General features: G+C 44.6%; 1 protein-coding gene and 1 pseudogene across 2 annotated transcripts; one reads left to right on the top strand and one right to left on the bottom strand.

Annotated features, from left to right (window-relative positions):
- On the top strand, window positions 1,521–40,506 carry ZNF134 (zinc finger protein 134). 2 transcript variants are annotated; one of them, XM_021097342.1, is made up of 3 exons: window positions 1,521–1,651; window positions 4,909–5,035; window positions 38,691–40,506. In XM_021097342.1, the coding sequence occupies exons 1-3, from the start codon at window positions 1,619–1,621 to the stop codon at window positions 39,929–39,931; spliced, it is 1,401 nt and encodes a 466-aa protein (XP_020953001.1). In that variant the 5' UTR covers window positions 1,521–1,618; the 3' UTR covers window positions 39,932–40,506. The 2 variants fall into 2 exon arrangements, with proteins under 2 accessions (XP_020953001.1, XP_003128163.1); XM_003128115.4 differs by lacking the exons at window positions 1,521–1,651; window positions 4,909–5,035 and adding exons at window positions 32,403–32,696; window positions 37,185–37,282.
- On the bottom strand, window positions 14,361–15,250 carry LOC110261330 (annotated as a pseudogene).

The following is a 58,654-nucleotide window of genomic DNA, read 5'->3' on the forward strand; positions in this document are numbered from 1 at the left end:
AAAACAGCCCAAATCCAAACTGAGGAAGCCCCCATATTTTATTATACATAATACAAATAACCACACAGGTACTTGCTGTCAACACTTTGAGTCATTGAATTTCAAGGAACAGCCACAGTACACACACATCTCAGAAAAAGCAATACTTGGAGTTCCTGTCGTGCTGCAGTGGTTAACAAATCCAACTAGGAACCATGAGGTTGTGGGTTTGATCCCTGCCTTTGCTCAGTAGGTTAAGGATCCAGCATTGCCATGAGCTGTGGTGTAGGTCGATGATGTGGCTTGGATCCCAAGTAGCTGTGGCTCTGGCGTAGGCCAGTGGCTATAGCTCCAATTAGACCCCTAGCCTGGGAACCTCCATATGCTTCGGGAGTGGCCCCAGAAAAGGAAAACAAAACAAAACAAAACTTTGCTTGGATTTCCCGTCGTGACACAGCAGAAACAAATCCGACTGGAACCATGAGGTTGCAGGTTCAATCCCTGGCCTTGCTCAGTGGGTTAAGGATCCAGCATTGCCATGAGCTGGGGTGTAGGTCGCAGACGCGGCTTGGATCCCGTGTTGCTGTGGCGTAGGCCGGTAGCTGCAGCTCCGATTGGACCCCTAGCCTGGGAACCTCCATGTGCCACGGGTGTGGCCCTAAAAACACAAAAGGCAAAAAATAAAAAATAAAGACTTTGCTTGCTTGCTGCCTGTGTGTTCGTGGAGTTCATTCATGGACTGCCGTAAACAAGAACCTAGGTTCCGGTATCATCTTTCTGGTATCAACCTGACTCTGCTTGATTAGCTAGCATGGGATTGAGGTCAGAAGAGAATAGTTTTGGATAGAGAGATTAAGCATAAATTCAATAGGAGGTCTCAGTTTTAGGGGGACTTTGTTGTCACAGACACTGCTGATACCAGAAAGATGATACCGGAATCATCCGTGTTCTTGCGTGCGCAAAGAATGAACTCCGCGAACACACAGGCAGCAAGCAAGCAGTCCTTTTTTTGGGGGGGGGGGCTCCCTCGGCATAGGGAGGTTCCCAGGCTAGGGGTCGAATTGGAGCTGTAGCCACCGGCCTGCACCAGAGCCACAGCAACCCTGGATCTAAGCTGCGTCTGCGACCTACACCACAGCTCAAGGCAACGTCGGGTCCCTAACCCACTGAGCGAGGCCAGGGATCGAACCTGTAACCTCATGGTTGCAAGTCAGATTCGTTTCCTCCGCGCCACAAGGGAACTCCTCTCGTAACTTCTTCGCACAGGTGCCACCTTTCTCCGAGGTCCTGGTAAGTGGCGCCTTGCGCTTGGGCTCAAAGACGTGGGGACTATATTACCCAGAGGGCTCTGCGCAGGGCGTCTTCGGCATTGAGCCAATGAGAGTTTGGAAGAAGTGGGTTTCCGTAATGTGCGCACCTACTTGGGGCGGGACTTCCGGCGTCTCCCTCGTGGCGGTTGATTTGTCGGCGTTTCGTCTCACGTTCTGGAGAATAGAGTCAAGACTGAGAAGGTCCAAGAGGAGGTGCCGTCCGCGCTGCACTGAGACGCCGCCCGGGTGCTCCATTCCAGCCCCGGCAAAGAGACCGCCGTGCCCGCGTCCCGCCACCGCTCCTGGCCCCGCTCCGCCCAGAGTGTCCGATGGCGGCCGCGGCGCTTTGGGACCCGCCTCGGGTAAATGCTCGACCTCCGGGCCCTCACCCCACCCACCCGTGCCTAAAAGCGCCAGTGCGGGTCGCCTGCTCACGTGCCTGCAGCCCAGGCCCCGGTGTCCAAGACAGCGAGGCCTTCATGGGTCGGGTTTTTTTTTCTGACGGATTTGTGGTGGCGCGTGGGAGAGGGTTACAGGTGGAGGGGCCGGCAGGTGTAAGGACTTGGGGGTGCAAATGAGGCGGGAGGATTCGGGAACTCCGAGGTCTGCCTTAATGTGTTCAGGGAACAGAGAATGTGAGGCAGAGTCGCGCTTGGATGCCGGGCTGCCATTTTCAGGTGGCCCAGTCTCCTGTCTTTCCCATGGGAACAGAGCAAGGGGGCAAGACTCAGGACTGGAATGGCTCTCTGAGAAGTTGAGTGTCTTTTTTTTTTTTTTTTAGAAGTTGAGTGTCTTTTCTGTAGGTGATCTGTCCCAGCTCTTATCAGGCTCCCTGTGACTGCAGTGTGGAGAACTGAATGGGAGGTGTGAGGAAGGAGTTAGGAAGAACAGAGAGAAAGCTACTGCTATAGTCCCGATGAGTGTGGTGGCCTTGGAGGTGGTAGAAATGGTTGGATTCTGGATCTTCGTTCTTTCTTTTCTTTTTTTTTTTTAAAAGTAAATCTGCTCTGATTTTCTGATTTGGAATGTGAGATACAAACGTAGAAGTCACGGGAGTTCCCATCGTGGCTCAGCGGTAACAAATCCTACTAGTATCCATGAGGATGGGGGTTCCGTCCCTGGCCTCGCTCTATGGGTTAAGGATCTGCTGTTGCTGTGAGCTGTGGTGTAGGTTGCAGACACGGCTGGGATCCTGCGTGGCTGTGGCTGTGGCATAGGCCGGTGGCTACAGCTCTGATTGGACCCCTAGCCTGGGAACCTCCATATGCCTCGGACTTGCTTCTAAAACGCAAAAAAAAAAAAAAAAGTAAATAAATAAACTTTTTTTTTTTTTTTTTGGTCTTTTTAGGGCCCCACTCACAACATATGGAGGTTCCCAGGATGGGGGTCAAATCGGAGCTACAGCTGCTGGCCTGTGCCACAGCCACAGCTACGCAGGATCCAAGCTACATCTGCAACCTACACCATAGCTCCTGGCAACGCCAGAACCTTAACCCACGGAGCAAGGCTATGGATCGAACCTGAAACATGGTTCCTAGTTGGATTCGTTTCTGCCATGCCACACCGGGAACTCCAATAAATAAATGGAGCTTTTTTAAAAAAGGAAAAGGTACAAGTCATAGTTGATTGCAAGTTTTGGGGGTTTAGCAGTGAGAGGGATTGAAGTTCCATGAAATGGGATAATGGGATATGGAATTTGGTCATAACTATTAATTTTCAATCAGGGTATTAGGATTTTTTTTTTTTTTTTTTTTTTTGACCATAGTGTATGAGATGTTTCAGAGAACTAATGAGTAGAGTTATTAAGTGGGCAGCTGGGCACACAGGTCTAGGTCTCTGGGAGGGGTTTCAGTATAGAGACATCTGCAGAAGGTGGGGAAACTGAGTGTCTTACTTGGACAGCTAAAACAAAACACTTCGCTTTCTTACAGTTCTAGAAGCTGAGGAGTCCAAAACAAAGTGCTGGCAGATTGGATTCCTAGACAGGGAGTCTCTTCCTGCCTTGCAGTTGGTTCCCTTTTTACTGCATCCTCGCTTAGCTTTTTCTTGGTACAGGCGGGTGGAGGGAACAAGAGACATCTATCTTCCTCTTCGTGTAAAGTGTCCCTTCTCATGACCTCATCTGAACCTGGCTACTTCCCAAAGGCCCTACCTCCAGATACCATCACATTGAGGATTCAGGCTTCAATGTGTCCATTTTGGGAGGCTGCATACGTTGAGTCCATAACACTGTGAGTCACATTTAGTGGCAATGATCTTGGTCATGATGATGTTACTAATAGCCCAGGGAGAGAAGAGGGGGCTTTGAGGGCTTGGCCTCCTGCTTAGGTGGAGGATGAGACATCACAAACCGCAGGTGAAGGAGATACGTGGCCATGGGAGCGGTGTGGGAGGGAGGGTGGCGGCAGGTGATGTAGGCTTCTCAGGGCTGAGTACATTAGGCAGAAGTAGAGACATAGGGATGATGGAGTCAAGAGAACAGTGAGGCCAGGAGTACTGCTTATTCACTGTATGGTGGGCTCCTTAGTATATTGTTGTGACCTTGTGTGTCTAGGAAGTTGCAGTCATGTTGGTGGGTTAGTTAGGGGACACGTGGTCATCTGGGAGAGTCACCGGCCTGGGGCAGAAAGCCTCTGGGACTGGATTTTGTCTCTCTTTTTTTTTTTTTTTTTTGCTATTTCTTGAGCCGCTCCCTCGGCATATGGAGGTTCCCAGGCTAGGGGTCGAATTGGAGCTGTAGCCACCGGCCTACGCCAGAGCCACAGCAACGCGGGATCTGAGCCGTGTCTGCGACCTACACCGCAGCTCATGGCAACGCCGGATCGTTAACCCACTGAGCAAGGGCAGGGACCGAACCCGCAACCTCATGGTTCCTAGTTGGATTCGTTAACCACTGCGCCACAATGGGAACTCCTGGGATTGGATTTTGATGACGGTTAGGAAGAGAGAGGAAGTCTGTGATGGATGAGAGAGCACATCAAGCGTAGCCCAGGTGGAAGAGGATCGTGGGTATACGAGATCCACACGTGGTTCTGAGGGGCTGAGGTTGAAACAAGAAACAGAGTCGGACAGGACTGCCGGTGGCTGTGGGGACCACTGGGGTTCTGAATGGTATTGAATTTACCAGGCGCTCTCCATATGCCATGTGTTCTACAACATGGACCAAGGACAAGTAGATAGCTCTGTTGCAGGGAGGGACAGAGATGGGGACTGTGAGAGAAGAAGGTTGTAAAAATGATGTCCACGTGGAAAGGGAATGTGAGCTGATACCCTGCAGGCCCTGGCGTTGAGGACATGAGGGTGAAATGTTAGTCCACACCCTTGGCTGCATCTCAGAGGCATGAGCTGGGGCATCCTCAGAGAATTGCTTGGTAAGAGAGAGTCCTTTTCTGCACTCCAGGCCCAGAGCTTAGGTATAATCTGTCTGCCCATTGCCTGTTGCCACGGGTGGACAGAGTAATCAAAGGGACCATGAGAAGAGTGCACATCACTGTCACCAGGATCTGGACTCTCCTCTGAGATGGGGAAATGGGGAGGTGGGTGAGCAGTGGATGGGTGGATGACCTTGGGGTCCTATGAGAGAAGTTGATCATGGCATGAACTGTCCCCATCATGGCAGGCCTGTGTCACCTTTGAAGACGTGGCCATTTACTTCTCCCAGGAGGAGTGGGGGCTCCTTGATGAGGCTCAGAGATGCCTGTACCGTGATGTGATGCTGGAGACCTTGGCACTTACAACATCCCTGGGTAAGGCCTTCATATTCTTCTCAGGGTCCTTAGCCGGTCTGTCTTTCCCCATCCAAGAGGCAGCTCTGTCCATTGCACAGCTTGACCGTGGCCCTGGCTGGCGTCCCCACTTGCCTGGCCTCAGTGCTGTGGGTGCCAGTGCCGAGCTGTGTACTCTGCTCTGAGCACTGTGCTTCTCAAGCAGCCCCATCACCTGCTGCCCCGAGGCACGCAGGAAAGCGTCTGGGAGTTAGTCTGGCCGTCATCCTAGTAGACCTGGCATTTCTTGGTCTCTCCTTAGCTGGATGACTGTGTCCAGATGTGTGGCACTTGTGCTCCAGATTCTTTCTTTTTCTTCTTCTCTCTCTCTCTCTCTCTTTTTTTTTTTTAATTGGAGACATACTTGGGAGTACTCTGGTGGCCTAGCAGTAATCTGGCATTGTTACTACTGTGATGTGGGTTCTATCCCTGGCCTGGGAACTTCCACATGCTGTGGGCACAGCCCTCAAAAATAAAATAAACTTGAGATATGAGTGAGCTATGACATATTAGTTTCAGGTGTGTAACATAGTGATTTGGTATTTGTATATATTGCAAAATGCACACAACGGTGAGTCAGCGAGTCCAGTTAACAGTTAACACCCATTTCTTTCTTTCTTTCTTTCTTTCTTTTTTTTTTTTTTTTTTTTTTTTGTCTTTTTGCCTTTCCTAGTGCTGCTCCCACGGCATGTGGAGGTTCCCAGGCTAGGGGTCCATGTGGAGCTGTAGCTGCCAGCCTACGCCAGAGCCACAGCAACACAGGATCCGAGCCGCATCTGCAACCTACACCGCAGCTCCCGGCAACGCCGGATCCTTAACCCACTGAGCGAGGACAGGGACCGAACCCGCAACCTCATGGTTCCTAGTTGGGTTTTTTAACCACTGAGCCACGATGGGAACTCCTACACCCATTTCCATACAGAGTTAGATCTTTTTTTTTTCCTCCCTTCTGATGAGAAGTTTTTCTTGTTTTGTTTTGTTTTGTTTTTTTGCCTTTTCTAGGGCCGCTCCCACAGCATATGCAGGTTCTCAGGCTAGGGGTCTAATCGGAGCTGTAGCTGCCAGCCTATGCCAGAGCCACAGCAATGTGGGATCTGAGCTGTGTCTGCAGCCTACACCACAGCTCACGACAAAGCCGGATCCTTAACCCACTGAGCGAGGACAGGGACCGAACCCGCAACCTCATGGTTCCTAGTCGGATTCGTTAACCACTGTGCCATGACGGGAACTCCTGAGGCTCTGTTTAAATGATACCAGGAAACTGCCTTGTGTCCACCAGTGTTTTGGTGCAGATTAAGAACCTCACTAGTATCCATGAGGTTGCAAGTTCGATCCCTGGCCTTGCTCAGTGTGTTGAGGATCTGGTATTGGTGCAGGCTGCAGTGTAGGTCACAGATGCAGCTTAGATCTGGACTGATTGTGGCTGTGGCGTAGACTGGCAGTTGCAGGTTGGATTCGACCCCGAGCCTGGGAGCTTCCATAGGGCTAACTTTGGGTGCAACCCTTTAAAAAAAAAAAAAAAAAAAGGTATGTTTACACTATACTGTAGTGGATTAAGTGTGCAATGGAATTATCCTAAAAATCAGTATAGCTACCTTAATTAAAAAGTACTTTTTTTGGAGTACTTTTTTTGGCTCAGTGGTTAACGAATTCCACTAGGAACCCTGAGGTTGCGGGTTCAGTCCCTGGCCTTGCTCAGTGGGTTAAGGATCCAGCGCTCCCATGAGCTGTGGTGTAGGTTGAAGATGCAGCTTGGATCTCACATTGCTGTGCCTCTGGCGTAGGCCAGTGGCTACAGCTCCTATTAGATCCCTAGCCTGGGAACCTCTATATGCCATGTGTGCGGCCGTAGAAAAGACCAAAAATAAAAAAAGTACTTTTTTTGCTAAAAAATTCTAACCATTCCATTGTCCGGGCCTTCAGTGATTCATAGCAGTTACATCAAAGATCACTGATCATAGGTCACCATAACAAATACAGTAATAATGGAAAAGTTTGAAGCGTTGTGAGAATTATCAGAAGGTAACACAACAACACAAAGTGAGCAAATGCTGCTGGGAAGATGGCACTGACAGACTTGCTGGACACAGGGTTGCCACAAACCTTCAGTTCGTAAAAAACACAGTATCTGCAAAACCCAGTAATAAGGCCGAGAGTTGGAGTTCCCTTGTGGCACAGCCGGCTAAGGATCCAGGGTCAATGAAGTGGCTCAGGTCGCTGCTGTGGCATGAGTTCTTTCCCTGGCTCAGGAACTTCCACATGCCACGAGCGTAGCCAAAATGAAAAACAAATAAACCCATTTAAAAAATAAATAGAGGAGTTCCCGTCGTGGCGCAGTGGTTAACGAATCCGACTAGGAACCATGAGGTTGCGGGTTCGATCCCTGCCCTCGCTCAGTGGGTTAACGATCCGGCGTTGCCGTGAGCTGTGGTGTAGGTTGCAGACGCGGCTCGGATCCCGAGTTGCTGTGGCTCTGGCTTAGGCAGGTGGCTACAGCTCCGATTCAACTCCTAGCCTGGGAACCTCCATATGCCGAGGGAGCGGCCCAAGAAATAGCAACAACAACAACAGCAACAGAAAAGACAAAAGACAAAAGACAAAAAAAAAAATAAATAAATAAAATAAAATAAAAAAATAAATAAAAAATAAATAGAGCCAAATGCTATAGTATGGTGTATGCTGTAAGGTGTTTCGTGGTAGCTACATATTCTTTTTTTTTTTTTTTTTTTCCTGGTTTTTAGGGCAACACCCACTGCATCTGGAAGTTCCCAGGCTAGGGATTGATTGGCACTACAGCTGCTGGGCTAGGCCACAACCACAGCAACACGGGATCAGAACCACGTCTGTGACCTAAACCACAGCTCAGGGCAACACCAGATCCTTACCCACTGAGTGAGGCCAGGGATCAAATGCACATCCTCACTAGTTGGATTCGTTTTTGCTGTGCCACAACAGGAACTCCTCTTGAGATTTTTATTTTTTCTATTATATTTGATTTACAATGTTCTGTCAATTTCTGCTGTATAGCAAAGTGACCCAGTAATATATATATATATATATATATATATATATATTCTTTTTCTCACATTATCCTCCGTCATGTTCCATCACAAGGGACTAGATATTGGTCCCTGTGCTATGCAGCAGGATATTGCTTATCCACTCCAAATGCAAAAGTTCGCATCTACTAACCCCTTTGTTCTTTTTTATGGCTGGAGTAGTGTTCCACTGTGTATATATACCACATCTTCTTAATCCAGTCACCTTTCAGTGGACATTTAGGTTGTTTCCAAGGTCATTTCCATGTCTTGGCTATTGTGAATAGCGCTGCAATGAACATAGGGGGTGCATGTATCTTTTTTGAATAAAAGTTTTGTCTGGGTTTATACCCAGAAGTGAGATTGCTGGGTCATATGGTGGTTCTATATTTAGTTTTTTGAGGTACCTCCATGCTGTTTTCCATAGTGGTTGTACCAATTTACATTCCCACCAACAGTGAAGGAGGGTACCCTTTTCTCCACACTCTCTCCAGCATTTGTTATTTTTGATTTGTTAATCAGCCATTCTGATCAGTGTGAGGTGGTACCTCATTGTGGTTTTGATTTGCATTTCTGTAATAATTAGGGATGTTGGGCATTTTTTCATGTGCCTACTGGCCATCTGTATATCTTTGGAGAAATGTCTATTCAGGTCTTCTGCCCATTTTTCAATTGGGTTGTTGGTTTTTTTGCTGTTGAGTTGTATAAGTTATTTGTATATTTTGGAGATTAAGCCCTTGTCAGTTGCCTCACTTGAAACTATTTCCTCCCATTCCATAGGTTGTCTTTTTTTTTTTTAAACCGTTTCCTTTGCTATGCAAAAGCTTGTCAGTTTGATTAGGTCCCATTGGTTTATTTTTGTTTTTATTTCTGTTGCCTTGGAAGACTGACCTAAGAAAACATTTGCACAGTTGATGTCACAGAATGTTGTGCCTGTGTTATCTTCTAGGAGTCTTATGGTGTCTTGTCTTATGTTTAAGTCTTTAAGCCATTTTGAGTTAATTTTTGTGCATAATGTGAGGGTGTATTATAGTTTCATTGATTTACATGCAGCTGTCCAGTTTTCCCAGCACCACTTGCTGAAGAGACTGTTTTTTGCCCATTTTATATTCTTGCCTCCTTTTTCAAAGATTTATTGACCATAGGTCTCTGGATTTATTTCTGGCTTCTCTGTTCTGTTCCATTGGTCTGTATGTCTGTTTTGGTACCAGTACCACACTGTCTTGATTACTGTAGCTTTGTAATATTGTCTGAAGTCTGGGAGAGTTAGGCCTCCTTCTTGGTTTTTTCCCCTTCAGGATTGCTTGGCAATTCTGGGTCTTTTATGGTTCCATATAAATTTTTAGATTGTTTGTTCTAGTTCTGTGAAAAATGTCCTGGGTAATTTGATGGGGATTGCATTGAATCTGTAGATTGCTTTGGGTGTATGGCTTTTTTTTTTTTTGGTCTTTTTTCCAATTCTTGGGCCGCTCCCGTGGCATATGGAGGTTCCCAGGCTAGGGGTCAAATCGGAGCTGTAGCTGCTGGCCTATGCCAGAGCCACAGCAACCCAGGATTCGAGCCACATCTGCAACGTACACCATAGCTTATGGCAACGCCAGATCCTTAACCCACTGAGCAAGGCCAGGGATCGAACCCGCAACCTCATGGTTCCTAGTCGGATTCGTTAACCACTGAGCCATTTTAACAATATGAATTCTTCCAATCCAGGAGCATGGACTATCTTTCCATTTCTTTGAATCCTCCTTAATTTCCTTGATTAATGTTTTATAGTTCTTAGCATATGTCTTTTTTGCTGTTTCTTGGGCTGCCCTGGTGACATATGGAAATTCCCAGGCTAGGGGTCCAATCGGAGCTGTAGCCACCAGCCTATGCCAGAGCCACCACAACTCAGGATCCAAGCCGTGTCTGCAACCTACACCACAGCTTACGGCAATGCCGAATCCTTAACCCACTGAGCAAGGCCAGGGATGGAACCTTTGTCCTCACAGATCCTAGTCGGATTCGTTAACCACTGTGCCACAACAGAAACTCTATCAGCATATAAGTCTTTAACCTCCTTGGTCAGGTTTATTTCGAGGTATTTCATTTTGGGGGGTGTGATTTTTAAAAGGAAGTATGGGAGTTCTCATTGTGGCGCAGTGGTTAACGAATCCGACTAGGAACCATGAGGTTTCGGGTTCGATTCCTGGCCTTGCTCAGTGGGTTAAGGATCCAGCGTTGCCGGAAGCTATGGTGTAGGCCACAGACGCGGCTCGATCCCACGTTGCTGTGGCTGTGGTGTAGGCCAGCGGCTACAGCGCCGATTGGATCCCTAGCCTGGGAACCTCCATATGCCATGGGGAACGGCCCTAGAAAAGGCAAAAAGACAAAGTAATAATAATAATAATAAAAAAAAATAAAAGGAATTATATTTTTATATTCCTTGTCTAAAATTTCATTGTCAGTATACAGAAGTGCAACTGATTTCTGAATATTAATCTTGGATTCTGCTGCTTTGCTGAATTCATAGATCAGTTCAAATAGTTTTTGTTTGGAGTCCTTAGGGTTTTCTATATATAGTATCATGTCATCTGCATAGAGTGACAGTTTTACCTCTTCTCTTTCAGTTTGGATACCTTTTATTTCTTTTGTTTGTCTGATTGCTGTGGCTAGGCCTTCCAATACTGTGTTGAATAAAAGTGGTGAGAGTGGGCATCCTTGTCTTGTTCCAGATTTTAGTGGGAAGGCTTTCAGCTTTTCTCTGTTGAGTATTATATTGGTTGTAGGTTTGTCATAAATAACTTTTGTTAAAATATGTTCCCTCTATACCCACTTTGGTAGAGTTTTTATCATGAGTTGGTATTAGATTTTGTCAAATGCTTTTTCTGCATCTATTGAGACGATCATGTGGTTTTTTTCTTTTGTTAATGTGGTGTATGACGTTAATTGACTTGTGTATGTTGAACCATCCTTGTGAACTTGGTTGGGATGAATCCCACTTGGTCGTGGTGTATGATCTTTTTTATATGTTGTTGGATTCAGTGGGGTAAAGTTTTGCTGAGAATTTTTGTGTCTATATTCATCAATGATATTGGCCTGTAATTTTCTTTTTTGGTATTAGGGTCTTCGTCTGGTTTTGGTATTAGGGTGATGGTGGCTTCATAGAATGTCTTTGGGAGTGTTCCTTCTTCTTCAACCTTTTGGAAAAGTTAAAGAAGAATGGGTATAAGTTCTTCATATGTTTGGTAGAATTCCCCTGTGAAGCCATCTGGTCCAGGACTTTTGTTTGTAGGGAATGTTTTTATTATATATTCAACTTCATTTCTTTTCTTTTTTTTTTTTTTTTTTTTTTTTTCCTTTCTTTTTTTAGGGCCACACCCTTAGCATATGGAGATTACCAGGCTAGGGGTCTAATCAAAGCTGTAACTGCCAACTTACAGCACAGCCACAGCAACACCAGATATGAACTATGTCTGTAACACTGGATCCTTGACTCGAGAGGCCAGGGATTGAACCCGAAACCTCATGGTTCCTAGGTGGATTCGTTTCCACAGCACCATGATGGGAACTCCTCAACTTCATTTCTAGTGATTGGGCTGTTCAGTTGATCTCTTTCGGCAGGCTGTAAGTCTCCAGAAAGTTGTCCATTTCTTCTAGGTTGTCCAATTTGATGGCATATAATTGTTCCTAGTATTCTCTTATGGTTTTTTGTATTTCTGCAGTATCTGTTGAGATTTTTCCTTTCTCATTTCCTATTTTGTTTATCTGAGTTCTTTCTGTCCTCTTCTTGGAGAATCTGGTCAGAGATTTGACAATTTTGTTGTCACTATGAACTTCTCTCTAAGCACTGCAGTATTCCATAGATTTTGAATGGTTGTGTTTTCATTATCGTTTGTCTTGAGGTGTTTTTTAATTTCCTTTTTGATTGGATCATTGACCCATTGGCTTTTTTAGTAGCATGTTGCTTAGTCTCCATGTAGTCAGTTTTTTTATCATTTCTTGTGGTTGATTTCTGCTTTCATACCATTGTGGTCAAAGAAGATACTTGAAATAATTTCTGTACTCTTAAATTTGTTGAGGTTAATTTTGTGCCCCAATATGTGGTCAGTCCTGGAGAGTGTTCCATGTGCACTTGAAAAGAATGTATATTCTAATTTCTTGGAAGTAATGTCCTGAAAATGTAAATTAAGTCTAACAGTTCTATTGTGTCATTTAGGATCTCTGTTACCTTATTGATTTTCTGTCTAGAGGATCTGTCCATTGATGTGAGTGGGGTGTTAAAAGTCTCCAACTATTAATTGTATTCCCATCAATTTCTCCTTTTATGTTTGTTAGTATCTGTTGTATTTATCTGGATGTTCCTATATTAGGGGCATATATATTGATAATTGTAATATCCTCTTCTTGAATGAATCCTTTTATCATTAAATAGTGTCCTTTTTAATATTTTATTTATTTATTTATCGATTTATTTTGCTTTTCAGGACTGCACCTGCAGAATATGGTGGTTCCCAGGCCAGGGGTCCAATCAGAGCTACAGCTGCCAGCCTACACCAAAGCAACACAGGATCCAAGGAACGTCTGTGACCTACACCACAACTCACGGCAACACCAGATCCTTAGCCCACTGAGCGAGGCCAGGGATGGAACCTGCATCCTCATGGTTCCTAGTCAGATTCATTTCTGCTGCACCACGAATCCGACTAGGAAACTTCATAAATAGTTTATGGAAACTCCATAAATAGTGTCCTTCTTTTTCTTTATGGCCTTCATTTTGTCTGATGTCAGTATTTCAACTCCTGCTTTCTTGTCTTCTCCATTAGTGTGAAATATCTTTTTCCATCCCCTCACTTTTAATTTATATGTGTCCTTTGCCCTAAGGTGAGTCTCTTGTAGGCAGCATATTGTAGGCTCTTGTTTTTTAATCCAGTCTGCCACTCTATGTGTTTTGATTGGAGTGTTCAGTCCATTGACATTAAGGTAATTATTGATAAATATGTATTTATTGTCAGTTGATTCTATGTTCCTCCTTTATTCCTTTATTTTTTTTGGTTGGAAATTTCCCTTTGTTTATGCTTGTGTCCTCTTTTTAGTTTTTGTGAATATGCAATGTTTGGTTTTGATTTGTAGTTTCCCTGTTTTTCAGATATGCTAACCTCTTCCTATATATGCTTGCTTTAGCTTGATAGTCTTATAGACTCAAACACATTCTAAAAGTCAAGATTTCTATCCCCACATTTTATGATTTTGAAGTCCTTTCTTTTTTTTTGGTCTTTTTAGGGCCACACCTACAACATGTAGAGGTTCCCAGGCTAGGGGTCGAATCAGAGCTACAGCTGCTGGCCTACACCACAGCCAGAGCAACATGGGATCCTTAACCCACTGAGCAAGGCTAGGGATCAAACCCACAACCTCATGGTTCCTAGTCGGATTCGTTTTTGATGTACCATGATGGGAACTCCTGAAGTCCTTTTTTTAATATCTTCATGTTTGTCCTTTTGCTCTTTGTGTTTATCATTGCTTTTACAATAGTGGGTTTTTTTTTTTTTTCTTTTACATATGTATATTGGCTTATTTAAGTGCTTGCTTTCCAGTTGTGATTTCCTCCATCCTATTTCTCCTTTCTTCTTTTTTATTTAGAGGAGCCTTTTTAGCATTTCTTTTAGAAAGGGTTTAGTATTGATGTACTCTTTTTTTTTTTTTTTTTTTTTTTGTCTTTTTGCCATTTCTTGGGCCACTCTCACAGCATATGGAGGTTCCCAGGCTAGGGGTCTAATCGGAGCTGTAGCTGCCATCCTATGCCAGAGCCACAGCAACGTGGGATCTGAGCCACATCTGCAATCTACACCACAGCTCACGGCAACGCCGGATCCTTAACCCACTGACCAAGGCCAGGGATCGAACCCGCCGCATCATGGTTCCTAGTTGGATTTGTTAACCACTGCGCCACGACGGGAACTCCTTCTTCTATTTTAAATGATATTCTTGCTGGGTAGAATATTCTGGGCTGAGATTTTTCCCTTTTAGAATGTTGAACATATCTTGCTACTCTTTTCTGGCCTGTTGTGTTTCTGTGGAGAAACCAGCTTTATGGGGGGGCGGTTCCCTTATAATTAAGTCTTTGTTTTTCTCTTGCTACCTTTAGAATCCTCTTTAACTTCTGCCATTTTTGTTATAGTATGTCTTCGTGTGGGCCTGTTTGGGTTCAAATTGTTTGGGGCCCTCTGTGCTTCTTGTACCTTGAAATCTGTTTCCTTTAGATTTGGAAAGTTTTCAACCATAATTCCTTTTTTTTTTTTTACTTTTATTTGCATTTATTTTTGCGAAATTTATTTCCACGCCATAAGTTTTTGCTTCTTCAGTTTCTTCGGGATATCTTTTTCTTCTGTGCAACCTCTTCTTCTGTTTTAGGAACAGTCTGCTCTTTTTCAGTAAGGACCATTTCATTGTGGCAGGGAGATCCCATGTAAGGGTTGATCCGACCATGCACTTTGTAAGTTCTGTGCTTCATCTTGGGGGCTTTGTTCACGTGGATGTGTTCAACGACCAGAGAATTTACATCTAAGCCTTTAAGTTCAGCATTACTCTGCATTTTTAAGCATGTGCAATAAAAATCCAGCACTTTTGGGGCCACTAACCCTGTGTCCAGCCGCACTGTTTGGCCTGGGCACACCTACCAACTCCACCATTGTAACAACAGACTGGCACACTTTGCTTCTGTAGAGGGACATCCTTCAGATCCTTGGTGGCTTATCAAAAATGCATACCCTTAATGGCCTGGGCAGTTTCACGAGTGTTCTTAAAAGAGCACATGAAGATTTGAACCTCTTGATTTGCATGATTTTGTGGGGGTTTCTGGGTGGAGTTAATAGCAAACCATTTTTAGAGGTCACCTTAGGCCGTTTACGGAAAAGCCATGATTTCTTCAAATATATTTTCAATCCCCTTCTCTTTTTCTTCTCTGTCTGGAATCCCTATTGTGTGTAGATTGGCCCACATAGTATTATCCCATAGATCTCATATTGCTTTCATGTTTTGTCATTTGGTTTTCTGTCTGCTGTCCTGATTGGGTGATTTTCATTATTCTATGTTCCAAGTCACTGATATGTTCCTCTGCACTATTCATTCTGCTCTTTAGAGCTTTTGTGTGTGTGTGTGTCTTTTTAGGGCCACACCTGTGGCATGTGGAGGTTTCCGGGCTAGGGGTCGAATTGGAGCTACAGCTGCTGGCCTGTGCCACAGCCACAGTAATGCCAGATCCGAACCACATCTGTGACCTACACCACAGCTCACGGCAATGCCGGATCCTTAACCCACTGAGCGAGGCCAGGGATCAAACCCCCAACCTCATGGTTCCTAGTCGGGTTTGTTTCTGCTGCGCCAAGATGGGAACTCCTCTTTAGTGCCTTTAACTCAGCTTGTATCTCTGCAAATGAATTTTTGAATTTTTCTTGGTTCCCCCTTGTATTTTCTAGTTCCTTTCTGAAGTTACGTACTTTACTGTTTATACCCACTCTTAATTCCTTCATATTCTCCTTAATCCCTGCAGTATTTTCACTGTCCCCTTTTTGAACTTTGTGTCTGTTAGAATGCAGAGATCTGTTTCATTGTTTGCTTCTTCAGGTGAATGCTCTTCTTTTAAATGGGAAGGGTTCCTGAGCGTCTTTATTTTGCTTATATTTTTCTTATTCCGTGAATTCAGGAAAAACTACAGTAGTCTTTGAGGGCTATTTATATGCGTGAGCACCCCTGGGTATTTTGTGAGAGCTTACTTTTTATTTTTAAGGTGCCATGTGTGCTTCCAGGGAGATGGAGGCAATGGCCATGGCTAGTAGCTAGTGCCTGGTTTCTGGGCCCTTGACAGTAGCAAGGACCTATGGAAAGGTGGTGCAGGCTGCTCTAGTTGCCTGCACCCTGGCAAGTGGCAGCAGCAGGGCAGGTGCGTTCCCAGGGGAATGAGATCAACAATGGGTGGTGCTGCATTGCAGTGCCATTTTCTTTACCATCCTCTGAGGTACCTGGGGCTGCAGGTTGTACCTGTTCACAGATCCCTAGTGGTGGCCGGCCAGGCTTACCTCTTGTGTCTGAGATTACTGCTGTGGTTTGCCCCTGCTGCCTGTAGACCATGCAAGGGGTGCCTTGTGCTTAGCCCCCCACCTAGCCCACACAAGAGGGCCCTGTCGTCCATAGCCTTCGCATGTGGTACCTCACCCTTTAAGAGTGTGGGCAGGGAAAGATACTCCTATGGCTGTCTGCCCCTCCTCCTCTTTGCCCTCCAACAAATGGTGCCTTGCTTCTCTTCAGGCCCAGACCTCCTCCTGGGTTCCCTCAGCTGTGGTGCTTGGCTTCCCATTCTGTGGTGCACAACTCCTTAGCCCCTCAGGCTATCTGCACACAGCCAACCCTAGCCCTCACCCTGAAACTGACCTCTATATCTGAGTGTCAGTGCCCAGACCCGACCCAAGCATCTCAGGCCGTGCTGTCCAGGGCAGTGGTGCAGATGATCAATGCAGCTCTCATTCTGCTTTTCCTCTTCAGTCCAGCTTCTGCACTTTTCTCCTCGATTTTAAGGTCCGTCTGTCTGGACTGATCTCACTGTCAGTTACGTGGCTTCCCAGGGTGTGGGTTCTTTTCCTCTTTAAAGCTCCCTCTCAGGAGGGATTCTTTTTCTCTCTCTCTCAATTCCTTTTCTCTCTGTCTCTCTCTCTCTTTTTTTTCCCCTTTTGCTCTACCCAGTTATGTGGAGAGTTTCTTGCCCTTTTTCCTTTTTGGAGGTTTAAGGTCTTCTGCCAGTGTTCACTAGATGTTCTGTGCAAACCATTCTACATGAAGTTTTTTTTTTTTAATGCATTTGTGGGAGAAGGTGAGCACCACATCTTACTCTTCCACTATCTTGATCCTTCTCCACATATTCTTAAATAGTTCTTGAATACCAGCCACTCAGTTCCACCTGTATTTCCCTAGGCCTGGACTTCTGCATAGTATGTACATGTTTCTTGCTGACAGCTGTTCGCAGAGGGCCAAGTCAGTGATTCTGCCTCTCCTCCTCGTGTGGCATCTTATATTTGTTTTCTTTGTCCTGGAAAGTTACCCCTCTTTCTCAAGTGATCTTTAGAGGCTATACTGTAGAGCAACCCTCCCTTCAAAATAATGCCTCATCCTGAAAACATTCCCATGGATTCATTTTCTGGTTTGAATGTATGTGTATGACACACATGTTTGTGGGACTTCCTCTCCCACTAAAGTTAACATGCACTTTACTAGCATTCCTCTGCTTTCAGATTGTTGGTGTGGAGCACAGGGTGAGGAGGTACTTTCTGAGCAGAGCATTTCTGTGGGAATGTCACAGGTCAAGACTTCTCAGTCAGTTTCATCGACCCAGAAGACTCACCCCTGTGAGAAGTGTGTCTCAATTTTGAAAGACATTTTGCAGCTGACTGAGCTCCAAGCAACATATCCTGGGCAGAAATCATACTTTGGTGGGGGGTCCAGGGACTTCTGGTTAAATGAAAACCTTCACCAGTACCAAGAGCATAGCAGTGGAGAAAAAATCTTTAAAATGGACATGGACAGGGCCTCAATTGTGATGGGCTGCAGATTCTATATGTCAAGAAAGCCCCTTCCCTGTGGGGAGGGTGGAAAGAACTTTCTAGTTACCTTGGGCCTTCTTCAGCACCAGGCCACTCCCAACGGTGAAAAGCCACACAGCAACATTGAGTGTGGGGAGCCCTTAAACAGTGGAAAAAACCTTAGCAAGTGGATTGAGAGCAGGAAAATTTTTGGCAACACTCACACACTTCACCACCAGAGAGTCTGCACTGGAGAAGGTCTTGATGAGTGTAGCAAATGCAGATATGGATTTGTTCAGCACCAACAAATTCACATTGGAAAAAGGCCTTACGGGTGTAGTGAATGTGGAAAATTCTTTAGCCGCAAAACCCACCTCATTCGACACTGGAGAGTTCACACTGGAGCAAAGCCTTATGAGTGTGGTGAATGTTGGAGATCTTTTAGCCAGAAATCTGATCTCATTCAACACCAAAGAGTTCACACTGGAGAACGGCCTTATGCATGCTCTGAATGTGGGAAATCTTTTATCCAGAAATCCATCCTCATCAAACACCAGAGAGTACATACTAATGAAAGGCCTTATAAGTGCAGTGAATGTGGGAAATCGTTTAGGCAAAGTTCTGGCCTCCTTCAACACAAGACTGTTCACACTAGAGCAAGGCCTTATGAATGCACTGAATGTGGAAAGTCATTTAGCTGTAAAAACCACCTCATTCGACACTGGAAAGTTCACAGTGGAGTTAGGCCTTATGAGTGCACTGAATGTGGAAAATCTTTCAGTGAGAAGTCTGTTCTTAATCAGCACCAAAGAATTCATAGTAGAGAAAGGCCTTATGAGTGCAGTGGATGTGGGAAATCCTTTAGCCAGAAGTCTGTCCTCATTCAACACCAAAAAGTTCACACTGGAGAAAGGCCTTATCAATGTGGTAAATGTGAGAAATCCTTTAGCCGCAAAACCCACCTCATTCGACACAGGACAGTGCACACTGGAACAAGGCCTTATGAGTGCAGTGAATGTGGGAAATCCTTTACTCAGAGCTCTGGCCTTCTTCGACACAGGAGAGCTCACATGCAGGGAATGTAGGAAATTCTTTAGCTGCAAACATCAAAAAGTTCACACTGGGGAAAGGCCTTGTGTATGCAGGGAATGTGCCTTTCTCTTAGTATGATTGTGTTGGGGGAAAGGCTCTGTGAGAAACCCTCTTCCTGAATTGAATCTCATATCCAAATATTCACAGACTGGGGATTGATTCACCATAAATTTTGCATTATGTGGGACGTGTGTATAACCTGCCCAGGTACCTTGCCAGATAGATCTCTGCCAGTTTCATCCTACCTCTAGCATCTGGCAGGTCCTCAGTTGGCATCAGTCACTGCCCCAGTATGCTCAGTGCATCTGGCCTCTGCTCTCCCATTTGTTGGGGGAAATTGTGTCTTGAGCCTTGCGGGCTCTTCATCTTTTCTCTGACAAGTTAGGGCACAGGGCTAACCCTGTGTTGCTCCAGAGAAGGTGGTCTGAGTTCTGCTACTAGCCTGTAGGGAACTAGCTTTTCCAGGGACACACTTGGTCTCAGGTAGTGCTTGTGGTGAAGAGTTCCAACTTCCAAGTCACCAAACCAGAAATTGCCTCTTGCACATTGCTCTGGCTTATGCAATAATAAAGGCCTTTTTGTTTAAACACCTTAATCTTGGAAATCTATTCACTGTGTGGAGTGAATAGCACAATAGGACTGTCACCTTGAGGGGTAGATAACTTTTGTGGAGATCCAAACTTAGGGTGCCTCAGAGGGGACAGTTTGATGGCCTCATTTTCGCCTCCTGTGCATTATGGTCAAGACCTCCTCGGAAAGACTTTGTAGTTCGTAGTTTTTTGCCTGGATGCCAGAGATCTGTGGGTTCAAAGGTCTTCATGAGGAAGGGGCAGTCCACACCTAATGCTTCTGGAGACAGCATGGACTTGCTTTCTTGCTCAGGATAACACACAATGTCCAACTATTGAGGGGAATCTTAACCCCAGGTTTTTCAACCAAGTCATATGCTCTGATACTCAGAATTCAGTAGACTAGTGTCTGTAGTTGTAAGATTTCAGGAGCAGGGAAGACCACAATTGGTACAGAAACATTGGTCGATAGAGAGTGGAGGAGACTGCAGCAAACTGTGGAGTGTTCCTGTTCTAAAGATGCAACCAGAGTTCTCGTCATGGCACAGCAGAAATGAATCCGACTAGGAATCCAAGAGGTTGCGGGTTTGATCCCTGGCCTTGATCTGTGGTTTACAGATCCAGCATTGCCGTGAGCTGTGGTGTAGGTCGCAGATGTGCCTTGGATCTGGTGTTGCTGTGGCTGTGGGGTAGGCCAGCAGCTGCAGCTCTGGTTAGACCTCCTAGCCTGGGAACCTCCATATGCCTTGGGTGCGGCCATAAAAAGACAAAAAACAAAAAAATAAAGATACACCCACAGCAGTTCCCATCATGGCACAGTGGAAACGAATCTGACTAGGAACCATGAGGTTGTGGGTTTGATCCCTGGCCTTGCTCAGTGGGTTAAGGATCCAGCATTGCTGTAGCTGTGGTGGAGGCTGGCGGCTACAGCTCTGATTGGACCCCTAGATTGGGAACCTCCATGTGCCATGGGTAAGGCCCTAAAAATGCAAAGAAAAAAATTTATTATTTTCTTCTAAACATTTTTTTCTTTTTCTTTTTTTTTTTTAATTGTTATTTCCCCAATACCATCTTTTTTCCTTACTGTATAGTATGGTGACCCAGTTACACATACGTGTTTACATTCTTTTTTCTCACATCATCATGCTCCAAAAAAAAAAAAAAAAAAATGAATTAAAAAAAAAAAGATACACCCACAGATTTCTCCTGACAGTGACTGCAGGATGAGTGTATCAAGAAATCTCAGGCCCTCCAGGTAGGTATGTTTGTCTTGTGAAATCATTGGCAGGCAAAATAACAGTTGTGGGTATTCCTGTAACTTTCCTGCGCTATTCACCCCAAGGCCATTGCTATACAGACAGTGGAAGAAGGATGGAGAGATACATGGTCCAGGCGTGTGGTTTTTATAAACCAGCCAGCAGTTGTCTTGACTCTGCTGGAAATGGCCTTCATTGTTGGCCAGTATTTCCTGCCATTGAGAGGAGACTGTACCTCAAGGCACAAGGAGGGAGATAGTGGAGTCAATACATAGTTGTCAAATCTAATTTTCTGAAAAATGGGATACTTAGGAGTTTTTTTGGTTTTGGGTTTTTTTTGGTTTTTTTGTCTTTTTAGGGCCTCACCCTTGCCACCTTGAGGTTCCCAAGCTTAGGGATCTAATCAGAGCTACAGCAATGCCAGATCCGAGCTGCATCTGCATCAGCTCATGGCAACACCAAATCCTTAACCCACTGAGCAAGGCCAGGGATCAAAGCCTCAACCTTGGAGTTCCCCTCGTGGCTCAGTGGTTAACAAATCCAACTAGGAACCATGAGGTTGCGGGTTTGATCCCTGGCCTTGCTCAGTGGGTTAAGGATCCGGTGTTGCCGTGAGCTGTGGTGTAGTTTGCAGACTTGGCTCAGATCCCACATTACTGTGGCTGTGGTGTAGGCCGGCGGCTACAGCTCTGATTTGACCCCTAGCCTGGGAACCTCCATATGCTGCAGGAGCGGCCCAAGAAATGGCAAAAAGACAAAAAAAAAAAAAAACCCTCAACCTCATGGTTCCTAGTTGGATTCGTTTCCACTGCACCACGTCAGGAACTCCAATACTTAGATTTTTATTATGAACCGTTCCTTAAACCTCTGTTAAGGTATAATGGGTATAGAATAAGTTGTACGTATTTAAAGTGTACAATTCGGTAAGTTTTTACATGTATACACTCACTGCATAGCTGTGTTTACTGCTGTGGTGCCAGTTTGATTCCTGGCCTCGGTAACTTCTGCATGCCGCAGGTACAGCCAAAGAAGGAAAAGACAGACTCCATGTTATGACTGCTAACTAGTCTTATTGCCAGCACCTTCAAACCTTAACATCCCTTTGTTGGGGTATGTTTGGATAACCTAGGATCTCTTCTAGCCTGAATTGTCCTACTAATTTGTCCTATTATCTGTAAATGTGCATCTACTCAAAGACTGTCATTACTGATTTATTACTTACAATCTTCCAAATCCTGGTCAAGGACTTAACCTTAATCCCCCAGCTGTCCTCTGTTCCAGCAGCATCTCCACCTCTTCTGCTGCTTGTTTGTCCAGCTTGGTGTTCCTAGCTTAATATATCCACCAAAACCCTCAAGAATCTTGAAACTATTTGTTACTTGATAAAGTTCCCCCAGGATTTCTTCTGTCTATATTAATATTCTGTTGCTTTTCTACAGAGAAAAGAAAAGCACTATATGATTTTACTTAACAACAGCCTCTGCCTCCCAGATCTAAAACAGGAGTTCCTGTCACAACTCAGTGGAAATGAACCTGACTAGTTTCCATGAGGGTGCAGGTTCAATCCCTGGCCCCACTCGGTGGGTTAACCACTAGCTGTGAGCCGAAGTATGGGTTGCAGGTAAGACTCTGATTAGGTGTTGCTGTGGCTGTGGCATAGGTGGCAGCTGTAGCCCTAAAAAACAAACAAAAAATAAAATCACTTATGGGCTCCCCTGTGTTGAAATGTAAATGACCCCTCAATTTAGGATCGATCCCTCCATTAATGCCATGTAAAGATGACTTTCCCACGTCTTAGTTTCTGAGGGGTCTTGTTTTTAGTTTATCAAATGTCTTGACTGATAAACCACCCATCACTGACCTTCAGTCTTTTAATCTGTTTTACAAGTAACATCAGTGGAATTTATATGCTCCATAAAATAACTACTCTTCATTCTGTGACCTAGTACATTTTCTGATCTACTGGTCTACCATTTCTCTCCCTCACCCTTTATGGGTAAACTTCTACGAGCATTTTCTCCTTTTTATTTTTTTATTTTTATTTTTTGTCTTTTTGCCTTTTCTAGGGCCGCTTCCCAAGGCATATGGAGGTTCCCAGGCTAAGGGTCTAATTGGAGCTATAGCCACCAGAGCCACGGCAACACGGGATCCAAGCCGCGTCTGCAAACTACACCACACCTCACGACAACGCTGGATCCTTAACCCACTGAGCGAGGCCAGGGACTGAACACACAACCTCATGGTTCCTGGTCAGATTCATTAACCACTGTGCTGAGACGAGAACTCCCATTTTCTCTTTTTGTTTCCATTATCCCAACTCCTATGTAGTTCTCTCAAATGGGAGTTTTTATTTTCACAACTCCATCATCATTAAAGAATTCCTAAACACAGTAACGTCGTCTAAGATTTTCCTTAAAGTTCCTTTCAGCACTTTTTTTTTTTTTTTTTTTTTTTTTTTTTTTTTTTGCTTTTTAGGGCCACTCCCATGGCATATGGAAGATCCCAGGCTAGGGGTTGAATCAGAGCTGGAGCTGCCGGCCTACACCACAGCCACAGCAATGCAAAATCCAAACCACATTGCAGCACTATTTGCAATAGCCAAGACATGGAAACAACCTAAATGTCCATCAACAGGGGAGTGGATCAAGAAGATGTGGTACATATACACAATGGAATATTACTCAGCCATTAAAAGGAATGAAATACTGGCATTTTTAGCAACATGGATGGACCTAGAAATTACCATGCTAAGTAAAGTCAGACATACAATGAGACACCAACATCCAATGCTTTCACTGACATGTGGATTCTGAAAAAAGGACAGACTGAACTCCTTTGCAGAACAGATGCTGACTCACATTGAAAAACTTATGGTTTCTGGAGGAGACAGTTTGGGAGGTGGGGAGAAGTGCTTGGGTTATGGGATGGAAATCCTGTGAAATTGGATTGTTATGATCATTATACAACTACAGATGTAATAAATTCATTTGAGTGATTAAAAAAAAAAAACTAAGCCACATCTGCAACCTCCACCAGAGCTCATGCCAGTGCCGGATCCCTGACTCACTGAGCAAGGCCAGGGATCAAACCTGAATCATCATGGATACTAGTCAGATTCATTTCCACTGTGCCACAGTGAGTACTCCCCTTTCAGCCGCTTTTGACACCATTGTTTTTTTTCCTATTCTTAACCCAGTATGCTCTTTTCTAAAAATGCATTCCCTTTATATTGTAATGAATAGGAGCTCAATCAGCAGTTATTTTTCTCTTCACAATCTATACACATTCTAATTGTAATCTTAAGCAATGGCATGGTTGTAAATATCATAATAAATATGATATCATAAATATTCTAAATAAGTATCTCCATCCCCCAAATCCAGTGATTATCTGATGATCTATTTGCAACCTATTCCTGGAGTTCTAATAAATGTCACAGATTCAACACCTTCAGACTTCTCAGCTTTCACTTACAAATTTTTTTAATAAACTTTTTTTTTGGATTTCCCATTGTGGCTCAGTGGACACGAATCTGACTAGTATCCATGAAGATGCAGGTTTGATCCCTGCCCCTGCTCAGTGGGTTAAGGATTCGGCGTTGCTATGATTGCAGACGTGGCTCAGATCTGGCATTGCTGTGGCTGCGGCTGTGGCCAACAGCTACAACTGATTCACCCCCTAGTCTGGGAACCTCCATATGCCAAGAGTGTGGCCCTAAAAAGACCAAAAAAAAAAAAGCCTTTTTTTAAGAGCAGTTGCAGCAAAATTGATAGGAAAGTACAGCAATTTCCACAATACCCCATGTGCCTGTATATACATAGCCCCCCCCCATTATCAACATCCTCCACTAGAGAGGTTTATTTGTCACAATTGATGAAACTAAAATGACACATCACCCAAAGATCATGGTTTGCATTAGGGTTTATCCTTGGTGTATATTTTATGGGTTTGGATAAATGTATAAAGGCATGTATCCATTGTTCTGTGCTGCTCTTAGCCTGTCAGTGCCCAGTGTTGTGGTTAGACTGGCTTTTGTGGTTCTTATTATGACTGGAGGATGCCCTTTGGCAGTAACCATGAGGAGACTGAAAAAACTAGAGTTTCGTTATTTACAAAACCTGGAAATTACATAGCACGTCTGGGGCTACATAGCAAGGTCTAGAGGAAAGAGAGAGATAGTACCTGGCCTGGGGTTCTGCTGCTACTGTGGTCAAGTGTGGGGGCCTCAGGTCTCATGGGCTTACTTTTTATTGTAGAAACTTAAAACACACATTGGTGGTGTAAATATTTATGCGAATTTAAAGCACAGGAGTGCCTGTCATGGCTCAGCGGAAACAAATCTGATTAGCATCCATGAGGACATAGGTTTGTTCCCTGGACTTGCTCAGTAGGTTAGGGATCCGGGGTTGCCGTGAGCTGTGGTGTAGGTCCTTGTAGGTCTGTGTGGTGTACTCGTGGCTCCAATCAGGCTTTGCTGTGGCTGTGGCATAGGCCAGCAGCTGCATCTCTAATTTGACCCCTGGCCTGGGAACCTACATATGCCATGGGTGTGGCCCTTAAAAAAAAAAAAAAAAAAAGGAAAATGAACATGAAGAAAGTGAACTACTTAAATATACATGGTAAACACCCAACGTGTGTCACATATTATTCTTGGGGAATGCAATGTCCCGGGATCATGGCACGGGTAAGATAGCAAAGAACTTTACTGAAGTTGAGAAATGAAGATATTGGACAATAATGAATAATAAATAAGTTATACTATATGCTATATGATGCTAGGTGTCTTAGGGGAAAAATGTTCATTTGGGGGATGAGCAGGGAATGAGTGGGTCTACTATTAAATAGTAGTCCATTCCACTCCACTCCCTCCTCCCCCTTGGCAATCACAAGTCTGTTCTCTATGTCTGAGTCTGTTTCTGTTTTGTAGATAGGTTCATTTGTGCCATATGTACAATTTTTTTTTTTGTCTTTTTAGGGCTGCATCTGCCACATATGGAGGTTCCCAGGCTACGGGTCAAATTGGACCTGTAGCCACTGGCCTACACCACAGCAATGCCAGATCTGAGCCATGTCTGTGACTTACACCACAGCTCACAGCAACACCAGATCCTTAACCCACTGAGTGAGGCCAGGGATTGAACCTGCAACCTCATGGATACTAGTTAGATTCTTTTCCACTGAACCACAATGGGAACTCCATGCCATATTTTAGATTCCACAAATAAATATTATATGGTGTATGTCTTTCTCTTTTTGGCTTAGTATGATCATCTCTAGCTGTACACTTTAGCATTTTTTACTTGATGATCCTTTTCTCTGCCCTCCAGGCTACAGTGTCCTCAGAAATGAAAATGAAGATAGTTCCATTTGTGCCTCAGTGGTAACGATCCCAACTAGTATCCATGAGGACATGGGTTTGGTCCTTGGTCTCACTCAGTGGGTGAAGGATCCAGCCTTGCCGTGAGCTATGTAGGTTGCAGATGAGGCTCGGATTTGGCATTGCTCTGGCTGTGGTGTAGGCCTGCAGCTACAGCTCCAATTCAGTCCCTAGCCTGGGAACTTCCACATGCTGCTGGTGTGGGCCTAAAAAGACAAAAAGGAAGGAAGGAAGGAAGAAAAAGAAAAGAAAAGAAAAGGCAATTAAAGTGAATCATATTTGGGAGGCAAAATCCTCAGGTTGACCAGAAACACAGCTCAGCCTTGAGCTAATCTTTCATTTCACACGTCTTATTGCCCTTGTCTCATCTGTCATTTCCACCTGAAACTTTTCCTACCATTGAGCTTTGTTTCCCCTTGTCTGCTCCTACTTCTCTTTCCAAATGAGTGAATTAATTAATCACTACTGACAGCTTCTAGTAATTTGGTATTTTGTTTTGTTTTGTTTTGTTTGAGGACTGCAGGTGTGGCATAATGCAAGTTCGCAGGCTAGGGGTCAAATTGGAGCTGCAGTTGCCACCCTACACCACGGCAACAGCAGTGCCTGATCGGATCTGCATTTTTGGCCTACACCACAGCTCACAATAATTCAGGATCCTTAACCCACAAGCAGGGCCAAGGATCGAACCTGCATCCTCATGGATACTAGTCGGGTTCATTTCCTCCAAGCCACAAGGGGAACTCCTAATTTGTATATTTTATATATATGTTTTTTCAGAGATGATCTCAACTCCTTCTGCGGATGCTGTCACCACAATTAAAGGTGAAATGATAATTACTTCCCAGCAAGGAGATGAGATCCCAGTGTACCTTTATCTCAGGGATAAGATGCCTCCTTTGCACACATGCTCCAAATGTGACCATGACACCCGCTCTCCCAGTAGAGAATGACATGATGGTAAGTGGAACTTCCTTTTAGATAAAGAGAAATTCTTGGAGAAACATGATATTTCTCTGAGAACATATTAAGAAATATTATATGTAAATATAATCTTCTTTCCTAGAGTAAGAATGTGGAGACAAATATATAAGGAGGGATATTTTCTGAGAATTCCCAGGAAGTAAAATCCTGTCCCTGGGCTGTCTTAACATCTGTCCTCTGACATTTCTGTTATAATTCTCTGAAATTCTGGGGTTAGGGAGCACGAATCATAAGGTGATACTAATGTGTTAAAAATCTACATGCAACGCTGACATTTAACTAGATATAAAGGTCCTTAGAAATCTCTTGAACTTTAGCAGCTGCTTTGAACATGTTGTGGTTTCTAAAGTCATTACTTGACTCAACTTTACAAGTAGTCCTAACTTGGTCTGTTCTAACCACAAAGATCCAGTTAGAGGGGCTCCTGGTGGTGATTATTCTGCCACTTTCCCAGGAAATAAAATGTGCCCAATATTGTACCTTTTTTTATTTTTTTATTTTTTATTTTTTTTTGCTTTTTAGGGCTGTTTCCACTGTGCCACAATGGGAACTCCCCAATTTAGTTCCTAATTGTCCCTCTAGAGACTGCAATTTGATCAAAGAAATGAGATGGGGGTGTGTTTGTACATGAATGCCTGCATTTCTTTTTTTTTTTTTTTTTTTTTTTTTCCTTTTTCTTTTTACAACCACACCTGTGGCATATGGAAGTTCCCAGACCAGGGGTCGAATTGGAGCTGCAGCTGCCAGCCTACACAACAACCACTGCAACACTGGATCTGAGCCAAATCTGCCACCTGCCTCACAGCTTGTGGCAACACTGAATCCTTAACCCACTGAGCCAGGCCAGGCATCGAACCTGCATCCTCAGGGACACTATGTTGGGTTCTTAACCCACTGAGCCATAACAGGAACTCCCTCTGCATTTCTTAGTAGGTGATATGGGACCAGAATTGACAGAATATTTGTTTCTATATTATTTACCCAAACTGTTGTTTGGGTACTCCTGCTCAATTAGGCTATCGTTATTAAATTTCAATTTTATGATTTGTCTATATTATTATGATTCATGTTATATCTTCATAGCTCTTTCATTTGGATTTGTTAATTTCTAATATTTATATTTTAAAATTTTACCAGTGATTTCTTAAATTTTTAATTGTTGTAAACACTCTACCTTTTTCCTTAGAAATATTTGAACAAAAAAAAAGAAATATTTGAACAAATTTTTATGCATATACATGAAATAAATCTCCTTTTCTCCTTCACTATATCACTTCTCTATATCACACTTGACTTATGATCTATTATGACATTTGTATCCTTCCAGAAACGTTTTGATTCATTATCATTTTCTTCTTTTTCTTTTTTGGCTGTGTCTGAGGCACACAAAAATTTCCAGGCCAGGGATTGAACCCACATCATAGCAGCGATCCAAGCCACAACAGTGTCAATGCCAGATCCTCAACTTGCTGAGCCACCAGCAAACTCATTTTCTTTTTTCTTATCTTGCTACACCTGCAGCATATAGAAATGTTCAGACTAGGGGTCAAATCAGAGCTTTAGCTTCAGACCTACACCACAGTAACACCAGATCCAAGCCACATCTGTGACCTATGCTGCAGCTTGCAGCAATGCTGGATCCTTAACCCATTGAGCAAGGGCAGGGATTGAACTCTCATCCTAACAGAGACAACATTGTGTCCTTAACCTGCTGAGCCACAATGGGAACTCCCATTTTCTTTTTTAAATTAATCTTCACTTTAAAAGTACTCTTTTTTTGGGGGGGTCCTACTTAGGGTCACACCTGTGGCATACGGAGGTTCCCAGGCTAGGGGTCGAATCGGTGCTGTAGCTGCCAGCCTTCGCCACAGCCACAGAAATACCAGATCCCAGCTGCGTCTGTGATATACACCACAGCTCATGGCAATGCTGGATCCTTAACCCTTAACTGAGAGAAGCCAGGGTAGACCTGCGTACTTATGGATGCTAGTCAGATTTGTTTTCGCTGAGCCACAAGGGGAACTCCTAATCTGCCCTTTACTAGGATTCCAATATTTCCTAAACTTTAATGCCATTTATATAATTTATATAATTTGATCCTCTCATGCCTATTAACATAAACAAGTGAAAAATTACTATAGAAATGATAGTTCTTGTTTGATGAATACTGATTTAATTTTCTAGAAAACATCTAACATTTAGGTGGTTATGAAAAACTGCTATCTGGAGTTCTCATTGTGGCTCTGTGGTAACAAACCCGACTAATATCCATGAAGATGTGTATTCAATCCCTGGCCCCACTCAGTGGGTTAAGGACCCGGCATTGCCGTGAGCTGTGGTGGAGGTTGCAGACATGGCTTAGATCCTGTGTTGCTCTGGCTGTGGTGTAGGCTGGTGACTACAGCTCTGATTAGATCCCTAGCCTGGGAACCTCCATATGCCGTGGGTGGGGCCCTCAAAAAAGACAAAAAGACAGACACACAGAAAAAAGAAAGATCCTACTCTTATAGCATTATAAAAATTTTCACATTAGGAAACCATAATCATGTAATGTTTCTTTAGACAAAGTTCTGTGAGAAATTAATATGAAAATTTATTTTATTTTTATTTATTTATCTACTTCATCCTTTTAGGGCCACACGCGTGGTATATGCAGGTTCCCAGGCTAGGGGTCTAATCAGAGGTGTTGCTGCCAGCCTACACCAGAGCCACAACGCCAGATCCGAGCCGAGTCTTCGACCTACACCACAGCTCATGGAACCGCTGGATCCTTAACCCACTGAGTGGGGTCAGGGATCTAATCCGCAACCTAATGGTTCCTAGTCAGATTCGCTTCTGCTGCACCAAGAGGGGAACTACCTTTTTTTTTTTTTTTTTTTTTTTTTTGCAATACGAAAATTTATTATGTGAAGTTCTCTTGTGGCACAGTGGGTTAAGGATTGTCAATGCAGAGGCTTGGGTCACTGCTGTAGTGTGAGTTCAATCCCTGGCTCAGGAACTTCTATAGGCCACAGGTTCAGCCAAAAAAACTAAATAAAAACAAAAAAAACAAAAACTGGCCTGGAGAGTTCCTATTGTGGCACAGCAGAAACAATCCCAATTAGGATCCACGAGGTTTTGGGTTCGATCCCTGGCCTGGATCAGTTGGTTAAGGATCTGGCATTCCCGTAAGCTGTGGTGTAGGTCACAGACAGGGCTCAGATCTGGCATTGCTGTGGCTGTGGTGTAGGCCGGCGGCTACAGCTCTGATTAGACCCCTAGCCTGGGAACCTCCATATACTGCGGGTGCAGCCCTAAAAAGACAAAAAGACCAAAAAAAAATCTGGCCCGGAAACTTCCCTCATGCTTCAGGCTTGGCCAACAAAACAAATCAAGACAAAGATACAAAGGTCTAAATCTAACAGGTAAACTATGTAGGAGTGTATATATTTTTTTGAAAAAATGATTTGTGGTATGTACTTAGTAAGCGACGCATAAAATACAAGCCATAGAGTAATTTAACCTCATTGTAATATTGGAGTATGTGAGAATGTACAATCAGATAAAAGCCATGAAAGAATTAAAATTTTACATAAGAACAATAGAAAGTAGTGACAGTAATGTTCTACTTGCCCACCTTTATCCATGAGATGAACCTTCATACTTTTATTCCCCCCCACCCCGAACCTGTATCATACGGAAGTTCCCAGGCTGGGGGTGCAATTGGAGTTGCAGCTGCTGGCCCATGTCACAGCCACAGCAAAGCAGGATCCCAGTCCCATCTGCGACCTGTACCATAGCTCTTAGCAATGCCGCAGGACCCTTAACCCATTGAGCGGGGTCAGGAATTGAACCCACATCCTAATGGTTACTAGTTGGGTTCATAATCGCTGAGCCACAGCGGGTTCTCCTGATCATACGTTTTTTAACATTTAAAATTAAATAACTATATTTCTTTTTTTTTTTCTTTCTTTTTTTGTCTTTTTGCCTTTTCTAGGGCCGCTCCTGTGGCACATGGAGGTTCCCAGGCTAGGGGTGTAATGCGAGCTGTAGCTGCCAGCCCACACCACAGCCACAGCAACACAGGATCCAATCCATGTCTGTGACCCCCAACACAACTCACAGCAATGCCGGATCCTTAACCCACTGAGTGAGGCCGGGGATCGAACCCACAACCTCATGGTTCCTAGTCGGATTCGTTAACCATTGAGCCATGACGGGAACTCTGGAAAATTAAATAAATATATTTCTTAAGAGAAAAAGTAACAAATATAAAATGAGGATTTTCTTTGAAATTATGCATATGAATGATAAATTTAAGAGGAGATACCGTTTATACATAAAAATATACTCATTCGACAATATTCAATTCAGGTTCACATCCTCACTTTGTAAAATGTTTTTTGGGGGGAAGGGTGGGCTGCACCACAGTGGTGACAAGGAGGGATCCTTAACCCCCTGAGCCACTAAGAAACTCCTACATGTTTTTATTTTAGTTTGTTTCTGGGTTCAGATGTCACACTTGCTGGGTTCAGATGTCACCTTTGCTGCCACTAGGACCTAGACACATGTCAGTCACCATCCTGGCACACAAACGCATTTGTAATGGTTCTTTTCAGAGAGGTGGCATATCCCTAAAAGGAAATAAATATACCTTCAGCTCTTTGGCCAGAATATCATTTGTATTAGAAAAATGCTTGCTTCTCCCCGGATTGGACACCGTTGGTGACTACATCGTGAGGAAAGTCACCTTCCTTGACCTCCTGTTTCAGAATACTCCAGTAACCTGTCTTCTTCCTCACAGCCCTGTCAGGTCTTCTTTCTAGGAAAAGCAGATTCTTTTCTGAGGAAGAGCCCAAGAGTCCACTTGCTTCAGGGTGCCCCAACATCATTCCTTTTTCCACCCCATAACCCTGTCTGCAGACAATTCTCTCTTACCCGTAACTCAACTGATGTTCACAAAACCAACTTAAAGCTTCCATCTGTAAGTATTTAAAAAACAAGGAAATATGAGTGAATTCAACTTGACACTTGATGTGGTGTGTCCACCTGGTTTTGTTGTTGTCGTCGTCGTCTGTATTGTTTTGGGTTTTTTGGTCGCACTGGCGGCATACGAAAGTTTGGGGGCCCAGGGACTGAACCCACGCCATAGCAGCCACTCGGCCACAGCAGTGGTAAGGCGGGATCTTTAACCCGCTACACCACCAAGGAAAGCCCCCCATTTGGTTCTGTAGCTTTGGGGAGTATGTGAGAGGACGTTTCTAAACATTTGTTCCATCCCCGAAGAGTACACTACACGGAACAGGGGCGCGGGCTGTTTAAGTAAAGCGAAGTACCGCTGCTTGGTCTGTACCTCTAAGCCCCTTTCCCAGCGTTCTTTGCGGTACACCCAGGCCGCGAGAGCGTCACAGCGCCGCCGTGATCGATCGCTTAGTGGGAACTACATTACCCAGTGACCTCTGCGCCGCGAAGGGGCGGTACTGTTTAGGCGGTTCCGTACGTGCGGGAGTTCTCTGGGAGGGACTTCCGGCGGCCTTGGCGGTGCAGACATTTTGTCTGCCTGGGGTCGACCCGTCTTAGCAGCACCTCCGGGGCTGTGATTAGCTCCAGAGGTGACGGGAAGCGGGAAGGCGCAGCAGCCAACCGTTTTTCCGCTGTAGAGAGGCTCGATGGTGGCAACGCCCGCGAGAATTCCACCGCCGGAGCCGAGCGACGGCAGTGTCCAGTTCCCGACCTGGGACCTCACGACTCGGTGTGGTCCGGTTGTGATGGCGGCCGCCTGGGCGACGGACCCCCGTAGGTGGGTGCTGTGTTCCCGGGATCTTGACGCGTCCCGACTCCCACCTCGGAATCGTAGCGCCCCGAATGAGTGATGCCTACTGAGGTCATTGTGACCCAGGCACCAGGGCGCTGTGAATGGAGTCTCTGTTTCTAACAGCCAGTGTAGAAGAGTGTTATTGGCCGAGCGACTAGCACGAGCAAAGGCTTGGGGGGTGCAACTGAGCCAGGAGCGTTCGGGGAACCGGGGTGCTCACGTCGTCGGGGGAGCAGAGAGTGCGAGTAGTAGTTATACCAGAAATGTCAGGGTAAGGCGATTATCTTTATTAGGAGGAATCTGGGAGCCATAGAGGGACGTGATCTGATCAAGAATTTTTTCAGGTATCACAAAGCTCGTTCAGGGGAAATCAGACTGGAGTGGAGTGGAGGTGATGAAGGTGAAGGTTGGGAGACCAGACCACTGAGGAGGCCACAAACTCCAGGAACGTCGTGGTGGGGGCTGTACCAGAAAAGTGGCAGGAGGGGTTTGCAGTGGATAGTCACTAAATTCTGGAGAGGTTTCATAGGTAGAGCCGATAGAATTTTCTGCTGTATCACGTATGGCCGTGATTGAAAAAGGGTTGTGAGGGACTATCCAAATTTTGTTTTGTTTTTTTCCCTCAACATCTGAAAGAATAGAAGTGGGTCTGTTGGAACAGGGAGCACCTTTCAAGGGGATCAGCATTTTGGACATGGTAAATAGAAGGGGTCTCACAGTAGAGGCCTCACATAAATATACGGATGTGCTGATGTGGAGTTCTGCGGAGTAGGCTAGGCGCGGAGACCTGGGGAATGAGGCCTCAGGTCAAAGCCTGGAAATAAGATTTAGGGAGAGAATATTAAAAATATTATTTTGTGTGGTCCCTGGGTAAGAGATTGGAGTGTAGGGAAGAAGGGGTGGACATCTCTGAGATTCCTTCTAGAAAGTAGAAGTCCTGGGATATAAAAGGATTCTGGCTGGTTAAGGAAGAGGAGAGGACTGTGTGGTGTTAGGAACACCCTAACAGAGTGGAGGTGAAAAGCAAGTTGGAAGGTGCCATAGGTGCCCGCCGGAGGAACTGCCCTGCAGCAGAGGTAGTCAGTCAGCCTAGTGGAGCAGTCCCACCCCAATCCAGGACACTGGTACATCAGCTCCCTAACTACTCAAGTAAGGAGAAATATGAACACCTCTAATGAAGGGCCACCAGCATGCTCAACTTCAGAAGAGTATGTCCCAGGTAGGCTGGTGTGAAAGGACTACTGTATACCTGGCAAATACATGTAAGAAGGCAGTTAAAATTTAAAAATATGTAAGTATTGGAGTTCCAGCTGTAGCACAGTGGGATCATGTGGTCTCTCAAGATCCCTGGCCCCAGAACTCCATAAGCTGTGGGCCAGCCAAAACCAAAAGAAAAAAAAATACATAGGTATTGTAAATTTCTACTAGTGCTTAATAATTAAGTGATGTGTTTGCTTCTAAGTTTATGATTACAGTCGAAACTGTTATGTATCAAATTTTCTTTTCTTTTTTGTTTTTTTGGTCTTTTTAGGACCACACCTGTGGCATATGGAAGTTCCCAGGCTAGGGGTCGAATCAGAGCTACAGCTGCAGGCCTACACCACAGCTCATGGCAACTCCAGATTCTTAACCCACTGAGAAAGGCCAGGGATCGAACCCACACCCTCATGGATACTAGTTGGGTTCATTACTAATGAGCCTTGACAGAAACTCCTCAAATTTTCTCAAAGACTTAATAAACAAGCCCAGAATTTAAAAGAATGTATTACTTAATTTGCAACAAAAACATACGTAAAAATGTTAACCTTGTGGACAGCAAAAGTTAACTCAGTGGTACTTGATGTGTACTAACATGTCTGATACAAACAGTAGCCCTATTAGGTGGCTACCACTATTATCCATGCTTTGTAGGTGAGGGCACTGAGACAGATCTCTGTTCATGGTCACCCTGCTGACAGCATATAGCACTAAGGTCTGAGTATCTGAAGTTAGACAACCTGAAATCATCCCCACCACAGGCCAGGGGTTAGGGGAACAATTCAGTCTGTGAGACCCTAGTGTGGTAACCTGCCACTCCCACTTCCCTCTTTCTGCCAGGTTGCTATAGTGCCAGAAGCATTCATGGCTCTTGAATAGGTGAGTGTAATGTGCTCAGGTCCTCTTTCAACCGAGCCCATTCTCCCCATCATCTTGGCAACCTAGTATGGCAAATAGTGGAGTGTCTTGGGAATCTTAACCTACCTCTCTGTCTGCCATTTGGTTTGGGGATCCTGGTGTCACCAGAGCTCTTGTGCTCTGAAATCTATTCAAGAATTACATGGAAAGGTTTACATTCATAGCAAGCAATGGAATGGAGTGTGGAAGTGTGTCCCAGTCATAGGAATGAGCATGTGCTAATGCATCACTTGAGAGTGAACTGTGTATGTGCAGGGAACCTCAGGTCACATTAAGTCTGGTGATCAGAGAGCAGGGGATAAGATTCAGCTCCAGAATGGCAGCCCAGTAGAGCTGGGCTTCTGTTTTGAAAGCAGAGAGAAAGTTTGGAGCAGAGAAAGGAGTGATCTGATTCCAGTCTTAACAGAGTTTTTTTGGCTGCATAATGAAGACTATAAGGGTAGGAAGGAAGACTATTGATGATGGCTGGACCAGAGTGGTAGCTATGGAGGTGAATGACAAGTGTTTGGATTCTGGTGGTTTGTTTGGTTTGTTTGTTTAGGCTCATTTCTTTCTGTTTTTTGTTTGTTTGTTTTTTGGTAAGACTAACCAGATTTTCTGATGTGGATGGTGAGAGAAAGAAGGGGAAGAGCTAGGGATGACCCCATGTTTTTTCATGAGAACACATAAGGAAGAAAAAATTCTTAGCTGAAGTAGTAAAGATGGTGGTAGAAGTCATTTTCAGAGGTAACATCAGTAATTAGATTTTGATTATTTTGAATCTGTGGTGTTCCAAAGACATCTGAGTTGAGTTAATAAGTGGACAGCTGGACACATGGGTGCAGACTTCAGAGGAGGGATTCAAGTTGCAGATATTGACAAGGTGACAGCTAGTAAGTGGATTAGGATAGAGCTGTGTATCAGATTTAGAGAGAGGCTCTTTTTGTCGTGGCAGCAATGTCATTAGGGCTCTGGAAAAGAGGTGGGCACAGTGGACTGGAAATAGGAGTTACCTAAGAGACAAGAAAGGGGAGGTTAGTGTCCATAGTGGTCAGAGAAAATAGAATCTGGCACTTGCCACTTTCAGGGAGAAAATGGACATGAAATGAATGCTGGAGTAAAGCAGTAATAGAGGTGAGATGAATGTGAGAGGTGTTTATTCCCTTCTCTGTGCTTCTCAAGTTTTTATGGTGACCTTTCATGGGGAGTTTCGATCAAGCTGGTAGATTAATTCAGGGTTGAACTGGGTCAGTTGGCGGAGTTCCTTTGCCTAGGGTTGAGGGCCAGTGGGTGTGAGCTTTGCATGAGAGTTTAGTGGTAAGTGTTAAGCCTGTGATTAATGAAGGCATATCATCCCCAGCGTGGAGCAACAAAGTGGGAACAAGCTGGCTTTATCTGATAATCTGCACATGATTCTGAACTGCTGAAGTTGAATCGGGAGGGAAGAATTTAAAAGCTGAATTGAGAAATACCTGTGGCAGTGGGAGCCATTGTTTGAGGCTGGATGTAATCCCAAATACATTAACCAAGCATTCTCTGGATGCTTTGTGCAGGTTTACATCTGGGAGGTACCTATGTTGTGAGCCTCCACAGATAATGAAGGAAACGTGGTCTAAAGAGTGATGTGTATATCAAGCTGGAATCTGAATTCATGGCCTGGGGGGCTTTGGGACTGAGGGTTTCAAGGGGAGTGAGGAGCTCAAATTTGTATGTAAGAGGCATAATCTCTGGATCCCATGGGAACCAGCTGGTGGGAGAAGGGTTGGTCCCTGCCTGATAGACACAGATTATACAGTGTCTGTCTGTCCACTTGCTTGCTGTTCTAGGCTGAACAATGGAAAATGAGAAGAGATGAGGCTGAACAATGGAAAATGAGGAAAGAAGAGGCATCAGTCACACAAAGTCCTGCAGTTTGAAAGAGGGAGCTGGGGAGGAGAGTGGACCATGGGTACCCCCTCAGCTCCTCTGGGTTACAGGGTTCAGCTGTGTATATTGCCTCCTCCATTCCTTATGTTTCCCAATGTCTGTGGCCCCAAACTTGTCAGAAAGAATTCAAAGGTCAAGAGTCGTGTGGTCAGCCCAATGGATACTACCCTGCCTGTCTTCTCTTCCTGGGTAGATGGCTCTTTCTCCACTCATGAGCCCTCTGTCGTGAATTACAGTAGTGGTTACTCCTTGTGGAGTCTGCTGGGTTTTTCCTTCAAGACATTCATTTTGTAATATTTATTTTTCTTTTAATCTCTCATGGCAGGGGCTACCCTGGGTCTCTGCTTTCCTACTTAACTTGCTTGTCTTTCTTCTGTGACTTCTGTCTTCTAGATCCTCTGTGATTGCTGAACTGTAGCATGGGAAAGAACAAGTGTCTGAGTAAGGGGTCATGACTCTGGCCATGGCAGAAGGGGCTTGGATGGGCCCTGGTGAGTCATGCTTGGGGAGGATGTGACTTTAGGGATAGGTTGAGATAGCACCAGAAATCTGTCCTGTGCCCTCTACTGTTTAGTGCCCAGGCTATAGGCCATACCTTATTTCTCTTTTCCTTCCCATTTTGGATACTTTACTTACTTGTCATTGCTGTAATGATCTCTGTCCCAGTGCCATCCACCCCACTCATCAGTACTCTCTACTGTTCCTCTATATTGCGCTCCTCTATTGGACATGAAACATACACATCTTCTTATATAGTTTTTTTTTTTTTTTTTTTTTTGGTCTTTTTGCTATTTCTTGGGCCGCTCCCGCAGCATATGGAGGTTCCCAGGCTAGGGGTTGAATCGGAGCTGTAGCCACTGGCCTACGCCAGAGCCACAGCAACACGGGATCCGAGCCACGTCTGCAACCTACACCACAGCTCACAGCAACACTGCATCCTTAACCCACTGAGCAAGGGCAGGGACCGAACTTGCAACCTCATGGTTCCTAGTCAGATTCGTTAACCACTGCGCCACAACGGGAACTCCTTCTTATATAGTTTTTGAGGAATTCCCATAGTGGCGCTGCAGAAACAAATCCAACTAGTATCCATCAGAGTGCAGATGTGATCCCTGGCCTCACTCAGTTGGTCGGGGATCTGGCATCACTGTGTGCTGTGGCCAGTAGCTGTAGCCTGGGAACTTCATATGCTGAGGGTGCAGCCCTAAAAAAAAGAAAAAAAATAGTTTTTCAATACCAGTTACTCATTTTATTTTATTTATTTTTATTATTATTATTACTTTTCTGTCTTTTTGACTTTTCTAGGGCCACTCCCGTGGCACATGGAAGTTCCCAGGCTAGGGGTCTAATTGGAGCCGTAGCCACCAGCCTATGCCAGAGCCACAGCAATGCAGGATCTGAGCTGCATCTGCAACCTACACCACAGCTCACGGCAATGCCAGATCTTTAACCCACTGAGCAAGGCCAGGGATTGAACCCGCAACCTCATGGTTCCTAGTCGGATTCGTTAACCCCAGTTACTCATTTTAAATCAGATTTTCTGGGCTTAGATATACATTTCTGGATCATGATCACTTGTTACCAATAGCCAAAATCCTCCTAAAAGTTATTCGCAAAGTGTAAGTTGGAGGTCTTGCCTGGCTCTTTGCCCTGAGCTACACCCCATCCTTGTGTCTTTGTCTCTTGTAAGACCTTTCCCATTCTGTAACCCCTTAAGGGTCTTAAAGTCTAATACTGCACAACTGCTCTTTCTTCAACCTGATCTCAAATCTGTCATCCTGCCCTGTGAACTAAATCCTGGGTATTCTAGACACATGTTTGTGTTAGGGATGTCCACTTCCACTGAAGTTATCAACAGCATTTTTTTTTTTTTTTTTTTTTTTTTTTTTTTCCTTTCAGGTTGTTGGCATGGAGTGGAGAATGAAGAGGCAACTTCTGAGCAGAGTGTTTCTGTAGGAGTGTTACATGTTCGTACTTCCAAGGTAGATTCATTGACTCAGGTGACTTACACTTGTGACTTATGTGGTCCCATTTTGAAAGATATTTTACACCTGGATGAACACCAAGAAACATGCCATGGAGTGAAATCTTACACATGTGGGGCATGTGGGAGACAATTCTGGTTCAGTGCAAACTTTGACCAGCATCAGAAGCCATACATTATGGAGAAACTCTTAAGAGAAGACAAAAGCAAGACCTCTTTTGTGAAGAACTGTAGAGTTTGTCAGGAACCTCACCTGTTAGAGAAGCTCTTTGCCTGTAAGGAGGAGCAGAAGGACTTTCAGGACAGTTTGGGCAGTCACCAGCAAAAGGCCACCCACAGCAAGAGGAAGACAAGGAGCACTGAGAGTGGGGAGACCTTTCATATTGGACAAATGGATTACAAATGCAGTGAATGTGGGAAAGCTTTCAGCCGCAAAGACACACTTGTCCAGCACCAGAGAATCCATACTGGAGAAAGGCCTTATGAGTGCAACGAATGTGGGAAAGCCTTCAGCCGCAAAGCCACACTCATCCAACACCAGAGAATCCATACAGGAGAAAGGCCTTATGAGTGTAGTGAATGTGGGAAAGCCTTTAGCCGCAAAGACAACCTTACCCAGCACAAAAGAATTCACACTGGAGAGATGCCTTATAAATGTCATGAATGTGGAAAACACTTCAGTCATCACTCCAACCTAATTGTACACCAGAGAGTTCATAATGGAGCAAGGCCTTATAAGTGCAACAATTGTGGGAAAGTCTTCAGACACAAATCTACACTTGTTCAGCATGAGAGTATCCATACTGGAGAAAACCCTTATGTTTGCAGTGATTGTGGGAAATCCTTTGGTCACAAATACACCCTCATTAAACACCAGAGAATTCATACTGAGACAAGGCCTTTTGAGTGCGTTGAATGTGGGAAATTCTTTAGCCGAAGCTCTGACTTTATTGCACACCAGAGAGTTCACACGGGTGAAAGGCCTTTTGTTTGCAGCAAATGTGGGAAAGATTTCATCAGAACCTCCCACCTTGTTCGGCACCAAAAAGTTCATACTGGAGAAAGGCCGTATGAATGCAATGAATGTGGAAAATCTTATAGCTTAAGCTCCCACCTCATTAGGCACCAGAAAGTTCACACTGCAGGAAGGCTTTAGGAATGCTTTCAACACGATGGGACTCATGGAGAGGAGCTCTGTGACTCCCTTTGGAGAGGGAGACATCAATCTTATGTTGAACCTCATATATCTGAACATTAACACTGGGAAGATACTTTATGAATGCCAGATACAGGGGAAGCTTTCAGGGTCTAATTTGCACTTTCAGACCTGCTCAGGTACCTTGCCTAATTTGTCGATGTCAAAGCCTATGGCTGAAACCATCTCAACTCTACCAGCTTAGTTACCCAAAGATCCTTATGAGAAGCAGACTTTGTACTCTCTCTCTCCAATTCCTGGAGGGAATTTTAAGAAACCTGGGTTAAATGAGAGTCCTCATTTCCTCCCCTCTGACTTGGAAAAGCAGTGGACATGATCCATCTTCAGCCAAGAGGACCTGAGCTGTGTTCTCGTAGCAGAAAAGGTTTATTCTCTTCTTGGACATTGTTGGTCTCTTGTAATAAATACTCGTGACAGATTTTTCCAGTCTCCAAGTCACCCAACCTGGCTGACCCACTTGTCTCATGTTGCTCTGGTTTGTGAGATAATAAAGACCTTATTATTTAAGCTACCTTAAATCTTGGAGGTTCTTTTTGCTGTTTAGAGTGGTTTGAAAACAATTAGGCTCTGCCAGATTGAAGTGGTAAACAGTGTTTGTGGGGGCTTTTGACTTTGTGTGCCTCAGATGGAACAGTAGGTTGACAGAACAGTTCTCAGTCCAATTTTGTTGTTAATTTACATTGCTGACCAAAGCTTAGATGAGAATCCAGGGCTTGGCAGGCCTGATTTTCTCTGGACTTCAGAGTTATTAGAGGGTCCAGGCATCACCTTAAGGGGGTAATATGTAACAAATTGTGTTTTTTGGAAGCAGCATGGCTGGAATGTCTTGTATCTACCACATGTCCCACATTTTCCAGCACTGTTGAGGGGCAGCTTTTCCTCAGGACCTGCCAGGTGCCATATGTCCTGAAGGCCAGAATTTGTACACAGGTCACTTGCTGTAAGACCTACTGTGTCCAGGAAGGAAACAAAGTTGATATAGAAACACTGAGTGTTGGGAGTTCCCATTGTGGTGCAGCAGAAATGAATCTGACTAGGAGCCATCATGTTGAGGGTTCAACCCTGGCCTCGCTCAGTAGGTTAAGGATCCAGCGTTGTCATGAGCTGTGGTGTAGGTTGCAGACATGGCTCAGATCTGGTGTTACTGTGGCTGTGGCACAAGCCGGCAGCTACAGCTCTGATTCAACCCCTAGCCTGGGAACCTTCATATGCCAAGGGTTTGGCCCTAAAAAGCAAAAAAAAAAAAAAAAAAAAAAAAAAAAAAAAGAGGAGAGAAACACTGAGTGTAAATAGTTGGGATTAAAGAGACTTCAGCAAACGAGAGTGGTTGTACTCATTGTGAAAACACTTCCATAAACATTCAGATCACTTTGAATGAGATCAGGGTGTATGAAATTTCTCATGCTGCCCAGGGCTGTGACCCTTATGAACAGGATCAGTGGCAGAGTAAAAAATGTAGTTTTCTGTGTGTGTAGTTTTCTGTAGTTTTCAGGCTCTTTACCTGATGTCTTTGCTGCATGGAGAGAACCCTGGGACTGAAAATAAAGGTAGAGTCAACATGCAGTATCATGAACACACTTAAAGTGTACAGTTTGGTAAGACTTAATATATGTATACACATTTAAAATCATCATTTAGTCATGATACTGGACATAACCATCACCCTCAAAGTTAACTCAAGCTGCTTCAGAAGCCATTTCTCAATGCCCTTCCTAATACTTTCCCTACCACCCTTAGGCAACCATTGATTTACTTTCAATATACATAAACTTGCTATTTAAGTGAAACTTTTAATTTATTTCTGTCTGCTGTCTTGCAACATGATTATTTTGAGATTCATCCATATTTTGTGTGTGAATAACTCATTCCCTTTGTTGCTGAGTAATATTCTCTATGGATATACACACCTTATCAGTTTATCTTAATTCCTCTTTGAAGGTTCCCCCCTCCTCCAGGTTCTAAATTTTAAAAATAAAGCTGCTGCAGATATTCATGTGCAAGTCTTTTTTGTGGACACCTAGCTGAGGAAATTTTTTTTACTTTTGTATTTTTTGCTTTTTGCTTTTTTTTAGGGCTGCAGGTGAGGCATATGAAAGTTCCCAGGCTAGGGGTCGAATCAGAGCTGCAGCTGCCAGGCAGTTCACAGCAATGCTGGATCCTTAACCCACTGAGGGAGGCCAGGGATCAAACCTGCATGCTCAGGGATACTAGTTGGTTACCGCTGAGTCACAAATGAGAACTCCAGGAAACTTTTTTAAAATGTTGAAAGTTGTCTTGTTTCTTACTAATTATAGTAAAACATGACAGAGAAGACCCAAGACTGACTTGGTGATTTAGGAAATTCTCAGCACATTTTAATTGTGGAAAACATTGAAATTAAGATTCATGGAGTTCCCTGGTGGCTCACCTGGTTGTGTTGCTGTTGCTGCTCAGGTCACTGCTGTGGCATGGGTTTGATCCCTGGTCCCAGGAACTTCCACATGCGGCAGGTGTGCCCAAAAAGAAAAAAAAGACTCATGGTCAGGAAAACATTCTAGGATAATAACAGTGTGGCTGCAAAGCCTTTTATTATACTTCAGCAAATCAAAAATCAGAATACTGAGTCTTAGGAGATTAACTGTATAATTAAGGAAGTTCCCTCAATACAACTGGAGAGCCTATAGGAAGCTTAAAGATAACCCTCAGCTATCTCAGCAAAAGCCAAAAATAGATACATCTTTGTCTGGTGGGAAAAAAATATGTGGACCAATCTCTTTTCTGGTGGAGTGAATAATGTGGTATTTACAGGAGGCCCACAAAGTTCTTTTTTTTTTTTTTTTTTTTTTTGTCTTTTTGTTGTTATTGTTGTTGTTGTTGCTATTTCTTGGGCCGCTCCCGCGGCATATGGAGGTTCCCAGGCTAGGGGTCAAATCGGAGCTGTAGCCACCGGCCTACGCCAGAGCCACAGCAACGCAGGATCCGAGCCGCATCTGCAACCTACACCACAGCTCACGGCAACGCCGGATCGCTAACCCACTGAGCAAGGGCAGGGACCGAACCCGCAACCTCATGGTTCCTAGTCGGATTCGTTAACCACTGCGCCACAACGGGAACTCCACAAAGTTCTTGAAATATTTATTCTACTAGGAGCATCTTGGATCTGTAGGGACAATGTATGAAATTCAAGGGCGGAGGATCTTCAATATTCTACATATGAAACTGGCTGAGAAAAATACTAACCCGCAAACCTTGTTAACTTTGTTGAGAAAGGAAGCATGACTCAGCCGAGTAGAACCCAGAGTTTGCTTTGAGTCTAGTGGGCAGAGTCCTGAACCACAGATGATATTCCCAGGCCTTGATACCTAATGTAGTTTGCCAGGCTTGATTTCAACGTCCTCAGACTGGTCTGGTGGCTTTTTTTTTTTTTTTTTTTTCCCCTTCCATTTTCTCCCCTTTGGAAGCAATATATAAGGAATTCTGGGTCTGGTCCATTTTATTTGCGGAATAGATACCTCATTTTCTTTTCTTTTTTTTTTTTTTTTGTCTTTTTGTCTTTTTTTCTTTTTGTTGTTGTTGTTGTTGCTATTTCTTGGGCCGCTCCCGCGGCTTATGGAGGTTCCCAGGCCAGGGGTTGAATCGGAGCTGTAGCCACCGGCCTACGCCAGAGCCACAGCAACGCGGGATCCGAGCCGCATCTGCAACCTACACCACAGCTCACGGCAACGCCGGATCGTTAACCCACTGAGCAAGAGGCAGGGACCGAACCCGCAACCTCATGGTTCCTAGTCGGATTCGTTAACCACTGCGCCACGACGGGAACTCCGATACCTCATTTTCTAGTTTACAGATCTGCAGATGGAGAGGATTTGTACCCCAGGGTGGATTATGCAGAGCCTCACCTGCACCTCATTTGGACATTTTGGATGATGCAATTTGGTTGGTGATATTGTAATGGAATGAGACCTTTTGGGATCTTGAGATGGGTTTAGTGTATTTTGCAACCAAGGACATACATGAATTGGATTCAGGGCAAACTGGTAGGTAGAATAATCGCTTCCCCAAATGTCTATGCCCTAATCCTTAGAACCCGTGGGGTTGTCTGTAGATGGCCAGTGGGACTTGGCATATTTATATTATGCACTTTGCAATAAGACTTGTCTCAGGTGGGCACCATATAATCACTTAAGTATTTATTTATTTATTGCCGTTTTAGGGCTGCACCCATGGCATATGGATGTTCCCAGGCTAGGGGTCAAATCGGAGTTGCAGCAACACAGCCTACAACACAGCCACAGCAACTCCAGAGCCAAGCCTCATCCTTGACCTATGCTGCAGCTTGGGGCAATGCTGGATCCTTAACCCACTGAGTGAGTCCAGCGACTGAACCCACATCCTCATGGATACTAGTTGGGTTCTTAACCTGCTGAGCCACAATGGGAACTCCCACATAAACTCTTTAAAAGTGGAGAAAATTTCCCAGCCGCATGGAGAAAGATGCAGACATTGAGTCAGAGATAGGGAGGTAGGATAAGAGCATTTGATGCCCTCTTGCTGTTTCTGAGATAATAGCTTTCACTAGGACTGGAGAGAAAACCTAGGAGCCAAGGACACCCCACATCTGACAGCCAGCAAGATCGGAAGGTCTCAGCGCGTTCAGTTACACAAGAACATCTTTGAAGAAAGTGTGACTTTGCAGATCCCCTCTGTACAAGCAGAGAGCATCTAGGGAACAGAGCCCTCAGTCCTACAATCACATGGAACTGAATTCTGCCATCAACCCAAACAAGCAAGAATCTTGTCCCTCAAAGCCTCCAGAAAGGAGCACAACCTGCCAACATTCATAAATAGCTGGAGCCCCAGGGACTAGGGGAGAGCTCAGTATTGGGGTGCACTGCATTCAAGTAGCAAAGAGCCTGGGGCCTTTGGTTCTGATGGGAAGGAAAACAGAGCCGTGAAATCTCAAAACCGCTGGCTCGGGATGCGAGGTGTCAGGAGGTGGTACTCAGGAAGAAAGTACAGAGACAGCTCTAGTCCAACTGACTACTTCCCTGGGCTTTCTGGCCTCCAGGCACTGGGTTCTGCTGCTTCCCACCCCTGCAATCCACAGCAGCCCAGCTGTGTGGTCTGTTACACAAGAACATCTTTGTGTGCTAATTTCCACCTCACCTAATGGCTCCTCCACACCCTCTACCTAGACCCACCTCTCCCAAAGAATCAAGTGATGTGACCTCCACCCCATCCCACTCCTGGTTGCCAAGACTACTTCCAGCACCCACTACTCTGCCTTGAGCCCCAGTGATCCACCTGGTATCTGCCTGGCTCTGCAGACCCCCTATGCCTTAGTCCCCAGCATCTCAAGCTTTCAGCTTCTCACTGCCTTCTAGCCCTGCTGCAAAATCATTCTGTCACCCTACACCACAGAAGAAACATCGAAATAAGAGATGTAGCTACGTTAAGTCTGGAGTGAGAGAGGGTGGCCCAAATGGACCTAGAAATTGTGGAATCCTTGGGGGGTAGTGCTGTCATACTGGGTGTTTGTGGGAAGCCCTCGGGTGTGTGGAACCACTGGGAACAAGGCTACTTATTTAAGGGGTGTAGAGGCTTTTTCTATCTCAGGTATACCTAATGCAAGGTGAGTTCTAGGGAAGGTGCTTTTTCCTGAGCCTTTTGAATGATTCCCTAGGAACAAGAGGCCCAGCCTCGGGCAAATGCTGAAGTCTTTCCATCAGAAAAACTGCTCTCAGGGCAGACAGACTGTGGTCACAGTCGGCCTCTGGTCTACAGAGACTGTAATTCTTTTGAAAGCATATTAGAATCATTCTCCTCAGAAGCTAGAAATTTAAATAGTTGAAACCTGTAGGGATGAACCTCTGAGGGATGAAAATATTCGGAAACAGTTTTTGTTTTGTTTTGTTTTTTTCCCCGCTTGTTAGGGCCGCACCCTCGGCATATGGAGGTTCCCAGGCTAGGGGTCGGATCGGCCCACACCACATTCACAGCAATGCCAGATCCAAGCCACATCTTCGCCCTACACCACAGCTCACAGCAACGCTGGATCCTTAACCCACTGAGCGAAATCAGGGATCGAACCCACAACCTCATGGTTCCTAGTCAAATTTGTTTCCGCTGTGCCACAATAGCAACTCCACAGAAACAGTTCTTAAACTCTTACGTAGCTGTAATACAGTTTGTGAATTCATTGCACTGATGGTGTAGAACCTGGACCTTTGGAATGTGTCTCTAAATAAGCGTTGTTTTCTCTCCTTCAATATTGCTAAAACCAATGGCACCCATGTAGCCTGTGTTTGACTTTTCTTAGTGTTTTGTATGAAAACTACAAACTACCTTACTTTACATGTGTTTCTTCATTGTAAATAAGCTTGTCTTCCTTTCAGGATTTTTTTGTGTACATGTGTTTTACGAATTAACTACTTTTGCAGTTTTAATCCTGTATTTTTTCTTCTACTTTGTTTTGGGTAAAATGGGAAAAATAAAGCTGGAATTCGCCCCCCCCCAAAGAAAAAGAAAAACTGCTCTCAGATTGTGAGAGCTTCATTCTCTGGCTTTCCTTTTTTTTTTTTTTTCTTTTTCTTTTTCTTTTTTCTTTTTTTTTTCCTCTATCTGGAAAAGACTCATGCTTATTTAATTTCTTGTTTTTTGGTCTTTGTTTCCAGCTATTCAATAAGTGTTAAGAAAATCAGAAGGAGCCACTGGGATACTTTGCTTCCTAGAAGGTAAACAAAGGAATGGGGCCCTTTGATTTCACCCATTTAGACCCTGGAGACACAACTCATGGTACATGAGGCTAATGTGACTAGAATTTAGAACTTAGGTGGCACGATATGGGAGGGTCGGGAGCTAGAGATGAGGAGTTGGGAGGAAGAGAAGGGGGAAAGAACTTCTGAAATTACTGGCTGTGTCCTGATGGGTTACAAGTGTGAGTAAACTAGCTGAAGTTTGGAAAAGTACCACTAGAGGGCACTATGTCAAAAAATTCCTGGGGCGCACATAGGATTGAGGATTATGTTATAAATGTAGGTGTCATCATCTACAGAACCATAGGTAGAATTCTCAGAATCACATCAACTAGATAGTGGAAATTTAAGATAATGGGACCAAAATGTGCTCTGAAAAGAATGAAAAGGAAGTGTCCACGTACCTTTACTGAAAGCCATGTCAAAATCAGATACTAGGCGTTCCCATTGCGGCGAATGCGGAAATGAATCCGACTAGAAACCATGAGGTTGTGGGTTTAATCCCTGCCCTTGCTCAGTGGGTCAAAGATCCGGCGTTGCTGTGAGCTGTGGTGTACGTCGCAGATGCAGCTTGGATCTGGCAGTTGCTGTGGCTGTGGTGTAGACCGGCAGCTGTAGCTCTGATTGGACCCCTAACCTGGGAACCTCCATATGCCACGGGTGCGGCCCTAAAAAAAAAAAAAAAAAAAAAAATACGAGACTACAGGGAAAGCAAATGCCACGCTTGGTGTACCGTTTATCTCATCTGGTAGCAATACAATTACTGGGCACACAAAGGAGCAGAAATGTAAGACATGCAGCATATTAACGTCATTAAAACCTAATAAAAGCAAACAGAAAGGAGGGCATTCACATCCTAACTCGGCGGTAACAAACCCAACTAGTATCCAGGATTCCAGTTCAATCCCTGGTCTTGCTCAGTGGGTTATGGACCTGGTCTTGCTGTGAGCTGTGGTGTAGATTGCAGATGACGTTCAGATCTGGCATTGGTGTGACTGTCTGTGGTGTAGGCCGGCAGCTGTAGCTCTGATTTGACCCCTAGCCTGGAAACTTCCATATGCCACAGGATTGGCCCTAACAAGCAAAAAAAAAAAAAAAAAAAAAAAAAAAAGATAGTATTAGTACATGAGTACTTTAAATAACTGTTTTGGTTTTATTGTCCTTGCCTTTCAGCATATGGAAATTCCCCAGGCCAGGGATTGAACACCCCCAGTAGCAGCAACCCAGGCTGCTGCAGTGACAAGGCCAGATCCCTAACCTGCCGTGCCCCGAGGGAACTCTATGGCCTTTTAACGGCAAAAGAATCATTCTTTCTAAAAATTTTTATTTTTAATTTTTTTTTTCTTTTTTAGGGCTGCACCTGAGGCATATGGAAGTTCCCAGGCTAGAGGTCGAATCAAAGCTGTAGCTGCTGGCCTCCACCACAGCCACAGCAATGCCCAATCTGAGCCTCATCTGCAACCTGTACCATAGGGTCAAGGCAATGCTGGATGTTTAACCCACTGAGCAAGACCAGGGATCAAACCCGTGTCCTCATGGATGCTAGTCGTGCTCATTAACTGATGAGCCACAATGGGAACTCGCTATATCATTTTTTTGATTCTACATATAAGCATTATCACATGATATTTGTCTTTGTTTGACTTCCTTAGTGTGATCATCTCTAAATCCCACCGTGTTGCTGCAGATGGCATTATTTCACTTTATTTCACTTTTTATGGCTAAGTTATATTCCATTGTGTGTATATATATCAAATCTTCTTTATTTATTAATCTGCTGATGGACATTTAGGTTCCTTCCATGTCTTGGCTATTGTAAATAGTGCTTCAGTGAACACTGGAGTGCATGTATCTTTTCAAATTAGAATTTTCTCCAGATATATACCCAGGAGTAGGATTGCCGGATCACATGGCAACTCTATTTATAGTTTTCTGCTGAACCGCCATATTGTTCTCCATAGTGGCTGCACCAAATACATTCCCACCAACAGTGTAAGAGGTTTCCCTTTTCTCAGACCCTTTCCAGCATTTATTTGTAGAGGGGTGTTTTTGTTTTTTTTTTTTGCTTTTTTTTTTTTAGGGCCACACCCATGGCATATGGAGGTTCCCAGGCTAGAGGTCGAATCCAAGCTATAGCTGCCTACACCATAGCCACAGCAACACAGGATCCAAGCTGAGTCTGTGACCTGCACCACAGTTCACAGCAACACCAGATCCTTAACCCACTGAGTGAGGCCAGGGATCAAACTTCATCCTCATGGATGCTGGTTGGGTTCTTAACCCACTGAGCCACAACAGGAACTCCCCTAACTGTAGTTTTGATTTGCATTTCTCTAATCAGTGATGTTGAACATTTTTTCATATGCCTGCTGGCTGTCTGAATAAGACCATCATTCTTTCTTTTTGCTTTTCTTTTCCTTTTTTGGCTGCCCACAGCATATGGAGTTCTCAGGCCAGGAATCAGATCTGAGCCACAGTTTCTACTACAATTCAGCTGCATCAATGCTGGATCCTTAACCCACTGGCCTGGGCTGGGGATTGAACTTGTGTCCCAGTGCGCCAGAGACACTGCTGATCCCATTGCACCACAGTGGTAACTCCTCATTTTTTTTTTTTTTTGAATTAAAGTATTGTTGATTTACAGTGTTGTGTTAATTTCTGCTGCTGTATAGCAAATTCATTCGGTTATATATATGGAGGTTCCCAGGCTAGGAGCTGAATCAGAGCTGTAGCTGCCAGCCTACACCACAGACCCAGCAATACCAGATCTGAGCCGCGTCTGTGACCTATACCACAGCTCGCAGCAATGCTGGATCCTTAACCCACTGAGTGAGGCCAGGGATTAAACCCACATCCTCATGGATGCTAGTCAGATTTGTTTCGGTTGAGCCATGACAGGAACTCCTATACTCTCTTTTTAAAATGGTCTTTCTCATTATGGTTTATCACAGGACATTGATTATAATTCTTGGTGGGATAGAGTAGGACTTTGTCAATTATCCCCTCCATGTATAGAGCTTACATCTGCCAAGCCCAACCTCCTGCTCTATTCCTCCCCCAGTCCCCTTCGTGTCTTCGGCTTACCTTCCCGTGACATTTTTTAGACACCCAAAGGAAACTTCCCTCCAGTCAGTTCTGTTCACCTCCTTGACCTTTTGAAAAACTTTACTTATTAAGAGCTGTCACTTTTATGCACAAATCACCCATGTTTTTCAGAGCTAATCTGGAATCCCCGGACAGATACTGTCAGCGTGATTACCAGTGAAATGATATTTACTTCCCAGCAGGGTGATGATCTCACTGAGTCTCAAACCTTTATCTTCGTGTCCAGTTGACCCTGTCCACACCTGCGTGATGCTGCCCTTGCAGTCACTGTCCTGACCTTGAACTCAGTTGGGTAAGCAGATATTCTTGTCAAATAATTCTTCGGCTCTTAGAAGGAATAGAATTAATTTCCTATTTCAGTGGGAAACAGTATATGGATGAAACAGTGCTGCCCGCTGGGGCTGGAGCATGAAAGCAAACATAGGCAGGAGGAAGGGGTTCTCAGGGATTCAGAGAAACACCGTTGCCCACGGCCCACACCTCGGGGCTGCCTGGCATCCCCTTCCATCTTCTCCGTGGTCTGAAATCTCCTCTACTTGACCCTGCAAATATTTCCTCTAAAATTCTTCTACGCAGATGCAGGAAGAGCAGTGAGATCATGTTTGTCTCGCTGAGTCGATGGCTGTGATCCACCAGCAACTTACGGTGCTGGCATTTGGTTTCTTCATCTCTGGGAACCAGTTGTACTTGATTGGTCACAACAGAGACTCTAAAACTTGTCCCCTGGGTGGACAACAGTATGCTTCCCTCTATTTAGCAGTGATTCTCAGGAAAGGATATGTGACTGGAAGAAGGAGGTTTTGGAGTTTCCACTGTGGCCCCCAGCTGGAAAGATCCAGCTTTGTCTCTGTGGCAGCAGATGTTCGATCCCCAGCCCAGGCCAGTGGATTCAGGATCCAGCATTGCCACAGCTGTGGCGTAAGTCGCAGCTGTGGCTCAGATTTGATCCTTAGATTTCGTGGGTGCAGCTAAAAAAGAAAAAAAAAAATAAGGTTTTAACATGCGCTCTGATATTCCTATTCCTTTAATAATAAGTTGAAGTATCTGTGCAGGGGGCCTCGGCTCCCCCTCCAGATCAAAGGGAACTCTGAAAGTCGCTCCACCTGTCCGCTCACTATTAACAAGATGGTTTGTTATTCTGACATTCACGATTCTAAACGGCGGGGTGCCTCCCTCTTTTCCTGAGAGGCGGGTGCTCTGAGTGAAGTTAGCCAAAGAATACCTGTGCATGAGGAAGAGCTGAGACTTTATTTTTCGAGAAAAACTGCAGTCCTTCATGGACGGATAGCATCTGGAACCACCGTAATTTTAGGAATCTGCGGCTCCGCTGAGGTCTGGGTGATGCAAACTTTGCTCCTCGTCCCGGCACATTGTGCTATTTATTCTCTACATTTATGTCACAATTTATCTTGAGTAACATGTGACTCTTTCTCTTCTCCCTTCACTTAGTTTGCTCCATTGATCTAATTCTGTCTTTTTGTTTTTAAATCCTGATTATGAGTCCCCATTTTTTTTTATTTGACGTGATGCTCTATAGATTAAAATACCTGATGTGGAGAGTCCTGGCCGAGCCATCTGTGTGAACCATGAGAGCGGGTGTTCCTGTTAGAACAGCTCTGTGGCTCTGCCACAGCCTCTTCTATATCCAGATGGTGTGCACTTTCATCGTCAGTGTATGTTCTTTTTTTTTTTTTTTGTCTTTTTGCCTTTTCTAGGGCTGCTCCTGCGGCATATGGAGGTTCCCAGGCTAGGGGTCCAATCGGAGCTGTAGCCTCTGGCCTACACCACAGCCACAGCAACACCAGATCCAAGCCACGTCTGCAACCTACACCACAGCTCACAGCAACGCCGGATCGTTAACCCACTGAGCGAGGCCAGGGATTGAACCTGCAACCTCATGGTTCCTAGTCGGATTCGTTAACCACTGCACCACGACGAGAACTCCCTGTCAGTGTACGTTTTTTCAGAGACATTGATTTATTCAGAAATGCACCGTACTTTCTCTCTTAGTTGCCCTTCTGGCTTGGTGAATCATTCTCTTCATTTCCTCTGTGAAATACCCTCGATGAAGTCCTCGGGATGTAAATAATTGCTTGGAGGATGTGTTCTCTCACTAGTTCTGTTCCCACATAGAAAACCATATGTTTATCAAGAGTCAGTTGCTTTGTGCCCCACATTCTTCTTTTTTTTTCTTTTTAATGGCTGTACCAGGGCCATATGGAAGTTCCGAGGCCAGGGAATGAATCCAAGGCACAGCTATGGCAACACCTGATCCTCCAACCCACTGGCCAGGCTGGGGGATCAAACCTGCACCTCCACAGCAGGTTACTCAGGTGAGCCACTGCAGGCAAACTCCCAACTCACTACACCACAGTAGGAATCCCTCTACCCCAAATTCTCTCTTTTTTTTTTTTTCTTTTTAGGGCCTCTCCTGCAGCATATGGAGGTTCCCAGGCTAGGGGTCCCATCGGAGCTACAGCTGCTGGCCTACACCACAGCCACAGCAACGCCGGATCCGAGCCGCGTCTGTGACCTACACCACAGCTCATGGCAATGCCGGATCCTTAACCCACTGAGCGAGGCCAGGGATCGAACCCACAACCTCATCATTCGTTCAGATTTGTTTCCACTACACCATGATGGGAACTCCATCTACTCCACATTCTTAATTCTAGTTTCATTAAAAAAAAATCCCATTATTTATTTAATTGCAATAAATACCACGAAAATATGATTGCAAAGAAAAGATTTCATTTAAAATATTCCACACTGCAAAGCTCTAGAAAGCTCTAGAAAACAACAAAACTTTAGGTCCTTTCAATATAATTCCATATGATTTAAAAGTGGCTGTTAAAACTTCAGTGATTAGGGGAGTTCCTGCCATGGCACAATGGGTTAACAATCCAGCTTGTCTCTGCGGAGGCTCTGGTTTGATCCCCCGCTTGGTGGCCTGGTGCGGTGAGGTAAGGATCCCGTATTGCGGCAGCTGTGGCACAGTTGAAGCTCCAGCTCGGATTCACCTACACCGCAGTTGCAGCAAGGCCAGATCCTTAGCCCAATGTGCTGGGCCAGGGATGGAGCTGGCATCTCCACAGAGGCAATCCAGATCCTTAACCCATTGTGCCACATTGGGAAGCCCTCAGTTTGCTTTTAATGTGGGAAAACCTGACATAATGGACACTTCTAGAAACAAGATTTAATATAGTCTTTCTTTTCCTTTTCAGATTATTCTGCTTATAATTGAACATTATCCCTTTGATATCGATGTGATGGTTTCTATCAACCTAGACTGGGTGATTACCTTCCTCACTCAGATCAAACTTGGGGTTCTGGGAAACTCCTTACTTCTTTGTTTTTATATGTTTACTTTGATCACTGGGCAAAATCTCCAACCCACAGACCAAATCCTCAGCCAACTCATCCTAGCCAACTGCTTAGTTCTTTTCTCCAAAGAGATCCCTCAGGAAATGGCAGTGCTTGGACTGAAATTTTTCCTGGATGTTGCTGGATGTAAATTTATCTTCTATTTTTATAGAGTGGCCAGAGGGGTTTCCCTCAGCACTACCTGCCTGCTCGGTGGCTTCCGAGCCTTAAAACTTTGTCCCAGTAGCTGTAAGTGAATGGAGATCAAAATTAGATTCCCAAAGTACATTGGCTTCTGCTGTTCCTTTTGCTGGATCCTCAATCTCTTAGTAAATATACATGTTGCTATAGAGGTGAATGGCCCAGACAACGCCAAAAATAGAAATATAGAGAAAGTGTAGAAATCCTGTTCTGGACCTGGCCCAAACCAACTTAAAAGCTCACTGCTAGCAAGCGTAATGTTTTTCATTGACTTTGCGTGTTTGGGTCTCATGGTCTGGGCTAGTGGCTCCATGGTCTGTCCTGCACAGACACAAGCAACGAGTCTAAAATCTTCACAGCCACAGACGTTCCCCTAGACCCTGCCACGAGGCCAGAGCCACACGCGGCCTCCTGATCCTGGTGAGCGCCTTTGTTTCATTTTATTCTCTTTCTTCCATTTTGACTCTCTGTGTAACCCCAAGTGTGAATCCAGCCCAGTGGCTGGTGACTATATCTGTGTTCATGGCTTTATGTTTCCCAACACTCAGCCCCTTCGTGTTCATCACTCATGACACTCGTGTCTCTAAGTTACACTCGGCCTGCTGGGAAAGATTGTGTTTTCCTTCTGGTGGTGTAATGAATCAGCTCTCCTCTACGGGACACTGAATGATCCATTTCCCCCCCCCCCCTCTCTCTCTTTTTATTTTTTTTGTCGTTTTAGGGCTGCACCTACGGCACATGGAAGCTCCCAGGCTAGGGGTGGAATCTGAGCTACAGCTGCTGGCCTATGTCACAACCACAGCAACGCGGGATCCAAGCCGCATCTGCGACCAACACTGCAGCTCACGGCAACCCTGTATCCTTAACCCACTGAGCGAGGCCAGGGATCAAAGCCTTGTCCTCAAGGATACTCGTCGGGTTTGTTAGCCACTGAGCCACGACGGGAACTCCCATTTGCCTTTCTTCACTTGCAAATGTCTACCAAGTGCCAGCTCTTGGACACAATTTTGATTAAGGTAACGTAAAAAAACCACACAAAAACAAAAAAGCAGAACTTGCCCTCATAGATTTTTACAAGTTGGTCAAAATGGGACCTATATGTAAATAATGATACAAAGAATATGAACCTAATTTTAACATGACCTTCAGTGAAATGGCTACACTGTATTTAGAAAGTGTAATGTAAAAAAAAAACTTTTTAGGAGTTCGCTGGCAGCCTAGCCCTTAAGGATCTGGCATTGTCACTACTGTGGTGAGGGTTCAAATCCTGGAACAGAAACTTCTGCTTGCCACAGGTGTGGCAAAACAAACAAACAAAAAAACCCACAAAAAAACAAAAACCAAGATTTTTTTAAAAATTAAAAAGTTTTGGAGTTCCCGTTGTGGCTGAGTGGTTAATGAATCCGACTCAGAACCATGAGGTTGGGGGTTTGATCCCTAGCCTTGCTCAGTGGGTTAAGGATCTGGCGTTGCCATGAGCTGTGGTGTAGGTCGCAGGTGCAGCTCGGATCTGGCGTTGCTGTGGCTCTGGTGTAGGCTGGCAGCTGCAGCTCCAATTAGACCCCTAGCCTGGAAACCTCAGGTGTGGCCCTAAAAAGAAAAAAAAAAAAAGAATTTCAATTTAAGCTTCTATTTACCCGAGAGTTTCAGGGAATTTACAGCACTATTTTCTTGACTTGTCTACATTAGTCCTGAAATTATATTTCATTTCTTGAGAATGTTTACACACAAACGTGTACATTTGTGCACCAAATTTTTCCGCCATAAAACTTTCCCACACTCTTTTGGGTTTAGCTTTCCCATGTCTTATAGAAATTCACACATTCTCTATTTTTTTAGTTGAGGTGTAGTTGATTTACTGTGTTGTATTGGTTTGAGGTGTACAGCAAAGTGATTCAGATATACGTAGATATAGATATTCATTCTTTTTCAGATTCTTTTCCACCATAGGTTATTACAAGATACTGAATCTACTTCCCTATGATGCTTGTTGTTTACCTCTAATATTCTAGACCAAAAAGATTCCTTATTTCTCCCATTACTTCACTTCTCAGAGGACTTACATTTGGGAAGAGTGAGTACTTTTCAAGTGAAACCAATCCAAATGCTTTCCAATCCGTAAACAAGTGTTGCCAGCTGACATTTGCAGACTGCAAACATTGGGTCAATTTCTATTCCAATTCATAACTGAAACATGAACATTTCTAGGACCTGATCTTTATGGAGTTCCCAGGCCAGGGATCAGATCCAATCCGAGTTGCAGTTGTGATCTGTGCTTTAGCTGTGGCAACACTAGATCCTTGAACCCACTGTACCAGGCTAGGGATCATACTTACATCCTGCCACTGCAGTGATGCTGCTAATTCTGCTGTGTCACAGCAGGAGATCTGGGGACTTGATCTTGATCTGATGAATCTCAATTTACATGTGAACAATATGCACCCCTACGGGATCCCCTCCCAGGTGGAACCACCTCAAAATAACAGTAAATGCTGACTTTTCTCAGACCCCTTCTTACTCAATCTTCTGTACTCCCTGCTTCTATCCTTGCCTTGTTCACATTAGATGGTGCAGCACCAACAATATCTGCTCAAAAGAGAGTTAAAAAATTCTCCCATAGAGTGTGTGTCACTCTGAAAAATCACAAAATGTATCTGATATTTGGAGACTAGTGAGGTGCTCTAGTGTTTACTTTTCTGCATCCTGTTAGATTCTAAGATGCAACTCCAGGTTTTCAGGGTATAATCAAAGCTCTTACTCATGGTGTGGGGTCACAACTCTCAGAATCTTTTTTGAAAATCCTCAGTCAGTTGAGGCCTCACAGGAGATGCTGCTGTTATGCATGCTGTGAGGGCCCTGGGAGTTTGGAAACTCTAAAGCAAAATGGAAATTTTCTAAAAGCTGAAAAGTGATCTTTAAAACTAATTACATATAGTTACCTATGAAATGGAAAACATTAAGATGTATGAACTCTCTTTCTTCCCTACATTAAATACGGATTCAGATTTTGCACAATTGTCCATAATATATATCATACTTTTTTCTTTTTTCTTTTCTTTCTGCTTTTTGGGGCTGCACCTGCAGCATATGGATGTTTCCAGGCTGGGGGTCAAATCGGAGCTGCAGCTGCCAGCCTACACCACAGCCACAGCAAAGAGAGCCAAGCCACCTCTGTGACCTACACCACAGCTCACAGGCAATGCCAGAATCTATACCCACTGAGCATGCCCAGGATCAACTCCAGCCCTCATGGGGTACTAGTCAGGTTCTTGCTGAGTCACAGTGGGAACTCCATAAGTTGGAAGTCTAATGAGAAATCACCTGGAATCCCTATGAAATTGATCTAAGTTGGTTTTGTACATACTGGTTGCTATTTGAATAAGTGATACATTATTCACGCACTATATTTCCCTGCAGGCATATATTGAATGAAGGTCCTCCTACCCATACATGATGTTACCTTCAAGATATATTCTTTTTTGTTTGTTTAGGGCTGCCACTGGGGCATATGTAAGTTCCCAGGGGCTAGGGGTCGAATCCAAGCTGCAGCTGCCTGTCTACACCACAGCTTATGGCAATGCCAGATCCTAAACCCACTGAGCAGGGTCAGGGATTGAACCTGCATCCCGATGGATGTTAGTTGGGTTTGTTACTACTGAGCCACATGGGAACTCCCAGGATATATTCTTAAGTGATAAAAGGGACATGAGGTATGTCAACAAAAATTTAATTAACTGTCAAGAAGGAAACAAAAAGATTTTTCTTTCTTTTTATGGCTGCACCTTCGGCATAGGGATATCCCATGTTAAGAGTTACATTTGAGCTGCAGCTGCAAGCCAATGCCACAGGCACACTGGATACTAGCTGCATCTGTGACCTGTGCCACAGCTTGGGATCCATAACCCACTGAGTGAGGCCAGGGATGGAAAGCGCATCCTTACAGAGACAACCACTGAACCACAATGAGAACTCCAAAAAGGGGAATTTTATTTGAGCCAAACTGAGGATTATAACCCAGGAAGCAGACTCTCAGAAAGCTCCAAGAACTGTCCCACCTGTTAGAAGTCGAAGGTATAGTTATAGTCATTTTTGAGACAAAAAAAATCATACATCAAAAAACTTCTTGGAGTTCCCGTCGTGGCGCAGTGGTTAACAAATCCGACTAGGAATCATGAGGTTGCGGTTGGAGCCCTGGCCTTGCTCAGTGGTTAAGGATCCAGCATTGCCATGAGCTGTGGTGTGGGTCGCAGATGCGGCTCGGATCCCTTGTTGCTGTGGCTCTGGCGTAGCCTGGTGGCTACAGCTCTGATTAGACCCCCAGTCCGGGAACCTCCACATGCCGAGGGAGAGGCTCAAGAAAAGGCAAAAAGAGGAGTTCCCGTCGTGGCGCAGTGGTTAACGAATCCGACTAGGAACCATGAGGTTGCGGGTTCGATCCCTGCCCTTGCTCAGTGGGTTAACGATCCGGCGTTGCCGTGAGCTGTGATGTAGGTTGCAGACGCGGCTCGGATCCCACGTTGCTGTGGCTCTGGTGTAGGCCGATGGCTACAGCTCCGATTCAACCCCTAGCCTGGGAACCTCCATATGCCGCGGGAGCGGCCCAAGAAATAGCAACAACAACAACAACAACAAATAAAAATAAAAAAAAAATAAAAAAAAAAAAGAAAAGGCAAAAAGACAAAAACTTCTTGATGTAGTTCCAGCTGCTGATCGCGGCTGTCTCTGCAGCACCAGGACGCAGATTGTATCCTGGCTCTGCACTGTGGGTTAAAGGATCTGGCCTTGCAGTCTCCCATTCCATCCCTGGCCCTGGAACTTCCATTAAGCCCGAGGGTGCAGTCCCCTGGCCCCCCGAAAAAGTGCCTGGACAAGATGTGAACACAGCAAGTATTTTAATAGCCACATACTCCTGCTGATAGAAAGCCACAGTGGTTAACCTCTGAGAAAATTAAGGAATTGACTAATTATTCTGGAATCTGAAGAAATTTAGGCACAAGTGAATAGTGTAACTGGTGCTCTCCTTCCCCCACCACCCACAACTGGCCCCTGTTCAAATGACCATATTTACATCCCGTCTTTCGCATGGTGCATTACTGTGGTAAATTAGGAAATTCCGTGAGCACCTCCCTAAAAAGTTTTATCTTTGGCAACAGCTCTAAAATCTTCATATTCTCTTTGTTCTCCTGCTAAGAGTTTGAAGGAGGCAAGTCTAAGCGTTAAGACTCATAGACGGAGTTCCCCTTGTGGCTCAGCGGTATCC

Source organism: Sus scrofa, chromosome 6, assembly GCF_000003025.6.
Source record: "Sus scrofa isolate TJ Tabasco breed Duroc chromosome 6, Sscrofa11.1, whole genome shotgun sequence".
Lineage (NCBI taxonomy): Eukaryota > Metazoa > Chordata > Mammalia > Artiodactyla > Suidae > Sus > Sus scrofa.

Bases quoted from the DNA above. Each gene is read 5' to 3' on its own strand.
- ZNF134 (XM_021097342.1), top strand. From the start codon at position 1,619: ATGGCGGCCGCGGCGCTTTGGGACCCGCCTCGG. The intron at 1,652-4,908 runs GTAAATGCTCGA...CCATCATGGCAG, and splicing joins CGCTTTGGGACCCGCCTCGG to GCCTGTGTCACCTTTGAAGA. The intron at 5,036-38,690 runs GTAAGGCCTTCA...TTTTCCTTTCAG, and splicing joins GGCACTTACAACATCCCTGG to GTTGTTGGCATGGAGTGGAG.